At 33.0% G+C, this 67,620-nt stretch overlaps 3 protein-coding genes and 1 long non-coding RNA gene across 4 annotated transcripts; 2 read left to right on the top strand and 2 right to left on the bottom strand.

The window, feature by feature from the left end:
- The first annotated feature begins 35,956 nt into the window (after positions 1 to 35,956).
- LOC144558250 (glucan endo-1,3-beta-glucosidase-like) lies at positions 35,957 to 39,245 on the top strand. The gene is made up of 7 exons (XM_078307058.1): positions 35,957 to 36,029; positions 36,234 to 36,449; positions 36,979 to 37,206; positions 37,386 to 37,580; positions 37,655 to 37,882; positions 38,017 to 38,315; positions 38,403 to 39,245. The coding sequence occupies exons 1-7, from the start codon at positions 36,027 to 36,029 to the stop codon at positions 39,073 to 39,075; spliced, it is 1,842 nt and encodes a 613-aa protein (XP_078163184.1). The 5' UTR covers positions 35,957 to 36,026; the 3' UTR covers positions 39,076 to 39,245.
- A 10,134-nt stretch (positions 39,246 to 49,379) lies between these two features.
- On the bottom strand, positions 49,380 to 51,696 carry LOC144557759 (uncharacterized). The gene is made up of 3 exons (XM_078306368.1): positions 51,665 to 51,696; positions 50,368 to 51,036; positions 49,380 to 49,958 (listed from the first exon to the last, which is right to left on the bottom strand). Exons 2-3 carry the CDS (start codon positions 50,818 to 50,820, stop codon positions 49,380 to 49,382), a joined length of 1,032 nt encoding a protein of 343 aa, XP_078162494.1. The 5' UTR covers positions 50,821 to 51,036; positions 51,665 to 51,696.
- Positions 51,697 to 51,744: 48 nt separating this feature from the next.
- LOC144558269 (uncharacterized) lies at positions 51,745 to 52,401 on the bottom strand. Its single transcript, XR_013512877.1, has 3 exons — positions 52,285 to 52,401; positions 52,034 to 52,129; positions 51,745 to 51,805 (listed from the first exon to the last, which is right to left on the bottom strand). It is a non-coding gene; the product is annotated as an uncharacterized LOC144558269 (long non-coding RNA).
- Positions 52,402 to 64,343: 11,942 nt separating this feature from the next.
- LOC144558260 (glucan endo-1,3-beta-glucosidase GI-like) lies at positions 64,344 to 67,316 on the top strand. The gene is made up of 6 exons (XM_078307069.1): positions 64,344 to 64,569; positions 65,099 to 65,326; positions 65,506 to 65,700; positions 65,775 to 66,002; positions 66,137 to 66,435; positions 66,523 to 67,316. Exons 1-6 carry the CDS (start codon positions 64,426 to 64,428, stop codon positions 67,193 to 67,195), a joined length of 1,767 nt encoding a protein of 588 aa, XP_078163195.1. The 5' UTR covers positions 64,344 to 64,425; the 3' UTR covers positions 67,196 to 67,316.
- The last annotated feature ends 304 nt before the right edge of the window (positions 67,317 to 67,620 follow it).

The raw sequence follows: 67,620 nt of genomic DNA, 5'->3' as shown, positions 1-67,620 counted from the left end.
GCCTATCTTACGAGTGATGCATCTACATGTGAAAATTTTAAACGTTCGAATTAATTTAGTATAAAGTCAAGCGGTAAAAAAAACATTAAAAAAAAAATGCACTAAAATTAATATATTAACCTTTTAATTTTGACCGATTGACTTTATACTAAATTAATTCAAAATGTTTAAAATTTTCACATGTAGACGCATCATTCGCAAGATAGGTTCTAACGGTTTGGATTCGTCATTTGAAACCGATTTAATAAGTTTTGGAATTAAACTCACCAAACACTTTGGTGAGCTTAAGCACAACTAAACTAGTTCTATTCATAATATAATATATATATATATAAGTATATTAATATAATAATATAATATAAAAAAAACAAAAAATATAAAAAATAAAAAATAATATAATATAATATAATATATAGAAAAATCTTTGAAATTCTGGACGGGGTTACTTAACCCGTCCGGATTTTCTTTTCTTTTTCTTTTTTTTTTTGACCCGGGACGGGTTGAAGCATACCGTCCGGATTTTGTTTTTTTTTTTCCTTTTCTCCGCTGAGTTTAACGCTAACCATTAATTAACCGGACGGGATAATTAGACCCGTCCGGTGGGACGGGCTGTGGCAACCCGTTCTACTCATTTCTTGACAAAATTCAAATCCTATACCGTATTTCGATATTTTATTTATTTATTTTCTATTAATAAAAAAATCGGAATTTTCCAATTACTTTCCTTAGCAGTTTATTTTATTATTTAAATAAATAAAATATGAACAATCACACAGTGGGGTTAACTAGCATACTAAAATAACTAAAATATAATATATAACAGAAATAAAATGATTATTTTCTGGAGAATATAGGTAAAATTATATACAACAGATCACAACTCACAAGACATGATTAGTGGTAGTATGTGAGTTCTGCATTTGATCATATGCCAATAATTTAAGACGTTTGCTTTGGATTCTAAAAAAAAATAAGCACCATTGATTTAGATTCTACAATTAAAAAACAAGCAATAGTTTACGACGTTTGCCTTGAACCAAATTTAATATTTTTAACGAAACAAGATTCTACAAAAAATGACTCCAGTGATTTTGATTGGAGGCACAAAGATGTTTGCTCCTTATAACCCATTTATACAACATGACCACATAAATTAATAGTAAATAATTCTACTGATCCCCATCGATCGGTGGAGCAAACATGTTTGTAGAGTTATTTTTTTTATAAAAATCAAATCAATAATGCTTGTTATGTTAAAATATTTTAAATTGTTTCTATTTAAAAAAAAAATCGATAATAGATCTGACGTGTCGCTGAGATGATGTGTCGATTATTTTCACTAATTCTTTTTGTAATCCGATTGCATATATAAGACTATGCTTTGTATCAGAATTGATAATGAAATGAAATATCACTTGGTACGATATATCACTTTTATTCTCTCGTGTTGCCATCAATATATTCGTTAATTTCTCTCAATTATCAATTAGAGCCCTAATCACGACATAGAGGTATAAAAAAAAAAATAATATGGTCTTCTCTTGGCAGAGGAGATCAGGAGTATGAAAACCTTTATTTGGTCCTGATCAATCTCAACTTGATACACTGTCAATGATTTGGAGATGGACCGGTTCTAGGGGAAGAATTACAAGAAATTAAGATCTGTGGCCAGAGAAGCAGGCTTGGATTTTGACAAGGAACCAGTGCACTGAATGATTTCTTGCTAGTTTTACATGGAGTGCGTTTCATATGCATATGTGGAAAAGTATTTGATCAAGACTTCTTAGGATTTCTCTGCTTTTGTTAGAAACTAATAAAAACTCTAGTAGGAAACTGATTGTAGGCTTTTGTAAATTGCTATGTTGCATGGATACGGGTACGGGTATCGTGTCGGATACGACACGGGTACGGCGACACGGCAATTCTCAAAAATAGAGGATACGACACGGCTATTATATATTTATTATTTTAATTATATTATTAATTACTATATATATAAATTAAATATTAAAAATTATGAATAAAGAATTTCATATAACTTTTAGTTAAATACAATAGCATTATAACATAAAATTAAGTTGGTGCAGTGGTTCGGAGTCAGTTGCATTTAACCCCATTCCTAGGTTTAATCCCTGCAGCTAGCACCAATTTTTGATTAATTCACTGGTCTACATGCGGTTCACAGCTCACGGTGCACCAAGCTGGCGTGTCCCGCCCGTATCAAACTGTATCGGCAGGGTCAACCAGGTGTCGGAGACCGTATCAGACTGGTAGGGACACGCCAGCTCACCTGACAAGCCAGATGGCGTATCTGATACGTATCGTACGCTTGTCAGAGGCGTGTCGGTGTCGGATACGTGTCGGACACGGACACGATGGCTTCCTAGGAATGTTTGGGTAAAATAGGTAAATTGTAACAAGCGAGAGAGATAAGCAACAGATTTTTTTGGTGAAATCGGTGTAGTTCTCCCACTTAAGTATAAAATAAAAATAAAAAAAATCTAGAGCGGAGGCCCAACACTCATAATTTAAGGCCTTCAGACGATATATATATAGTCCAAAGACACCTTGTTTTTCTTGGCATGGACTAGAACGAAATTATTTTGGACCAAAAGAATCTTGTAGATAATAATTTAGTTGCTCTGGCAGGGTCTCAACGCATCACAAAATGGTAAATACTTTATTTTGAGTCATTAATTAATATTGTTGTATTTGTATCTTCTATGATTCTATCACCTCTTACTTACAAACTACAATTTGTTTAATTAGTATAAATTTGTAAGACATGCATGCTGATCTACATTTCTTGGAGCGTTGCATATATTTTCCATGTAATTTACCTCACAAGGATGAAAATGAAATATCCTTGCTTTTTTGGAAACTCTGTGTACACTGAATTTTTTTATTGTTATGACAAGGCATAGCTAGACATCACATGGCTAAACATTCCGTTCAGTAATTATATAGGCATCATATCACATAGCTAGTGTTAGTAGTAGCATTCCATTGAATTTTTCAATAACTTTCGTCAGCAGTTGATTTAATTATATAAATAAATAAAATATGAACAATCATACAGTGGGTTCAATTACAATATTAAAATAACTAAAATATTATATATATATATATGAGGAGGGTTCCAATGTTTCATGCCTTTCATCATATCTCATATTATATATATATATATATCTTCGTTTTCAAAGTCTAAATTATCGATCCGAATCGTTCAACATGATATCCATACTAAAATATGATTTGGATGAAATTTTGTAATTTTTGTAATTTTTTTACTATTTTTTAAGATGGGTAGAAAATCATTATTTTTTTAAATATCTAAAAACAGTGATTTTGTACTTATCTTAAAAAATAATAAAAAAATTTCAAAAATAATAAAATTTCATCCCAAGCATATGTTAGTATAAACATCATGTTGAGCGGTTTGAATCAATATTTTGGACTTTGAAAACAAATATATAAAATATGAGTTATAATGAGGTATTGAAACCCTCCTATATATATATATATAACAGAAAAATGAAATTTTTGGGGGAATATATATATAACACTATATGTACATAACTACGTATACAATAGATCACAGATATGATTAGTGGTAGTACTGTGAGTTCTTTATTTGGCCATATGTCAATAGTTTAAGAGAGAGCACTTTGCTTTGAAACCAGACATGGCTCCTAATTAAGCCAAGCATAATGGCTGCTAAGCTTCTACTAAAATAAACAAAGATATATTAATTCCTTGCACTCAATTGAGTGCATGTATCATCCCTTATATATGTGTTCTCCACGACTCCACCATTGTCATCTCATGATGAGTGTGTTGGAACACGATTTAAGATTACCAAATTATGTGCTAAAATATATATATAGCAAGCCAGTGCAACATGTGAAAAAAGTAACCCGCTATCATTCTCCATTATTGTCATTTGGCGTCTCGCTAATTAAAGAATTATCATTCTCCATTATTGTCATTTGACGTCTCGCTAATTAAAGAACTAGCATGTAATTTAAGTTAGCTCACTATTTTCACTAACTCAAGTCTTCATCCAAATACATCTTATAGGGTGTGTTTGAATGAAGACTTGGGTTAGTGAAAATAGTGAGCTAACGTAACTTTTAGTTGAGTTAGTAGAATAGCATGCTAACCCACAAAAGACAAACAAATAATAGTCCATTTTTGCTAACCCAAATACATCCAAACATAAAATAGTAGTTTGAAATAGTAGCTAATCCGGATTAGCACTATTCTTTACCTCATCCAAACGCCTCCATATATAATCATATATTTGAAATTTGAAATTTGAATATAGGATTTTTTTTATAAATATTTAAAGACGAAGAATTTGCTATCTTCTTTATCTTAAAAAAATAGTTGAATGACTATGTATGAATCTCTATCTCATTGAAGACTCCACCTCAAATTTTCCTTATTAAAAAAAGTTTATCATCTCATGAGTATTAATTGGAACAAGATTTACAATCACCAAACAATGCGGTAAAATATATAGCAAGTCATTGCACCATGGAAAAACCAACCCGCTACCTAATTAATTAAGACAGCCAGAAAATTTATATAGCGGAGTGCAACTTCACATAATATCAGCTAGAGGGGACCAAAATCAGAGATTTGCACTAAATTACAAAAAAAAAACAAGATAATAGAAAAGTTAGAGAAGAGCCATGGCCCTCTGCCCCTCACCTTCTATCATTGTATGTTACATATATATCTTGCAACACACGTTAATTTCTCCATAGGGTATATATACTTGATTTCCTATAGGTTATAACTAATAATATGGAAATTAAAGATCAAAATGTTTTCACTCGTGCAAAGAGAACGAGTTATATTAACAACACAGTTCCAAAACAATTAAAAGGTTAAAATCCACAATAAATTTGTTTGACAACTCTGATAATTGGTAACCAATCACACATTTAACCTAGTGGAAAATATGGAATCAGGATCGGTTATATACACATATCAGTATCGGAATCCAACCGATCCTGATGAAGGCGATACTGATACTATCAGGATCGGTTTTATATTTTTTAAAGAACCGTTCCAAATAGAAACTATTAGGATCGGTTTTTTAATAAAACCGATCTTAATAGTAGTTATCTAGATCAGTTTTAGAATAAGAACCGATCCAGATACAAACTATCAAGATCGGTTTTTATATAAAACTGATATTGATAATATTTTCAAATTTTTTTTTTATTAAAAATTACATATCTAGATCAGTTTTTGAATAAGAACCGATCCAGATACGAACTATCAAGATCGGTTTTTATATAAAATTGATCTTGATAATATTTTCGAATTTGTTTTTTATTAAAAATTACATATCTAGATCAATTTTTGAATAAGAACCGATCCAGATACGAACTATTAAGATCGGTTTTTTATATAAAACTGATCTTGATAATATTTTCGATTTTTTTTTATTAAAAATTACATATCTAGATCAGTTTTTGAATAAGAACCGATCCAGATACTAACTATCAAGATCGGTTTTTATATAAAACTGATCTTGATAATATTTTCGAATTTTTTTTTATTAAAAATTACATATCTAGATCAGTTTTTGAATAAGAACCGATCCAGATACGAACTATCAAGATCGGTTTTTATATAAAACTGATCTTGATAGTTTTTTCGATATTTTTTTTATTAAAATTGCATATCTAGATCGGTTTTTGAATAAGAACCGATCCAGATGTTTTGTTGAATGTAAAAAAATGAAATTTTAATTATTTGGCCAGCTCCCATTTATATATATATGCTGGCCCAATTAATATGCTACCGATACAAATCACAGATTGATAAATATATATGCATACAAATCACAAATAGATATCAAACACATCCTACAAATTAAGTTTACATATCCTAAATTATGTTTACACATACAAATCACGTACAAATCCTAAATTAAATATCATAAACATACACATCCTACAGATTAAGTTTACACATCCTAAATTGTTGTACTTCATGTCTACTGTACCTCTTTCAGGAAAATTTGAACCCACATTTTTCGTAAGCCGGTCAAGCGTTGTACAGTATGTTTAGCGGGAATGTCCTGCATTTTTTAAAAGATAGAAGAGCATGCACAATTAATTGTGTATTTTATTATATTTGAAGCAACAATGGTTAATTACTTTTTGAAAATATATAAATGCATACCTTTAAGTTCGGAAAAGTATATATGTGTTCGTTTATTATGTCTTGCATGAGCAACATGACATAATATGCACATTCCCAGCCGGCTGGTTGTTGTGGGCACTACATAATAAGTTTGAAAAAATTGAATTGTATGTTAATGAGCATACAAATGGCTTATATGTCTAGATATTCATAATTTTTTGCATCTAGGTCCTTATAATCATATATCTCAATAGAAACTATTACCTTGCATTCGTTATGAATCGTCAAAGAAGTCTCCATTACCCTGACGAAAACACTGTTGAAATATGAACACATTGAACAATCAGTACTTACGAGAGATATTTAAAATGATAAATGATAAAATAATAAAAAAATCTAATGCATTCTAAACAAACATAAAATTTAGGATGGCACTTACTCCTCGACCGCAGCAGTGATCATTAGCATTTTTTTACTTTTCTTATCAGAATCGTACACGTACAATGCACTCTCTCCTGGCATAAGCACGGTCAATACCCAATGATTGCTGCATGTTAGATTTGTAGCATGTCATATTATATAATTTTTATATTTTGACATAAATATAATCAAATTAGAATATATATATATAACACTAACATGTGGTGATAAGGTATAAATATCAATCTCTTGTCCCGATTTTCGTTGAGTGCTTGCCCTATGTATTGAAGTACACCTCCTCGATCATCACTCAGCATGGTGGCATTCGTCCGTTGGGGGTCCATGAAACTAACCTGCACATCGGGAAATTCCTCCTTGATGTATTTGTGCCAATACCTAAAAAAAAGAAGGCATACAGGTGTTCTCAAATTTGTTTTATTTGAATTGAAGGTACTAAATTCTATAATTATTACGAATATTAACTCACAGCATCCACATCTGAATGATTGGTCCAGTGAGCCACTCCCGTGGTGCAAGCAAGGCCGCATAATCATCTGCATAAACGTATATGGAGTCTGCTGAACAGAAAAGATCAAGTGGCGGATCGATTTTGAATGGACTGCCATCTAGCTCCGCAAATCGATCACGCAGATTCTTGAATGTTTGTCCCAGCTTGTCAAAGTTGATACCATCAAACGACTTGCAGTGACTCGTTGCTTTCCCACCTACAGGAAGATGTACCTCTTCGCGTGGTTCCTGCAAAATTTCGTAATAAATTGAAATAAAATCCATAATGAACCATGAGTCTGTCATATAGATACAAATTAAGAAGTATAAGAACTTAGCAATAATATACCTCGTCTGAACCTGTCAATATCATGGGCATCGGCCATGCAGTGAAACTGCCGAGGACCAATCCAAGGGTTAACTGCTCACCATTTGGTACAAGTAAGGGGAGCTCTAGGAAGTCCGCATCTTTAACACCATCCACCGTTACTCTTGCATGGTCGGGCGGCATCGGCCTGTTGTGAATTGTTCCACCGGGTGCAACTGGAACATGAATTGTCCCCATGGCCACCACAATAGTATTCTCACCTACTTTCGCCAGGAGTTTGCAGCTGAGTTCTGCCTCCTGTACAAGTATATGTATTTACTCGAATAAAATCCGAATATATATGAAACTAAGGCATAGGCCAACTGATTTAAATATAAATTTGCATTACCTCAGTAAACCCGGAAAGACCGGCATATGGTTTGACTGACTGGCAGCTGCTTTGAAGGACCGTTGGGGTAAACGTCTTTTCTTGTTGGCCCATCGTCTCCCGAACCAAAATTGCAAGTTCAGATTTCATTTGCTGCCTTATTTCTAGCCGTAATCTCTCCTCTATTCCTCTTACTCTCTCCTCCACTCTTTGATCCACTCTCGCATTAATTTCTTCTTCTGATGTCTTCAAGGTACGTGGCCTCCTTATCCGGCCCTTCCCGAATGTTTGTGACTGTGGAATCAGACCTCCCACTCCTCTCACCCTCCCAGGATGTTCCGGATTTGGCAGAGATTTTCCCAAAACACCCTCGTATCGTACGACCGCCAACTGGCCTTGTTTGAAAGCCGCTTCTTGTTCTTCCTGAAATGATAACATGCATGTTACAACATAATAATTTAAAGTTGAATTTCAATCTAAATCCTCACAATTTTGTTGATGACCGGTATGTATGTTTCTGGATAAAAGCGTTCCTTGGTCTCGTTTGAGAGCTTCTGTCTGGCTAGTTTCCATGTGACGTGCCTATGCTCAACCGACAAATCAACAAGCTCCTCTGGTGTCAATGCAGTAGTAGTTGACCCTTGGGAAGACGGATCACTAGATGCTTTCTCGTCTGCAATCGCCTGCATAGCATCTTTAAGTCTGTTCTGGAAACCTTCACCATTGTAACCTCTGGATCCCAAGAAATGCGGATACTTGTTGTGGGCTTGGTTCTCCGTCCCAATCTGGCTGGCAGCCTTCAATTTCAACAAATAAATAATTGGCCTTAATTATTAAAAAATTTGAATTCTAGATTAGAGATAAGATAGGTGGTTCCTAGAAATAAACATACATCAAATTCCGCTGTCATTCGGTACTCGACAAATTCTTCCTAGTCTTTTTCTTCAATCTGGAGCCTATCAAAATCGGGCGTCTCACCCTCGCGAAACACTTTAGTCAACTCGGTTCTGAACTTCCAGTGACAAGCAGCCATTTTCTGATAATAATATTTCTTCACTTCTACTTTTTCGGGTAATTTCCAGCTCACCTACCAAACAAATAGAAATTAGGGTTTATAGTTAAACTAATCAAATGGTTTTTAATGAAATTAGTACCATGTTATTTACCTTAAGTATTTCCCATATTTTTTGCTTGTACTCATCTGGAACATCTTTCCATCGTTGGAACCTTATAGGAATATTCCTTCTTACCAATATTCCAAAATCCGTTGAAAAACTCGTTGTCTCTCGAGTAACAACCGGCCTGAAAAATTTGTCAAGTTCCAGCGTTTTGTCTTTCTCGTTAAACTTCTTCTTAATTCTGTTAGGCCCTCTTCCTCGTTTCTTAATCGATGCCGACACACTACCATCATGATCACTGCCACCTTCCATATCTGTTTTTTTTTAAAACAATTAATTGAACTCAATGCCACATTATCTCTAGAGAACTATAATTAGTAGAACAAAATTATACCAGACAACAATTAATAGCAATGCAATTACCCGATTATACAATGCAATAAAGAGGAGATAATCCAATCCATGCATAAAATTAAAATGAGACCGCAAAATTGATCTAATCTACTAATCCATACATAATCTAAACCATGCACAATCTAACCATTTTATGATCGGTTTATTAGAAACTATAATATATTTGTAATGAGAATACACATATGCCAATCTAACCAATACATTACGAAATACCAAATAAAATTCCCACAATGCCTTGGTACCAAGTACACTTGATTAAGTAACTAGGGTTAACAAATTCTAATAAGCAACAATTTATAATTAGCAACAAGTCTTAACAATTTGTAATAAACCGAATTAGCAACAATTTGTAATAAACTGAATTATTTAGCAACAATTTCTAATCCGAATTAAAAATAATTTCTAATCCGAATCCTAATAAATCGATTTTAGAGAGGGAGAGGGAGAGGGGACTTACCCGAATTTGAGAAAGAGGGCCGGGCTTGAGGGGGAGATATAGGCGGGAGGCGGGGCCACCGAGCCGACGGAGACGGAGGAGTGGAATAGGAAGGAGCCGACGGACAACGGGTTTGAGGAGAAGAGGAAGTGGCCGGCTAGGTTTGAGCTTGAGTAAGGTTTTTTGAGTGAGTTTGAGGAGATGAAGAGGCCGGCTAGGTCACGGGTTTGAGTGGGTTTGAGTTTTAATGGCGCCCAAGGAAAGATCTGGATCGGTTTTAGTATAATAACCGATCCAGATAGTATCTGGATCGGTTATTATACTAAAACCGATCCAGATAGTAAATTTTAATTTTTATGGAATGAAAATATAAAAATTATATAAGAAAATTTATAAAACAATTTCTAAAATGATTTATATAACAATTTCAAATATAATTTTTGTATCTTAATAAAATATATGTGTATGTGCATGTAAAAAAAAAATTTGCATGTGTACGTGTATATATATGTGTATGCTAAATCCTGCTTTATGTAAAAACAAAAACATATTAAAAAAATTTTACAAAATAATTTTTTACATGTTATTTGGTGTTAATTTAGAGTCAAACACAATTAATAGAAAGGAAAATGACATCTGGATCGGTTCTACAGATAAAAACCGATCCAGATAACTTTCTGGATCGGTTTTTATCTGTAGAACCGATCCAGATGTCATTTTCTGATTTATTTTAAACTAATAGATATATGTGAGATATAACAAAGTTACAAGAATAATTAAATAAATAACTGTACAAAAAAATTTGTATAAAAATGTGTATGTGTATGTGCATATACATGTGTAAAAAAAAAACAGTGACCTAATTAATGATATATAAAAGGTTTGGTTTAGGGATTATCTTATGATAATATTTTCAAATAAGCTAAGTAATTATTTTAGGATGATATTTACAAAATTAAAAGATAAGCTTAAAAATTTACATTCAACATGAATATAAATAACTGTACAAAAAGAATTGTATAAAAATGTGTATGTGTATGTGTATATGTATGTATGTGCAAGTGTATGTAACAAAAATTGTTTATGTCATTTTTCTAATCTGGATCGGTTTTTACCTGTAGAACCGATCCAGATTAGATTTTCTGATTTATTTTAAAGTATTAGATATATGTGAGATATAAGAAAGTTACAAAAATAATTAAATAAATAACTGTACAAATATTTCTTGTATCTTAATAAATAACTGCACAAAAAGAATTGTATAGAAATGTGTATGTGTATGTGTATGTGTATATGTATGTGCATGTGTATGTAAAAAACAAAATTGTGTATGTCATTTTTGGGATCTGGATCGGTTCTACAGGTAAAAACCGATCCAGATAGTTATCTGGATCGGTTTTTACCTGTAGAACCGATCCAGATGACTTCTTCTGATTTATTTTAAACTAATAGATATATGTGAGATATAACAAAGTTACAAGAATAATTAAATAAATAACTGTACAAAAAATTTTGTATAAAAATGTGTATGTGTATGTGCATATACATGTGTAAAAAAAAAACAGTGACCTAATTAATGATATATAAAAGGTTTGGTTTAGGGATTATCTTATGATAATATTTTCGAATAAGCTAAGTAATTATTTTAGGATGATATTTACAAAATTAAAAGATAAGCTTAAAAATTTACATTCAACATGAATATAAATAACTGTACAAAAAGAATTGTATAAATATGTGTATGTGTATGTGTATGTGTATATGTATGTATGTGCAAGTGTATGTAACAAAAATTGTTTATGTCATTTTTCTAATCTGGATCGGTTCTACATGTAAAAACCGATCCAGATTAGATTTTCTGATTTATATTAAAGTATTAGATATATGTGAGATATAAGAAAGTTACAAAAATAATTAAATAAATAACTGTACAAATTTTTCTTGTATCTTAATAAATTACTGTACAAAAAGAATTGTATAGAAATGTGTATGTGTATGTGTATGTGTATATGTATGTGCATGTGTATGTAAAAAACAAAATTGTGTATGTCATTTTTGGGATCTGGATCGGTTCTACAGGTAAAAACCGATCCAGATAGTTATCTGGATCGGTTTTTACCTGTAGAACCGATCCAGATGACTTCTTCTGATTTATTTTAAACTAATAGATATATGTGAGATATAACAAAGTTACAAGAATAATTAAATAAATAACTGTACAAAAAATTTTGTATAAAAATGTGTATGTGTATGTGCATATACATGTGTAAAAAAAAAACAGTGACCTAATTAATGATATATAAAAGGTTTGGTTTAGGGATTATCTTATGATAATATTTTCAAATAAGCTAAGTAATTATTTTAGGATGATATTTACAAAATTAAAAGATAAGCTTAAAAATTTACATTCAACATGAATATAAATAACTGTACAAAAAGAATTGTATAAAAATGTGTATGTGTATGTGTATGTGTATATGTATGTATGTGCAAGTGTATGTAAAAAAAATTGTTTATGTCATTTTTCTAATCTGGATCGGTTCTACAGGTAAAAACCGATCCAGATTAGATTTTCTGATTTATTTTAAAGTATTAGATATATGTGAGATATAAGAAAGTTACAAAAATAATTAAATAAATAACTGTACAAATTTTTCTTGTATCTTAATAAACAACTGTACAAAAATAATTGTATAGAAATGTGTATGTGTATGTGTATGTGTATGTGTATATGTATGTGCATGTGTATGTAAAAAACAAAATTGTTTATGTCATTTTTGGGATCTGGATCGGTTCTACAGGTAAAAACCGATCCAGATGACTTCTTCTGATTTATTTTAAAAATGTGTATGTGTATGTGTATGTGTATGTGTATGTGTATGTGTATGTGTATATGTATGTATGTGCAAGTGTATGCAAGTGTATGTTACAAAAATAATGAAATAAATAACTGTACAAAAAATTTTTGTATCTTAATAAATAACTGTACAAAAAGAATTGTATAGAAATGTGTATGTGTATGTGTATGTGTATATGTATGTGCATGTGTATGTAAAAAAATTGTGTATGTCATTTTTGGGATCTGGATTGGTTCTACAGGTAAAAACTGATCCAGATAGTTATCTGGATCGGTTTTTACCTGTAGAACCGATCCAGATAACTTTTTCTGATTTATTTTAAACTAATAGATATATGTGAGATATAACAAAGTTACAAAAATAATGAAATAAATAACTGTACAAAAAATTTTGTATAAAAATGTGTATGTGTATGTGTATATACATGTGTTAAAAAAAACAATGACCTAATTAATTATATATAAAAAGGTTCGGTTTAGGGATTATCTTATGATAATATTTTCAAATAAGCTAAGTAATTATTTTAGGATGATATTTACAAAATTAAAAGATAAGCTTAAAAATTTACATTCAACATGAATATAAATAAGCTACAACAAAATTCGAATAATAACTTGCATGCTTCTCACTATCTAGTGGTTCAATGCATACTAAAAAAAAAATTTATCAAGTCAGCAATATTAACAAATATTAACTCACATTTATATTTTTTAATATTTTGACATACCAATAAGAGCTTTTAGGGATTGTTGCTAGTGGGAACTCCTTCAATCCATTCTCCTTCATTATGATCATTGCGCGTGTGACTTGTTTCGTTTCCATCACCGCTTGATAAAAATACCATGCCAGTGGAAAACGGTGGTATCTCATCAAAATGATCGTACGCTTCTTCGTCTTCCACATTATCAATCCCGATTATACGTCTTTTACCAGGGAGGACAACATGTCTTGAACGATCGGCGGGATCAGTTACGTAGAACACTTGTGTGGCTTGTCTTGCAAGTATAAATGGATCATCCTTGTATCCAGCCTTACTGAAATCCACCAAAATAAAACCATCTTCGTCGACTTTAACCCCCCTACGGTTATCGACCCATTTACACATAAATAATGGGATGTTAAATTTTCTATAATCTAGCTCCCAAATTTCTTCAACAAATCCGTAATATGACATCGATGCATGCGATGGTCCGGCACCTTTAGGATTTGACAAGTCACTCGAAATTGCTACTAATGTCACTCCACTGTTTTGTACGGTACTATTTGAATCTTGCTTTCTTGTGTAAAATGTGTAACCGTTGATGTCATATCCTTGGAAGGTCCTAACGACATGTACTGGACCAAGAGCCAACAATCTGACAGTTTCTTTAATGTTTTCTCCCTCCGGAGCTTGCATGACTCTACGTGTAAACCATCCTTCAAACTTTTTATTGTGTTCGCCGATTAACCACTTGTCGAATTTCTTGGGATTTTGTTGCCGCAAGAGAGTCATAGGCTCGTCCCAAAATGGATGAACGTCAGTGAGGTGTTGCAAAACATGGAAATGTGCTAGTGACATCGTTGTTCTACCGGGCTCAAATAATTTTGCACCGATTGTGCCTACCCCGTGAAGTCTACCATCGTGCCGAGATTTAGGGATGCCGATAGCTTTCACATCGTCCATGTAATTGGTACAAAACTCAATAACCTCTTCGACAACATAAGCTCTTACAATGCTGCCCTCAGGCCGATATCGATTCCTCACATATGCCTTTAACAAGCCCATGTATCTCTCGAACGGATACATGTACCGCAAGAAGACAGGTCCACACATCTTAATTTCTCTAATTAGGTGAACGGTTAAATGAACCATGATATCAAAAAAGGACGGCGGAAAATACATTTCAAGATGACAAAGAGTGACAACAACCTCATTCTACAGAGCATCCAGCGTATCAGGATCATTTACTTTGCAACAGATGGCATTAAAGAAAAAGCAAAGCTTCGTGATAGTCTGCCTAACACACTTTGGCAATATGCCCCGAATTGCAATAGGAAGAAGCTGTGTCATTAAAACATGACAGTCGTGAGACTTCATTCTTGTCAATTTTAAATCTTCCAGTGAAACTAGGTTTTTAAAATTCGAAGAATATCCAGATGGAACTTTGACACCATGAAGGCATTCCAATAAGCTTTTCTTCTCTGCTTTTGACAGCGTATGCATTGCGGGTTTTAGATATGTACAAGTTTTCCCATTTTCTCTTTCTTTCTCTGTTGGTTGTAGATCCGACCGTATGTTCAAGAATTGCATATCTTTCCGAGCATTGATACCGTCCTTAGTCTTACCCGGAATATTCAATAATGTTCCAACCAGGCTATCACACACATTTTTAACCACATGCATCACATTGAGACAGTGTCGGACATCTAAGTGCTGCCAGTATGGTAAATCCCAGAATATTGACCTCTTCTTCCAACTAATTTTCGGTGCCCCTTTCTTTCTCACTGTTCGCCCAGAATATATGCTACAAAGTTTCAGTATAGCAAGCTATACCTTTTAAACCTTTGTTATACTCTGTCAAATTAGATAGCAAGTGCACTATCCTATCGATGAGTATGCTCAGGTATCGATCCACAGGGACGGAAGAAAATGACCGGACTCGTCTTAAAATTACTTGAAATTCTAGAAGTGAGAGAAATTGGTTTGGTTTGGTTCTTAACAATTCTAATGATTTATGACAAGTTTAAAAGACAATAAAAAGAATTAAAGTTATTTTCAATTGATAAAAAGGCATTTCCAGGGTTCAGATTTCATTTCTGTTCAGCCCCGAGGCATACGGCCCGTACGGCTTCCCATACGGCCCGTAGGGGACCCCGAGTTAATGCTGCAGCTATTGTTTTCTGCGTTGATGCTAATGTTTAGGGTTTCTATCGACCAGATCTAGATACCTAACCTCAACTTTCGCATTTTGGCCTAGTACCCGATTACCGGACTCAAATACTTCCCTCTTAGATGCGTTAAACCTCAACTTTCGCATTTTGGTCTAATTTATCTAAGTTACTTGTTGGTTTACTAAAAGTATCCAAGGACTTTCGCCTCAAGGAAAGTTTCACCTTTCGGGTACTCCTTGGTTTCACCCTACTTCATATACTTTATTCGGTTGGATTAAATGTCATAGACTTGGCTCCTAACACTTAGATGTGCGCATTCATCTAACGGAATGACTAATCAATTCAAGCAAGCACAAATAAAGCAATCAAAATACTACTCAACAAGGTAAAAACAAAGCATTCAACACAAAATCCAAGTAGCATGCAAACAAAACCAAACTAGAAACTACATCTTTTAGCCCTAGAAACAAAGTAAATTAGCTACTCATGTTCATAAAATAACACAAATAACAGAAAATAAAAGAGTTCATGACAAAACAGTGGAAAAATCCGAAGATCCGTTGCAAACTCGCATTTTTCACTTCTCTTCCTCTTCTCCACCTCTTGTCTTTTGCTCCAAGAAAACTTGTCCAAGTTCCAGTGGTCAATCCCCCTTTTTTTGGTGAGGAAATATCTCATTTAATGCCCCAGATCGCGCCTGCAGAGCCTTCCTTTTCGGCCTCCTTGATTTCAGCTGATTTCAGATTCCAGCTGGATTTGCCAATTTAGCATCGTACGGCCCGTAGGGGACCCCGTACGGGCCGTATGCCTGTTCTTTGTCTTGGAGACTTCGTGCCTCTGTTGTGGAATCTTCTGTGTGGTTGGGCGGATCCTGTACGACCCGTAGGGAATATCATACGGGCCGTATGAAAAATTGTCAGATCCAGTTTTTCGCCATTTTTTCTACAAAATACCAAACAAAACATAGCAGTACCACATTTCATCGAAATACAAGTACAAAGTCTACTTTTATAGGCTTTAAAACACAGGTTTTAGTATAAATCAGGGCTGTAAATAAGACATAATATGGAGATATCACTCATCGCCTTTTCTTTTAAATTTCCCAAATTGAACTTTGATATCCTTTACTCGCGAGTAAACAGCTTTACCGGTCAACAGATAATTTGCTCTGGTATTCTTGGTCTTTCCATTGAATTCTTTCTTTCTTTTTTGGTGTACGTGGTTGGCAGGAAGAAATCTACGATGACCCATGTACACGTTTTTAGAGGAGTTAGGTAGCCACACATCGACTGTATCGTCCAGGCAAACAGGGCACGCTTTCTCTCCTTTGACACTGTAACCCGATAAATTTCCATAAGCCGGAAAATCATTAATGGTGCAGAAAAACATGACCCGTAAAGTGAATTTCTCCTTACTGTATGCATCAAATATCTGCACTCCGGGTTGCCATAATTCTTTTAAATCCTCAATTAATGGTGCTAGATACACATCTATGTCGTTCCCGGGCTGTTTGGGTCCTGATATGAGCAAGGTCAACATGATGTATTTGCGCTTCATACATAACCAAGGCGGAAGATTATAAATGCACAATAGAACCGGCCAACTGCTATGCTTGCTGCTCATGCTACTGTGCGGATTTATTCCATCTGCACTCAGCCCAAGCTAAAATGTGCGAATACTCGGGGAACTAAGGGAAAATGCTGCCGAAATTTTCTTAAATGCTAAAACACGACTAACATGTGGCCACATCCTAAATGAGACAAAGTATTCAGAGAGCAGTCCCAAAATGAGGACTATTCAAAATTAATCCCTAATGGATTAATTTTGAACGGGTATCATGACCTAAAGGCATTAATCATGCGGTTGTGGCTCATAAGACAATACTCAAGCTAAATACCTAATATATATACATCTATGTACTCTAGTTATCAAAATACACATTCATGCACAAAACTAATTAAACATGAGTTTTATGCATGTTGTACTTACAACTTTCTTAGATGCCGTACCGAGTGAGATGAAGATCGTTGCACCAAATCTCTCGATAATAGCCAATCTACAAAATTAAACTGGAAAATCGGAACCTAATTAAGAGATGTACATATAGCATATATCCTACAAGTTGAAATAAAAAAAAAATGCTCATATAGCAAAGTCAAAAGCATGTGCATGCAACTCTTGAAATAAGAAGATCGAGGTATTCAAACTTGTAAAGAAAATCTCAACATATAAAGAATATATAGGTCATATATAGCTAATATATTTGCTCATAAATTACACATATAGCATGTGCATCCAAATATCCCTATTTAAAGGAAAACTTGAAATGAGAAGAGGTATATTCAAACTTAAAAGCTTGTGGAACCAATAAAAGAGCTAAATCAAAACTTATAAGGTTTAGATTTTGAGCGGGGCCGGATCATAGTAATCCACTTGTATAGGCCGAATTTAGGGTTTAGGGTTTGAACCGAATCATAGCTAGCTAATAAATGGAGCATGCTCCATTAATATCAAATTTGAGAAAAGAGATGATCAAATGTACATGAGATAAGAGAGCTGAGATAGTTGAATTAATGGAGGGCGAAATAGCTATTGCGCTAATTAAGAGAGGCGAGACCTAGGAAGAGAGACGAGTTTCTGACAAAAATCGGACTGAATTCAGCCTTATATGCACTATTAGGATCGGTTGTTAGAAACAAAACCGATCCTGATACTATCAGGATCGGTTCTTATAAAAAACTGATCCTAATACTCGACTATTAAGATCAGTTTTTTCCAAGAACTGATCCTGATAGGTTCTGGATAATTTAAAAAATTTATAACATAAATATCTGGATCGGTTTTATACAATATAACCGATCCAGATACCTTCTGGATCGGTTTTCTTGATAATAACCGATCCACATACTATCTGGATCGGTTATAAACAATAAAACCGATCCTAATAAAAATTCAGCAATTCAAAAATAATATAAATTTTCTGGATCGGTTATTATGTTCAGAACCAATCCAGATACTTTTTTCTGATTTAAATTGATTTATTATATGTGTTTGAGATAAATGAAAGATACAAAAATAATTAAATAAATAACTTTACAAAAAAAAATGTGGAATCTTAAGAAATATCTGTAGAAAAAGAATTGTATAAAAATGTAATTTATTTTTAACATTTGGATAGGTTTTATGAATTATAACTGATCCAGATACATCTGGATCGGTTTCCTTGATAATAACCGATCCAGATACTATCTGGATCGGTTATAAACAATAAAACCGATCCTAATTAAAATTCAGCTTTGTTCTTTATGAAAAAAAATAATAGATATTTTTTTAAGAAACTAGAAAGATATAATTTTTTTTAATTCCATAGAATAAACATATGAACCAAGGTGTACGGTCGTGATAATATAATCACAATGCAAATGAATTCTCCAGTCATTTCCATTAAGGGCTGGAAGAGGGGACAAGTGGGTGGTTCTTCCCTTTTGGTGCCAGTAGGATTTACCGAGAGAAATATGAAGATGCATACTTTGATAAAAAAAAGAGTTGAGTAAAAAGTTAGTTGAAGGATCATCAAAGAAATGGGAAGAGATGGATGAAGGATCTTCGGAGTCAGATGAAGAACCAAATGAAGAGTCAGACTGAAAAAAATTGGTTCTTTAAATTTTGGATGACTGTAGCTCTGAAGATTTTTACTGTGTTTTGTAATTTAACACTGTTTCTTAATGAAACTGGACCTAGGCTTTTTACCAAAAAAAAGAAGTGTAATCTTATATGTTTTGGAATTCTAGATTTATGGTTGTCTTGGTGTGTGTTTTGTTTCTTTTGGAGGTTTGTCATCAGCAATGACACTTAATGGGGGGACAAGTGCTGTGATATGCTGCTTGCAATTTAGTTGTCTATTCTCTGGAAATAATGTATCTCTTTCTTGTTCCAATTTGCCAAATGTTACATCGAAATCATTTATAACTAATATGTTTATTCAAGGAATAAAAAAAAAATTATCTTTCTAGTTTCTTAAAAAATATGTATTACTATCAGGATCAGTTTTATTTAAAACAGATCCTGATAGTATCAAGATCGGTTCTAACCAATAACTAATCCTAATAGTTCAAACTATTAGGATTGGTTTTTGTTTAGAACTGATCCTGATACTATCAGGATCGGTTTTTAGTAAAAAACCGATCCAAGTGATTGAACTATTAGGATCGGTTTTAAAATAAAACCGATCCTGATAGTATCAGGATCAGTTTCCACAAAAAACCGATCCTAATAGTAATAAACTAGGATCAGTTGTTACTAAAAACCGATCTGAATAGTTTTTAGGATCGGTTTTTTTTAAATAAACCGATCCAGATACTTATTAGGATCGGGTGTCCATATAACCGATCCAGATAGGCCGATCCTGATTCCTGTTTTTCCACTAGTTAATTATGTACGTACGTTATAAATAAAAAAGTAAAATTACTTGTATATTTTCTATTAATTCTTTAGATATGTTGTGTATTGAAAATATGTGCAATTTGAAAAATCAATTAGTCATCCATTAAGCACTTTGAAAAAATAACCATGCAGTTTTATTGCAACTGAAATGGTGATCAATCGGTTTTATTTTTTTGAAAAATCGGATAGAAGCTATCAGGTGGTACACAATCGGTTTTCAAATTGCATCAAATTTAATACACTTTTTAAGGTGCATTCCTTGATAAGATAAATCTAAAGCTAAATTTTGAACTTGATATATATAATAATATTTATTTTTATTTAGGAATATTCTCAATAATTATTTACTAGAAGAGGAAGATAAAATGTTTGCATTGAATGTACATGATAATGAGAGATCAAACATTTTCTAGATCATAAAGGATGCTCAATTGGATATCATTATTAGAAATGATTTTTCCTACTTTTTATAAATTAATGATACTATTTACTACATATGCTAAGATATATGTTGTACCTTCCACTTTGAATATTGTATGTTGAATTATATATATGTTCCTTTAATTTTTTTTTTTCTATAATTGTTTTCCTGATTGTCACAAATTGTTTTCTATATCGATCGTTTATATATATAAACATCCTTCTTTTTAATGCAAAAACATCATGATTCTAGCTTTTCTAATATAGCATTAGTGTTTGACAGCTGATATAGATTAGATCATACAAAGAATGATGAGGCAGACGATAGATATTAGATATATAGTAACACTGTTCATCCCGAAACGTCCAAACTCCAATTATCAACTAGGTGGGGTTGTGGGGTGTGTGTGTGGTGGGTGGGTGGGTGGGGGGTTGTTGTACTTATTTAGTTGATACATTCATTGTATTATCACCGATTATATTCAGAATATATAGACCGACGACTTGTTTAATGAGTGATAGTAAATGGTCAACAAATTATTATTTTTTATTTGAGCATCAATTACATGTTTCTCAAACCGAATTATTAGCAATGATTTAAGTTTAATAATTAAGGACAATATAATTAGTTGATCATTCATTATTGTATATTATCACCGACTATATATATTCAGAATTAATTCTACAGAATAAGTGATTGTACACGGACATAAATAGAAGAGCTACACGGATTTCCTACCGTGTGGAATGTGAGGGTTTAGAAATCTCTGAATATTTATACACGGATATTTATCCGTGTGCGATTATCGAGAGCTACACGGATTATTACATAAACAACCGTGTACAAACGCTTGCCAGCGTCGCTCTCAAAATAACTGAGCTACACGGATATTTACATAAACAGCCGTGTATGATTACTCTTTCTACGCGGACATTTAGCTAAATGTCCATGTACAATTACTCTTTCTACACGGATATTTAGCTAAATGTCCGTGTAGCTCTCTTATTTTTTTTATATGTTTAAATACCTTTCTACACGGACATTTAGCTAAATATCCGTGTAGAAAGAGTCTTTCTACACGGACATTTAGCTAAATGTCCGTGTAGCTCTCTTATTTTTTTTATATGTTTAAATACCTTTCTACACGGACATTTAGCTAAATGTCCGTGTAGAATTACTCTTTCTACACGGATATTTAGCTAAATGTCCGTGTAGCTCTCTTATTTTTTTTTATATGTTTAAATACCTTTCTACACGGACATTTAGCTAAATGTCCGTGTAGAATTGTTTTTTTTTTCAATTTTTTTTAATGTTTAAATACCTTTCTATACGGACTTTAGTTAAATGTCCATGTAGAATTGTTCTTTTTTTCCCATATTTTTTGTGGCTAGCTTCCAATTTTGTTAGCCATTTAAAATTAGAATTCCAAAACAGAGAAACATTAAACAGAGGTCTTTTAAACTCATAATTCCAAAACTATACAACAGTATAAATAATTTATGTACACTAAATTATACAAAATTATACAAATCCATATTGAGCATTACAAAATTTAAATTGAAACTGCCTTGTCCACATACATCTGACATCGTCAATTTGCTCCTTGATGTAACACTTTTGCTTTGGTCCATACTACAATTATAATTTGGTATTAGTTAGTAACAAGAAAAGGTAGAAGATTACAATTCATGCAACATATATATATACAAAGCCTTTTGTACATGCAATCTGATGTGATAAAACATAACATATACTCCTCAGGATCCAATACAATGTTTGTATAAAAGTTATATCCTTACCACTTAGTAATCACATGATCAAGCTTTGGCCCAAAATTCGTCAAGTTGGGCTCAAATTGCCAAAACTCTTGGTTATGATCTAGTTTGGACCAAAATTTCATACAAACTAAGGCGTATTAGATCCAACATATCAAAAAAGGAGCTCCCATGTGATCCATGACATGATGCCTCTTGGTTAAAGGTCTCCAACATATTGCATCTCCAATAAGAATCCATTGATCAACATATATGTGCATACATAATAGGGAATAAAAATTCTCCTTTAAAATTTTCATCCAAAATTATAAGAAAATATTTATATATAAAATTAGTTGAATCTGTCTAGCTTTTATACGAACCATTGAAAATCAATTTCGTAAAAAAAAATTATTGCATCTTATATGAATTTACGATGGCTCTGATATCAAATGATAGTCTTAATAATTCATGACGTGTTTTGCAATTAAAAAAACACAAGCAATCCAGAATCTGTAAATTCAAAATAAAATAGCAAAGTAATTTAAATCTTACAGTTCTGAAGTGCAGACATCTTTAGGCGGAAGCGTTAGTACTGATCTTCAACGGTTTTTCTCAGATCTGATGATGGAGACCTTAGGCGTTTTCTTTACTTCTCACTTTCATAAAATGGTCCACATTACACTAATTATTTACATTATCTTAACAAATCAAGCATGCATGTATTAATTAATAATTGACCTAAATAAGCAATAATAAGCTAGTAACAGAAAAGAGAAATATATATATATATATACATGACTAAGCTTAGCAAGATAGAGAGGAGAAATACAAATTAACTTCAAAGATCTTAGATCCTAGCTCTTTGTGCACAGAAATCAGAATGACACTTCTGGAAGGAGAGAGAGAGAGTATTAATTGATCAAAACGGCGCTGCTAGAAGGAGGTCTTTTATATAACCAAAACCCTAGAATAACCTTTCTACACGGATTTTTTACTTAAAAATCCGTGTAGCTCTCTCAAGGCTTTCTATACTGTTATTTAAACAAAAAATCGTGTACAATTTTCACCTTTCTACACGGCTCTTTATTAAACGTCCGTGTTGCTCTCTCAAGTTTTCTACACTGCTATTTAAACAAACATCCGTGTACAATTCTTACCTTTCTACACGGTTCTTTAATAAATATCCGTGTAGCTCTCTTAAAGCTTTCTACACTGTTATTTAAATAATAATCCGTGTACAGTTCCTAATAAACGTCCGTGTAGCTCTCTCAAGGCTTTCTACACTGATTCTTTAATAAACATCCGTGTAGAGATCCCATAGATATTTCGGGCTTCCAAAAAATTACAATTTCTCCACGGTTTTTAGGTAAAATTATCAAATCCGTGTACAATGTGCAGTGTACAATGACCATTTTTGTAGTAGTGATTGTAGATACTATTTTTTTTTGTTAGTCTTTTCCTCTTTTAATAATTATATATCTCTGAAATGTTTATTAATTATATATATTTTTAGTTGAAATTTATTATTATATGTTGACCAAGGCTAGGTGATCGATGCAAGACATTAATTAGTTCTTATCCCAGTTCAAGATCCAACAAATTAAAAATTTATCAACATGCATGCATGATAACACAAAAATTTCGCATTAATTATATTGTGCTTAGTTGCTAAGACTTAATCATTGCTAATAATTCGGTTTGAGAAGCATGTACGTTATTGATGCTCAAATTTTAAAAAAAAATTTGTTGACTATGTAATATCACTAATTAAGCAAATCGATCGCTGGTCCATGTTGCACGCGGTGTGTGTGTGTATATATATATATATAGAGAGAGAGAGAGGCTATGGTGCATTGCAATGCATGAGCACCCTTGTGCATTGGACTATAAATCACAGATTCAAAGTCCAAATGACCGATCCAAACCGTTCATCTTGTTCTCCATATTAATATGTGCTTGGAGACCAAATTTTACATTTTTTAAAATTTTTTTTACTATTTATTAAGCCACTTTGAAAATCTGAAAATCTGGATGAACAGTAAAAATTTCTGGACCACCGGATTAGCCATTTTCAAAGTGGCTTAATAAATAGTAAAAAAAATTCCAAAAAATATAAAATTTGGTCTCCAAGCACATATTAATATAAAGAACAAGATGAACGGTTTGGATCGGTCATTTGGACTTTGAATCGTGGTGATTTATAGTCCAAAGCACAAGAGTGCCCATGCATTGCAATGCATCATAGCCCATGTAATTGATGCTTAATTATATTGTGCTTAATTACTAAGAATTAAATTATTGCTAATAATTCGGTTTGAGAAACATGTAATTGATGCTCTCTTTTTATTAGTAAAGTAATTAATTGATGCTCATATTTAAAAAAATTGTTGACCATTTACTATCACTAATTAAACAAATCGTTGGTCCATGTTGCACACGGTCTATATATTGATAAATCCATAATTTGTTAAAATAAAGAGCAGATAAAACCAAAAATTGAACTCCTAAATTCGTGTAAATTAAGTATGGATATAGAAATGATAATAATGACAAAAGTTCTTGGCCAATTTGCCATAGAAGATTGCAGATTTAAAGGATAATATTGACATAAGTTCTTCTGAATTTTTTTTCTATAGAAATTCATAAAAAGGAAGATAGAGAAATAGAAAGAGTACATCAGATTGGTAGAAAGATCTGTAGGAATTATACTGATCCTAATAATTCAAAGTTTGAATCATTAGCATTTAATCCTACTGATCCAAACTAAGTTTTTTTATTTTTTATTTAATTTTTTTCTATTAAAATATAAAAATATTTTAAGAAAATAGATAAATTATCTTCAAATTTAGATTAATATAAAAGATGCCATCTATTTTCTTAAAAAGCTTTTATATTTTAATAGAGATGTAATAGAAGAATTCCATCCATGTGTAAGATTAAAAAAAAAATTAAAACTGAGTTAGGTTTGGTAAGAATTCTACCGATACACACTTTTAAATTATTAAAATCGGTAAAATTTCTAGCGATTATTTTACTAATTAAAAACTTGATATACTCTTTTTATTTCTTTCTCTTCCTTTATATTAATTTCTATAGAAAAAAAATTCTCTAAGTTCTTGAACAATCATTATCTCATGAAAAGATAATAGTTGCAGTGTGAAAGTTTAATTCTATGATAATAGTAGGATATAAAAATGAAGAATTGAAATATTGATTGACAATTTATCATAGAAGAATATTGGTACTATTTTTTGTTCTTGGTTGCCTTAAACAAAATCACCACGTAAATTTATTCATTGAAACATTTCTTTCTTAGGGCTAAAAAAAAAAAAAACCCGTGACTCGCACAAGATCGGCTCGAAAAAGTTTCGTAATTAATTAGCTCCTTCCATTCATATTCATTCTATCATGAGCAAAGTTCAAACTTAACTTAATAATTAGTTCATTCTATCATGAGCAGTTGGTAGTTAATAATTGTTTTTGTAGCTGTGTATATTGCTTTGATCCTTCAGATAATCAGATGTAATGTTGTAATGTAAAACAAAGTGATTATGCTAATAAAATGCTTAACAGTCTCTGTCAAGTTTATAAATTAAAAAAAAAATCAATTTAGTTAATGTTGATTTGGCTTGTTGCATGTAGAGGTGCTATCGGGTCTGGTCGGGTCCGAATACTATTATATTTGGACCCGTACCCTAAAAGTGTTCAGGTTCTAATTTCGATCCATATACTTATTTGTTTCAAATCGGGTCGGGTTCGGATCTGGATACCTATCTACCCGTAGATATTTCGGGTCCAATCTTTCGGTTCCGAGTAGATAGATACCCATAACTTGTTTGTTAATTATTGGATCCGGTCCGGATACGGAACGGTTCCGGATCCAAAGCAGGTATATGTCACACCTCCCAAGCATTTGAGAAATCATTTACATTTAACTATAATAATAATTTCTTGGATTATTGGGTAGTATTTTCATAATTTGATTGTTGATTGTTTGGAGTACTCATGGTGTAAAGGAAAGTATTGGAAAGTTTTTAGTTTTTGTTAATAACTTTTGAATTCAGGAGACCGGAGAGAGATAACTTTTGAAAATCAAAATATTGAAGAAGATATATAATTTTTAGAAAGTAAAATATAGATAGACAAAGAGATCAAAGATGGATATATGATAGATATTTGATTTCAATGAGATTTATTGCGAATGACATATCAATGAGAGCAATAAATTTATATGATTATGCATAGGATATACAAGGCAAATATTGAAGGATATATTTGGAGCAATAAATGCTAGTCAAAAAATTAATATGTAAAATATGATTATTGACGTGACATTTGTTGATTTGATTATATAAAAAATTGTATTTTCATAGTTATTAATATATATTTTATCGGGTATTTATACAGGTATCGGGTTGGGTTCGGTTATGGGTCGGATAACTAAATCAAATCCATATCCTATCCATTACAATATCGGTTCCGGATCGGATATTAAATTATTAATTTTGTAACTATACCCATAATTTAACCGGTTATATTTTTTAAACCATATCTTATCCAAATTAACCGGGTATCGGGTCGGATCCGGTTCGGTTCAGGATCAGATTCGAGTAATTGGATAAAAGTAGCACCTCTAGTTGCATGAAGAAGATGAAATTCTTTTTCAAATTTTTCACTTTCATTCTTTGTGTCTATCATTAGAGGATGAAGCTCATACAAAGAGAGGATAATTTTTTTTTCCGATTTGTGGTCTATGTACAAATTAACCGGCCATTTTTATTAATAACCCAAAAAAAAAAGTTTTTTACAAAAATAACCTCAAAATCTAATTTTTTTCAAATATAACCAAACCGCCAGGGTTGCTGGCGGTCCACTTCTATAGCGGACCGCCACTATTCCTGGCGGTCCACTTTTTTTTTTTTTTTTTTTTTTTTTTTTTTTTTTTTTTTTGAAGTTTTAGTTTTTTTTTGTTTAGGGTATTTGGGGTATTTGTCAAAAAATTAAAGACTTGGTCTTTATTAAAATTTTAAATTTCAAGTTCTGACAGCTTGTTGGTCTTTTTTTTTTGGTTTTTATAATATATGTATAATATATACATATATACAAACATACATACATACATACATACATATATACATACATACATATACACATACACATACACATACACATACATATATACATATACAGTTTTTTTATGATGTATTTATTATGATTGCAGTTTTTTTATGATGTATTTTGGACTGTAGCTCTTTATTATGATTGCAGTTTTATTTTATATTTCATGTTGGTTTTTATGTTTTTTCTGCTTTACATCGAAATGGTCTTTTGAAATTACAACGTATCTTTCACGACGTCGGAATAATAAGTTCACAAATACAATTAAAGTTCAACGATACAACTGAAGTTCACAAATATTCATAACTTAGTTCACCTAAGCAAAATAATAAGTTCATCTTTCACGATGTCAGAATAGACCCAATAGACGAGAAGATTTTCTGGTGTCAGCTGCAGGAGCAGCAGTACTTGTAGACCCTTGGCTACTAGATGATTGGGTCGCAAGAGGTGGTTGTGTTCTACCAGTTGCTTCAGCAACAACTCTCGCATTTTCTCTTTCATTGTGTTCGTTTATGGCATCTGAACATAACAACAGAATTCAGTTATTAATATAATAAAATCATAAATTAATTCCGAAAAATGCTACATACCTGCCCTGCGCCTGTCAGAAACGGAACGGCGAGCCTGATTTCCCGATGGCCTCCTACCACCCATCTCGTCCATGGTCATTATAGCACGTTTGTGTCTCCTCCTCCCCTTCCTTATCCGTCCTTCTGAAGGGAGTATTCTATCACCGACATACGCAGGCCACTCATGCTGGTTAGGATAAGAATGGAAAGATCCACCCCAAGTAGAAGCAAGGTAATCGGTACGATACATGTCAGCGACATAGTGATCCTCGCAGAAGTTTCTCACTCGGCATACCGCCATCACGTGACTACAAGGTATTTGTGTTAGTTGGGGTCCTTGGCATGTACAGGTCACCTCTCTTGCCTCTCGAAATTGCATTACGTACTTGAAAGCCCTCTTCACAAACTCCATAGTGCCATCTGGTCTACGGCTAGAAGGAACGTACTCATTTGGATTGTGCACTTCGAATTCTGTACCATCATTACCCACCGGGATCACGGTCATAGTTGCACCTTTGTTCCTGTGTTTTCTTAGTTTCTCCTCCACCCTTGTTGAAAATGACTGGTTCATCCTTATTAATTCTGCGGCCTTAGCACGCCGTTCCTGAAACCAGGTATTTAACTTGTAGAAAGTGTCTTCTACAACTGCAGCCACAGGCAACGTCCGGCTCTCCTTGAAGACTGCATTCAGCGATTCAGAACCGTTGGTGGTCATAATTCCCCAACGGTAACCTCCATCACGTGCTTGATATATTTTCTCGTATGCTGGTGGCTCTTGGACATCTCTGGGATTATTTTTGCCCACCTTCATTAAGTAGAGATTTGCTTTCGGCATATACTACATATAAATAAGGAAATAAAATAATATAAGTAAACAATAAAAATAAAAATATGTCCACGAAGTACAATAAGACATGTAAACAATTAACAAACACATACCTTTGCAAATTCTCTACTCATCTCTTCCACCCTTCTCGGCTTCTTCTTTTTGCAATTACGTCTAAATGTTTCTAGGACCCATGTATCGTGTCCGGTTGCCTTGCTAAGGTTCTCCGCAACGTGTTGCATACACAACCTGTGCACACACTCGCCAGTATGTGTTGACCAACCGTATTCTTCCCGATCAAAAACATATTTTATTCCTTTGTGCTGGTCTGATATTACAGAGAAAAACTTTGTTGGCCCAATCACCCGTCTTCTTAAAAACTGCATAAAGAATCCCCAGTTCTCACCATCCTCTTTCTGAACAATTGCAAACGCCAAAGGCAACAACTGGTTCTCAGCATCATATGCACATGCTATCAGTAGCCTCCCCTCGTAACGGCCAGACATGAAGCATGCATCAATGCTGATAACGGGTCTGATGAATGGCACAGCTTGGATACAAGGACCAAAAGCCCATGCTATGCCCTTGAATTGTTGAACTCCCTCTATTAGTACTCCATTACTGTCATAAATGGGGCCATGCATCAACATCAATATTAGTATCATTTCGATTAACGGATAACTGTATCGGTACTGACTCTGGTATAGCTGGAAATGTAGGGATTATGGGTGCCTGTCTGGGTGGTGGTGGTGGTGGTGGTACAACTTCAGTAAACTCACAGGAGTTTTGGTACCCCGGGTTGTCATAACAGGGACTGTGGTACCCCTGGTTGTCATGAGGGGAGTGGTGGTACCCCTGGCTGTCATGAGGGGAGTGGTGGTACCCCTGGCTGTCATAAGCCGAATTGTCATAACCTGAAGGTCCAACAGGGGGAGCCCTAGAAGGTCCAGCCTCAGCCGCACTAAAAGGTCTAGCCCCGGCCTGGGGAACCCTCCTGGAATATAAGTCTATCATCGCGACCCCCCTAGACTCAAATTGTTGGTACACAGCCTTCCACAACTCCTCATCTGTTATAGGAAAACTCACAAAGTAAGGTTTACCCGCCCCAGCCCGTTGTGTGTCAATTCGGGTAGCCAATTCTAAGTCATACCGGTTGGGGTTTACACCAGTCTTTTCGTATACTAGTTGCTTAAGTTCAATAAATGTGGTTCTTTCATTAACCTGCAAGCCGAATGAGGCATCTTTCGAGTAATACACGCCCTCTACACCCTTAGTTAGCTTACCGCCCACGTACAGTGCAACCAGCATTTTTTCCTTAACAAACTACATTTAAAAAAAAAAATTCATAAGAATTACAGTATAATAGTTTCATTATTTTTTGCAATTTAAAAGTTAATTATAATATTAATTAAAGACTAATTTATAGTATTTACATACTGCGGGTATAATAATTATTAATTAAAAATTAAACAGAAAATAATTAAATAAAAAATAAAATACCTGTAGCAATCGCCTCTAAATCGCCTAAAATCGCTTCAAAATCGCCAAAATCGCTCTCTCTTTCTTCTCTGTGGTTTAACAAATGAGACTGTGTGCTGGAGAGAGAGAGAAAGCGTGCTTATAAGACAGCTAGCGGACCGTCAGGGATACTGGCGGTCTGGTCCCTAGTGGACCGCCCAAGCTGTCAGAACTTGAAATTTAAAATTTTAATAAATGCCAAGTCCTTAATTTTTTGACAAATACCCTAAACAAAAAAAAAACTAAAACTTCACAAATGAAAATATTAAGAAAAAAAATCAGATCTCTAAAAAAAAAAAAAAAAAAAAAAAAGTGGACCGCCAGGAATAGTGGCGGTCCGCTATAGAAGTGGACCGCCAGCAACCCTGGCGGTTTGGTTATATTTGAAAAAAATTAGATTTTGAGGTTATTTTTGTAAAAAACTTTTTTTTTTGGGTTATTAATAAAAATGGCCGCAAATTAACCTATGCGCAATTAACCCACGTCACAAACTAACTATATTAACAAGCTAACCTAGCTCCACTTGTAATTAACTCGACTTGATTCGGCTTGTTCTGACATAATCTAAATTCATGTTTTGTTTAATTAACTCGACTCATTTCTATTCATTTACAGCTTTAATTTTTGCTAAACTTAATTACAAGGTGATTGCATATCCGGTTAATTTTAAACTTACAAAAAAAATTAAGCACGTGCCGATAATAATTACTGAAAGAATATATATATATATATATATATATATATATATATATCCCAATAATACATGCACCATGCATCTTTAACAGTCAAACTTAATTGCCACTGTCAACAATTAATTAATGGATAATTATATGTACAACGTCTCCTTGAAGCAATACAGCCAACTTGCCACAAGCAACAATACATGCATCTCTCTTTCAAACAAGTTGAACAAGGCAATGCATTAATTAAAAGAAATGGATACATTCGAATTACTCGCCACATGCTGACATTGACATCCACACAGTACACCTCTCTCTCTCTCTCTCTCTCTCTCTCTCTCTCTCTAAAACAAGTGGAAGAAGCGGGGCATTAATTGCTTCTGGTCCAGAATGGATATCTATTATAATTTCATGACCCGTACGTACGAGTGGGCCCGCGGCTGCTAATTCTAATATTCAAAATAAAAAAAATTCAAGGGCCGGCTGTTCTAATCTTAATCATGTGTTTACATCTTCAAAGAAGATCTGGCACGAGTTACTACGCATGCAAGGCTATAAATTGATTTTTTTTTTTTTTTTTTGAAAGCCTTGGCAGTGTCTGTTATTTTCATACTATGATAGATCAATTGCACGAGTTACTCGATCAGGTGTCTGTCCGGTAATTGATAAATTCAGATATTTAAAACTGAAATAGATAAAGAATAATTCAAATCTGATTGATATTTTGCGGAATAAATTAATAAAGAAAATAACAGTTTTAAAGCTAGCTAGTTCGTATCTCTTTATAACAAATGGTCCGGAATTAAATTTAAAATTTGATTACAATATTGTACGTAAAGTCTAATTTGGCTATACATTGATAGTGCACGAGTTTTGGATATTATGAGATAATTTAAATTTATAGTTTGTTCAAGATTGAACTAGATTATAAAAAATTCGGGTTTAGTCGGAAATTTACAGGACATATTAATAACGAGAGGAATTCTTTCAAAATTATGTCAACTTATAACATATTATTTGAATTCAAATTTAAATTTTGAGCAGTGGCAAAACATAGTACTGTTGAGGGGTGCTAAGCTACCTTTTCATTTTTTTTTTAAATCAAGTATATAGAAGTTCATGTAAATGTCATTTTTTTTTGTACATAGCAGCCCCCTATGTATTATTACAAACTTATAGGATCTAAAAATAAAATTTGAGAAGCAACTTCTTATTTATTTATTTTTTTCCATTTGCAATTTTGACTCCTAAATTTGCGTACCATCAATATTAAAAAATAGACAACTTCTTGGCTTCTTGCTCGAATTTGGAAAGTTAACCATATAAAGAAAAAAAAATGTCATTGAATGCTTGAAAGAAAGAAATCCATTGAGCAATTGAGCATCTCTTTGGCTCTTCCAGTTCACCAAAAAAAAAAAAAAGATTAATCAATTTTTGAAGAGGGGTGAAATCCAACAGCATATGAAGAAATTCAGAAAACAAAAACAAAGTTTAAAAAGAGCTGTGAAATTTAATTTTAATTGAGGTTTATATTTATTTGTACTTTTTAAATTATTATTTATTGTAATTTTGAGATAAGAGTGATAATTTTTTTTATGTATAATTTGTACACAGATGAGATTATTGCTGAATTTGATTTTTTAGGAAATCATAGGTCGAAATTTAAATAATATATGAATTTTGTGTTATAATTTTTTAATTTTTTTAGGATCATGATAACTTCCATAATTGTCTTGGGGAGTACAAAAGTTCTAGCACTGTTTTTTTCTAAAGTATTAATCTCCATATAAGGAAGTATTTATATCTATAAGGCAAATAATTTTTGCATGAATAATTGTCTCTCCCACCAAATCTCAAATTACATGGGGAGACCATAGACGTTTTTAAAGGTGGATTTTTTTTATTCAATCTCGTCCACATTTCTGACGATCTATGAGGAATTTTACAAATCTAAAATCACAAACTTCTTCTACGTAATTTTCTCTATTAAATGAAATTCATGATAACATACTTTCGGGCTTGTTGTCACACAAGTATTTATACATCATCATGCAAGTATTTATATCTATACTTGAAAGTATTTCTTACATATGACACTAACTGACATATGAAAGTATTAATATCAAGTATTACAAGTATTTATACATATACACTAGAATATTTATACCTATGTAAAAAATACTTGAATAATCACCTCGTATACTTTTATCGTGATAAATATTTTTTTTGTATGGATAAATAATTAGTGGGGACTATAGTACACCATCTTATTTTAGAAGTTAACCCTCTAATTTTAGAAATATTTAAATAATTAGTGGAGACCATAGTACAACATTTAAATAACTATCATCTTCCTTATCTAACGTGGATCCTCTAATTTTAGAAGTTTTTAGATACTTAGTGAGAACTATAATACAACTTTTCTAAATTGTAGCTGTGGAATATAATAATTCTTTTTTTTTTAAATAATGTTAAGACCCCCGCCCCCCCCCCCCCCCCCCTCCAAATTCTGATTCTGCCCCTGATTTTGAGTTACTTGAAAGACCATCTGAAGTATTATTTCCATGGTGGATCAAATCAATTGCTGTCTTATATCCAAATTCTGATTCTGTTCCTGATTTTGAGTTACTTGAAAAATCATCTGAAATATTATTTTCATGGTGGATCAAATCAATTGCTGCCTTATATCCAAATTCTTATTATGCCCCTGATTTTGAGTTACTTGAGAAACCATTTGAAGTATTATTTTCATGGTGGATCGAATCAATTGCTGCCTAACTTCCATCATGCCAAAGAAAGAATAAAATATTATCAAGCTACGTTACGTACCATATATTATTATGTTGCCTTGCTAACTACCCTGCGTACGTTGCGCTCATTAGTGCTGTAATTTAAATTGAGTGCAACAAGGATAAGGTAAAGGTAGTACATTAAATTGCAAATTATTGTAACATTCTATAAACAACATTCTATAAACATTATTTTTTTATAAATTTTTTTAAGAGGTTTAACCTTAAACATATCCAAATTCCATCATTCAAGAAAATAAAAATAATTTTAATAATGGCCAGTGAGGTGGGATGTTGCTGCACACTTTGATGTGAAAAGCATCTAGAAATGAGAACCTAGCTAGCAAAACAAATTTGAACATATATAATATTTACACTTGATAGTATAAATTAATTGATACATGACTTGGCGCTTGTTAATTAAGTCTGAATGTATATATATTTATTTATTAAATATCAACCTTGTATTATTGGTGTTTATATATAAAGTGTAAACACTAGACATCTTAATTTTTTTAAATATATATAAATCCTACACAATTTTTTTTCCTGTATATAGTTCACATTTGGGTTAATTATACGCATCATTCACAACCAATGCTGGCATGTACATTAATAATCTGTTCTCAATTTATGGCCCAATATATCAGTGTACAATATTATTTAAAAAAATATCTAATACATACTAATGATTCTCAACATTTTGAGAGAGATACAATTCACATCCCCGGACTATATATCAAAATTGCATTATCATGATATATCATATCTGACAATAATTAACAGCATATATAATTTGGAATTTATTATTTGAGAACTCAATATCTGTAATACTCATTGGATATTTGTTAATTAAGATTTTTTATTTTTGGGGGAAAAAAAAAGAATTTGTTTTATGTATTTTTTGACTTCTTCATGGAATACCATGTGCATGCATGCATGCTGGACGGTTCTTAGTTTTGGCCACCAAATTGGACTATTAATTCTATTTTATAAATAAAAGACTTATCATATAAATTATCTTCACAATTTGAACGAAATTATACCAATACGATAATGCTGACACATCAGACATCGACATCAGGAACCATATCTTTCCAGTAGCGGAACACAGTATAATTAAAAGGCGACTTACCTTAGCCATCCCATAAATTAAAAATTAGCACTTTGGTCTTTCATATTTTATAATTTATATAAGTACCTATACATATATATTAGCTCCCCTTATGAAATAAAATTACACTACAATAATTTATTAACCCACCCAATTCTAATTTTCTAGTTCCGCCCGTGTAATCTTTTCCTCTCATTAAAAAAGATCGCTAGGCAATTTTCCACTTCTAGCTAGCATCCTAAATATCATTTAATATACAATGCATAAGGAGGGTCAAATTTTAAAACTTTTTAATCATGTCTTATTAACTTTTATCTTGTTTATCTTAATTAACTATGCTATTGTTATTTTTATTAATTTGTTTATCTTAACTTTTATCTTGATCGGTAATCTGTGTCATGCTTTTTTTTCCTCGTTAAAATTAAACAATATATACGTACTTGAGGTACTAATTAATTAAGATGCAATGTAACTTTTAAACAAATCAATTAAATTGTGTTCCTCTCTATGAATTTAATTATCGTACGGTTAATCATATTGTTTAATTATCATTATATACATATTAGTGTTTTAAAAAGAAACTTCTTTGTGTCCAAAATTTGCTCATCCGAATTTTATATTACAGAATTATGCCCCTTTTAAATATATAATTTGTTTTAATAGATATCTTTTTCTTCGAATGAAATTCTAAAAACAACCTTACAGTTATAATAATTAAGGAGTACGACCTCTCATTTTGTGTGTGTGTGTTTTCAAATAACTGTTGTACTACAACAAATTAAATTAAATTTATCTCAAACATATATAACCCATGTACATGTTTTATTAATTGGTATATTTCAGTTGAAATGATAATGCTAGCTATATGAAATAAAATTGGACCGTGCTAATCTCTCTTTATATTATTTTTCCTTTTTAATTAACAAGACTCAAGGCTTTTGAGTTTTGATTCCTTTTCCAACTTGACCTTCCAGAGGTTTTAATTTTAAAATATACGTAAAAGACTTTTTTTTCTATTAACACATGAACAGTGGCATTCCTTTCTCAAAAAATAAACAAATAAAAAAAATTAGACCGTGATAATTTACATGTTGCTTTCAATTTCTTTTTCAAAGGTTAGGCGATAATGCATTCAAATATTTGAAAGTCTCCCGGGTACTAGATTTGAAGCATCCCTTGGTGGTGTATATATATAACCAACGAGGCACCTTCATCTTACTCAAAACATTCCTTAGAGAAGAAACCAATAACATCATTTTTCTCTCCTATATATTGCGTTATACAGCTATTGATCATAGGTGGTAATCATGGTATGACTTGTTCATTCTATGTAGAGATCAAATGATTCTTTCTTTTCTTTTCTTTTGAAGCTAGACCTAGCTAGAGAACTAATAATTTTATTAGTCGTTGTATACAGAGAAAACCTAATTATGATATATAAATAATTTTAAATTTGTTCATAGATTACTTTCTGATGCATTATATTGTGTGGTTTCATTTTGATTATTTTGAAGGCATCATCTGCTTTCAATAATGCTCTTAAAAAGGTGGGACCATACGGTGGTGACGGTGGGCAAATTAGAGAAATGAATACTGTCGGCATCACTCGAATTGTTAAACTCGGCATTCGCCATGGGGGTGCTATTGATGGTTTCATTGTGTATTTCGAGCGTAATGGCAGTGAGGAAAGCACCGAGCTTTGGGGTAGCGAGGGAGGAGAACTTACAGAGGTATGAATACTATTGATCTAATTTTCAATTCTCTAAGTTAACTTAGAATTAAGCCAGAGTGACAAACTAGTACATATTTTCTGTGAAAACTTTATATTTATTTAGAATATATTCAACTCAGGACATAAATAAGAAAACAATATAAGACCAATATGTCATCAAGTAGATAAACCAATATACCAATTACATGCTGGTTAGTCTTATGATGATATTTTTTTTCTTCTTAAATTTTTTGACTTGGTCAGTTGATTAATTGTTTGACATTTTGATTGATACTTTTGACTGTATATGAATAAAATGAGTTTATCTAGTTTGGATTCCTAATCAAAATCAAATATGAAAGGAAGGACATGTACACAACTAAAATTTAATGTCGACAGAACTAATATATGCGGTCCGCAATGATCATCAGCGATTGACAACACATCTAAAATATATCATAAACAAGCTAGTTTGAAAAACATATTACCTTCCAAATTTCGAACAAATGTTAAATTAATTAGTACAAAAAATATATATATATATATAGATCTCGTTTGAAGAAGACGAGTACATTATGACTGTGAGCGGCCATGTCGGTACATTCAACACCTTCACACTGTTGAAATCACTAAAAGTGGAAACGAACTTGCGTGTGTATGGACCATACGGTGCGGAAGAAGGGGAACCCTTTCAACTTTCAGCTGAAGGTGGTGAAATTATGGGCTTTCATGGGCGTTCCGGACAATTCGTCGATGCCATTGGAGTTTATGTCCAGGTAAAATATATTATTATTTTTTCTCATTTATAACTTGTTTTTTGTAGAGGGAAAAGTTATTTTACAGTGACTAAAACAATTTGATTAATTAATTATATATTACACACAGAAAGTAGTTCATAGAATGATTTGATTAATTTCAGACACATTAATTATATTGTGTTGATCATGTAATGAAGGCTTATACAAAGCTGGGGCTAATCGGCGGTCCTGGTGGGGACATAAGAGAAATGGATCCCTATGACATCACTCGCATTGTTAAGATCGGCATTCGCCATGGGGGTGCTATTGATGGTCTCTATTATCACTACGAGCGCAATGGCCAGGAGGAAAGCACCAATCTCTGGGGCTCAGATGGAGGAGAACTGACTGAGGTATGTGTACACTTGCAAAAAGTTAACCAACATAATTATAAGCATAACAAATATGTTACACATTGGTTTTATAGATCTCGTTTGAAGCAAATGAGTACCTTACGACAGTTAGCGGATATTATGGTACCTTCAACAACTATACTATTTTGAAGTCCCTCAAACTGGTGACAAACTTGCGTGCTTACGGACCCTATGGTGCAGAAGACGGGCAATCTTTTGAATTTTCAGTTCAAGGTGGTCAAATTATCGGCTTCCATGCACGTTCAGGACAATTCATCGATGCCATTGGAGTTTATGTCAAGGTTCAAACAGTTTATAAATTAATTGTTGTTACTTAAGCTGGTCAAATAATTAAGTTGAGTAATGAAGTAAAACCTTCACCTTTATGTCTGACAAACATTTTTGTTTTATGTTTTTTATTATTTTGGTGCCATAGGGTGGAAAAGCAAAAAGTACGAAAATAATTCCACTCATAGGAACGGCAGGTGTCGGTGTTTGCTACGGAATGATTGGTAACAACCTTCCCTCACACAGCGATGTGATCAAGCTCTACCAATCAAAAGGCATTGGTTCAATGCGGATATACTATCCTGACCGTGACACACTTAATGCTCTCAGAGGATCAAACATTGAGCTAATCATAGATGCACCTGATGTTGGAGCACTTGCTAATGGTTCTAATGCGGCCGACTGGGTTCGTGACAACATTTTGCCATATGACGGTGTCTCGTTCAAGTACTGTTTATATTACAATTTTGATTTCAAATATTTATTATGTGCTCAAGGTTTGTTTAAATTATATACATCATTCTTATAATATAGGTACATTGCGGTGGGTAATGAAGTTATGGATGGTAATGCATACAATGTACTCCCCGCAATGAGCAAAATCTATGATGCAATCTGCTCAGCTGGTCTGCAAGGCAAAATCAAGGTCTCGACCGCAGTGAGATTTGACGTACTCACAAGTACCTACCCTCCATCGAGTGCTGTATTCTCAGCCCCACATATGGGCCCCATAGTTCAGTTTCTGAAGAACACAGGAGCACCACTTCTCGCAAATATTTACCCTTATTTTAGTCATGCTGGAAACCCAGCCGATGTTGGCCTGGATTTCGCACTGTTCCGTGAACCTAATCCAGTGTATAGTGATGGACCCAATAACCAACTCCACTATCAGAATGTATTTGATGCAATGGTTGATTCTATGTATTATGGCCTCGAGAAGGCTGGTGGTCCCGATGTTGGGATTGTTATATCAGAAACCGGATGGCCGTCAGCTGGTGGTGTAAACACAACAGTGGAAACTGCACGTACTTACATCCAAAATCTGATAAATCATGTCCGTAATGGCACACCGAAGAGGCCCGGGAAATTGGAGACTTACATTTTTGCCATGTTCAATGAGAATGGGAAAACAGGAGATGAGGTCGAGCGGCATTTCGGGCTGTTCTACCCAGATCAGACACCAGTTTATTCCATCAACTTCAGTTAAGAATCCAGATGGCATTGCTTTATTGTGGAGTGCTTATTGTGTTTTTAAAAATGCTTTGAATTGTTTTGTTTTGTTTTGTTTTTGCTTTGCAGACTGCTTATTGTGTTGTTTGATTGGGATGTGCTTACTTCCTTTTTTTTCATTTGGTTAGAGGAATGTTTGTTTTTCTCTCTCAATGTTTGAAAGAACGAAGTACTGTGTATATATATATATATAAAACTGCATGTGTTCATATGAATATATGATCTGATGAAAAGTGATCATGGGTTCAGTATGTGACTAGACTATCTCAATATGGTAATAAGAGCATTCTCATTTATTTTGCAATTATAAAAAAAAATGAGTTTGTTTTTCACATTAATAATTTAGCATTTATTTACATTGATTTCAGGATGTTTTCATCCCGACAATTTTTATTTCGCTGATATGACAATAAAGTTATTTCCAATTGCTAACATAGTAACATTACATAATGTAAAATTTTCAAATTACTAAATTATCTATTAGACTGCCTTCTTGGATTTGGGGGCCCATAGATCGAGCCATATTTGAGCAGTACACGATTTCCTGGGCCTTTGTTTTTGTTCCAAAGCATTTTGGTCTTGCTCCAGCCCATTACAATCTTCTAAACACACATTTTGAGGCAGCGGTAGATGTTCATTAGAATTGAATGCATTGACCACATAGGATGTAGAAACAAATTAAGCAGCTTGAAGGTCGTTTGTCGTTTGAAATACCCAGCATTCTCTTCGTTTTCCCTTTTGTACTTTAATTTGTAACGGGATTTGAAGGATCTGTCTCGGGTTCAGATACCAGATTTAAAGCATCACCCGGTGGTGTATAATTTATAACCAAAGAAGAGCCTCCATCTTATTCTTACTCAACGCAGTCCCTGGAAAAATAAATTACCAAGAATACTACTGCGTTATATACAGATATAGATTATAAATGGTATGAACTCTAACTTGTTCTATGTCTCTACCAGATAGAGGTCAAGTATTATTTTCTTTTGTATTGAACATAACTAAATAATTGAATCAGTCGTTATACACGTACGGAGAAAAAGTAACAGAGATAGATAAATCATTTTGTTCATAGATTACTTTCTGACAAATTATATTGTGTGGTTCCATTTTGATTATTTTGAAGGCATCCGCTTCCAATGCTGCTCCTAAAAAGGTGGGGCCATACAGTGGAGATGGTTGGAAAATTACAGACATGGATACCTTTGGCATCACTCGAGACAGATCAATCCCTAAGCATCAAAGTATTTATTCTGAATTTGCAAAATATTAATCCCTATGCAATGATCTCTATTTATGACTGAACAAATCAATCCATCAATTGTCTCCGCACAAATTTTTTTTTTTTTTAAATTGTCCCCGCACAACTAGGGACCGTTAAATAAACAATCCCCTCATAAATACTTATCAGTTATCCCCACACAATTTTTTTTTTTTTTTGGATTGTCCCCGCATAACTAGAAACCATTAAATAAACAATTCCCTCACCCAATGGTAAATACTTCTCAGACATAATGATAAATATTTTATGCTAAATGGATAAATACTTTATGTTACTTGGATAAAAACTTCTCAGACATAATTGCAACTTTCAGTAAAACGTCAATAATAAATACTTTTCAGACATAATAATAAATATTTTACGTTACATAGATAAATATTTCTTAGACATAATTGCAACTTATAGTAAAATACTTCTCAGACATAATTGCAACTTACAGTAAAACGTCTGTGACAATGATAAATACTTCTCAAATATAATGATAAATATTTGTCAGAACAATGATAAATACTTTATTAACCTTGTCAATAAGTAATGTTTAATCAAATCAAAATATTAATATGTCAAGGACAATGACAAATACTTCTCAGATATAAGGATAAATATTTATCAGAATAATGATAAATACTTTCTTGAACATCAATAAACAAATAAATAATTGTTAGCGGGGATTGTTATTAAAGAAAAGTATAATTAATGCGGAGATTGTTATTAGATGACAGTATAATTAATGCGGTGATTGTTAATAAAAGGGCAATATAATTAATGCGGAGATTGTTATTAATTCACAGTAATTAATGCGGGGATAAATGGGGGGACAGAGATGAGGAGATTAGTATAATTATTCTTTAATTTATACTTTGAAATTTCTTTTTGAAGTTTTATACTTTCAAATTTCAAACAATATTAATTTTTTATCACTAAAAAATTTAGTACATAACATATTAGTTGTCTTTTTAGATCTCGTTTGAAGAAAACGATCAGTACATGATGAGTGTTTACGAAAACTACACAATGTTGAAATCACTAAAATTTGAAACAAATTTGCGTGTTTACGGATCCTACGGTGCGGAAGAAGGGAAACCTTTTGAACTTTTAGCTCAAGGTGGTAAGATTATTGGCTTTCATGGGCGTTCAGGAAAATTCGTTGATGCCATTGGAGCTTATGTCAAGGTACAAAATATTATTATATTTTCTCAATTATAACTGGTTCTTTGCTATTGATGGTCTCTGTGTTCATAATGAGCACAACGGCCATGAGGAAATTAAGCACCGAGCTTTGGGGAGCTGAAGGAGGAGAACTACCGGAGGTATGTTTACTCGATCTTCCAAAATAATTTACCAACAATAATATTAAAAGCATCAATAATATTTTAACGTATTGGTTTTATAGATCTTGTTTGAACCAAATGAGCACATTAGTAGAGAAAAATTTACATATTTACGGACCATATGGTGCGGACATGCAATCTTTTGAACTTTCAGCTCAAGATGGTCAAATTATCGATCGGCTTCCATGCGCGTTCAGGACAATTTGTCGATGCTATTGGTGTTTATGTCAAGGTACAGAGCAGTTGTTAAATGTTGTTACTTCAGCTGATTATTCTAAGTTCATTTATGAAGTAAAACCTTTACCTTTTTGTCCTACAATTTTCCATGATATCAAGCTACAACATTATAATTATTATAGCAATGAGATTCATTTCATTTGCATAGTAAGTAGTAGCTTACACAAAAGTCTAAATATTATGGACTGGGCTTTTCAACTGGGCCTACATAGATTGAAACAAAACCCAACACTCACAAAAGCATAGCGAAAAGTACTTGTTTACTAGACAACTCCTCTTGAAATAATTGCATTTCAAAATTCATGTAATTTAATATATCTGCTCTCAACAACCACCCATAACAAGAAATATTAACAGAGATATATATATAGTTTTGAACATAGATTACTTGCTGATGCATTATATTGTGTGTGGTTTCATTTCGATTATTTTGAAGACATCGGCTTCCAATGCTGCTTATAAAAAGGTCGGGCCATACGGTGGCCATGGTGGGGATATATATTAGAGATATGGACAGTGTTTTAAAATGCAACCGCATGGGCCGCATATGCATATGCGGTCGGCAGCTGTGCTCAGAATGTCCATGAGGTCCTCCCATACGGTTTTGACTATGCGGCCGCATATGCGGTCCCAATATGCGGTCATGCGGAATAAAAAAACACATATGCGGATTAAAAATGCGGTCCGAACATATGGCCATGCGGACTGAAATATGCGGCCATGCAGTTCTCCCATGCGGTTTTGATAATATGATTGCATTTTAATTAAAATTTATGTGAAAAAAGTAAAAAAAAAAACTATTGTGGGTTATGTTATTATGTGGAAATAAATTCAAATATATGAATATGAATATATATATATATATATATATATAGAGAGAGAGAGAGAGATGGGCTACGGTGAGTTGCGAAGTAAAGTGACTATTTTACTTCACGCTCATATTTTGCGATTTTAAAGTTCAAAACGTTGATCCGAACCGTCCATCTTGTTCTCCATATTGTGTAACACTGTGAACTTTTAAAATTCAGATTTAATTAAAATAATAAGTGGTTAAATCGAATAATATATATATACGTATATACGAAATTAGTGACGTGGATAGTGAACAATAATTATACGATTAATTGTGTTAAGAAAGAGGAGCAATAGGTGTTATATAAATCATTTAATCAATATCGAACAAGTGAAGGGTTTATTTTGCAAAAAGACCACTTACAAGTGGGGGCCCTTGTCATTCTTCCCTCTTTCCCTCCTTCCTTTCCTTTCCTGCGCCCCCATCTCTTCTCTTTTTCTTTCTTTGTTTCCGCCAAGAGAGAAAGACAACGAGAGAGTGAGAGAGAGAGCCCCCGGTGACCGTATTGCCCGAAAACGGAGATTTAGGAAGAGGAGCTCAAACCTCGCACATCCATCCGTTCCATTGGTAATTCCCCTTTCTATTTCTCTCTCATTTCTTGATTCCGTATTTTTAGGGTTTCGGTGAAAACCCGTAGAATCGTACCAAATTGATTATTCCGTGCCTTTGTTGTTTCTATAGTGTAAATTGATTGATTCCGTGTTCCAAAGTGCAACCAAATTTCAAATTTACGGACTTTCCCAAAAATTGATTAGGGTTTAAATTGTAAAAGTGCCGGAATTTAATAAATTGACCTATGGATAGATCCTAACGAGCACGGCTAGCGGGATTGGCGAGCTTACCGAGTCGCGAGATCGCGGACCCTCTACGTGCCCTACATAACCAGGTGCGGGGGTTCACGGGATCTGTTTTGGAGTTTATTCGTAGAACTAAATAACGGTGCATATTATTATATTTATGTTGATTGCTTGATTTAAATAAACTGTGCATAGCATGTTGAATCTCTGATTGAAAGCATTTGTTGCCGCATTGCATTAATTGTGATATTAGTGTAATTGAATTGTATAACTGTTATGATTCTCATGTTGGTACGGTTTATCGATTGTTGATCTGTCGTTTTGAATAAGTGAGTGGAACCACAGTATGACTTGGATTGATTGTGTGAAGTGAACAGTGTATCATAGTGGAAATTCTAGCTAGCTACTAGACTTTCATCCAGGACCCTTATGCGCATCTGGAGAATGGCCCTAGTGAACCCAGTACCGGTTGGGTAAGGGAAGTGCAGTGTAATTTTAGGTAGAACTGTGGTTCAGTGATTCAGTGAAAGTGTCAGTGATTTCTTTTTGAGAAAAGTGATATTCTGTTGCATATTCGCGGAATATGCCCGTGTATATTTTAAGTGATGAATTGATGAGATTGTATGACTTGAAACCAGAAAATAGAACTGTTAAGCCGGAGGTGATCGATAGTTAATATCTGCACCTCAGAACCAGACTTATATATATTATATCTGTGAAACCAAATCTTTCTGGAAATTCGTTGATTGATGTTGATTTTTGTGAATTGAAATCCGTTTGAATCTATTCCCGGTACATGTGCATTTATTATTATTGGTGAATAAATAAATAGATGCCCTATTGCTAGTGTATTTAGTTCTGGTGATGGATTTCTCACAAATCCAGTAGCCCTTTAAATTCCGCACTGAGAAAACGGATGACAGGTTTTCTCACCCCTTCCCCTCGGGGAATTTTCCACTTTGAATTGAAATGTGCAGGTAAACGCGAGTGAAGTGGGACTCGGGCTCGACGCGTGAGTTTAGGCCGAGCTAATAGGTTATGCCAAAACCTTTATGCCCATTTTGAATGTGTAGTTGAACCCGTAGACGGTTATTTTGATGTATAGGTTATTATCGAACCGTATTATGTTATAAAACCCTAACGATATGTTTTAAATTGTTGTTATGACTTAAATGTTGAAATTGCATATTAAATGTCATTAAAATTGCTAGTGAATGGGGAATAATTGTTTAATTATACGGGGATTTGATCGGGTTTGAAAACGGGGTGAAATTTCACGAAAATGGACCAAGGAATGAAAAATAGTACTCTTATTGCGGGCCGCAATGAGAGTAGACAGAGGAAATTTCGCAGATTAAAACCCAAACAGGTCATTGCGGGCCGCAATGAATGGATACAGAGGCCAACCAGGTCATTGCGGGCCGCAATGAATGGAGGCAGAGACGATTTGCAGAGGCTGGAAATTTTGGAACTTGTTGCGGGCCGCAACAGCTCTATTGCGGGCCGCAATGGGGATTCTGAAAAATGCTGTTTTGGGTATAACTTAGCCAAATTAAATCGGAATTGAACCAAACTTGTTTTAAATCAAATCATATGATAATTTGACTAATCAGGGCCGTCGGTTAAAGGATTTTTATGCAATTTGACTTCTCCGAAATAAAATTCTCAGACAACGCTCGCAGGGGGCTGCCGCCCCCCTGCCACCCCCCGCATACTCCTAGAATTAGGCCCACATACAAAAACAAAACAATATATATATATATATATATAATACTGCATGAACAAAACCGCATTTTAAAACAAAACTGCGCGACCCCCTGTTCCGGGGTGTGACATATTGAAATGTGCTTGGAGACCAAATTTTATATTTTTTGAAATTTTTTTTACTATTTATTAAGTAATTTTGAAAGTCGTTGATCTAATGTAAAATTTGGTCTCCAAGCACATTTTAATATGGAGATGACATCTAACGATTTGGATCGATCATTTGGACTTTAAAAATCAGAAAATGAATCGGTAGCACTTCGGCTGAAGTGCTACCGAATGCATATTAGGCACACTCTCTCTCTCTCTATATATATATATATATATAGAGAGAGAGAGAGAGAGATGGGCTATGGTGCATTGCAATGCATGGAGGGGTTTGTGCATTGGACCATAAATCTAAAATTCAAAATTCAAATGACCGATCCAAACCATTCATCTTGTTCTCCATATTAATATGTGCTTGGAGACCAAATTTTACATTTTTCTGAATTTTTTTACTATTTATTAAGTATTTTACAAAATTGTTGATTCAACGGTGGCTTAACAAAACAGTAAAATCAGCAGCTACCGTTGGATCAACAATTTTGTAAAATACTTACTAAATAGTAAAAAAATTCAGAAAAATGTAAAATTTGGTCTCCAAGCACATAATAATATGGAGAACAAGATAAACGGTTTGGACCAGCCATTTGAATTTTGAATTTTAGATTTATGTTCCAATGCACAAACCCCTCCATGCATTGCAATGCACCATAGCCCATCTCTCTCTCTCTATATGTGTGTGTGTGTGTGTGTGTGTGTGTGAATTTTTATTTTAAAATCCGTATATATAAATCCACATGAAAATCCGCATATGCGGTATGCAGTGACCTTCCGCATGCATGAACAAAACTGCATTTTAAAACACTGGATATGGATGCTTATGGAATCACTCGAATTGTTAAAATCGGCATTTGCCATGGGGATGGTTTCATTGTGCACTTCGAGCGCAACGGCTGGAAGGAGAGAACCAAGCTTTGGGGTGCAGAGGGAGGAAAAACTGACGGAGGTATGTGTGCTCTTGCAAAAAGGTAGCAAACAACAAAATAAAAGCATAATAAAAAGTAACATATATATTGGCTTTATAGATCCCATTCGAAGAAAATGAGTACCTTAGCCTTAAGAGGCTATTCTGGTGCATTCAACAACCACACAATTTTGAAATCACTCATACTGGAGACTAACTTGCGTACTTACGGACCTTATGGTGAGAAAGACGGGCAATTTATTTCATTTAATTTTATGCTCAAGGTGGTCAAATTATCGGCTTCCATGCACGTTCAGGTGAATTCATCGATGCCATTGGAGTAATGTCAAGGTACAGAGTACATACAGTTCTTAATTATTGTCACTTAATTAGCTGGCTAATTTAATATGAGTAATGAAATAAAACATTTTTCCTTATTCTCTAACAAACATTTTTATTCAATGTTTTTTTTCGGCGACATAGGGTGGCTGTGCAAAAAGTACGAAAATAGGATTTGCTATGGAATGATTGGCAACAATCTGCCCTCTCACAGCGATGTGATCAAGCTCTACAAATCAAAAGCCATTCGTTCTATGCGGATATATTGTCCCAACCGGGGGGACACGCGCGCTTAATGCTCTCAACGGCACAAACATTTACCTCATCATAGATGCACCAAATGTCGCACAACTTTCTAATGGTTCTAATGCGGCCGCCTGGGTCCTCAAAAACATATTGTTATATGGAAACCTGCTAGCATGCTACGCGTAGCATAGAGCACTATTGGAAAAAATAGAATCAGAATCAGTTATATACGCATATTAGTATCGGTTCACAACCGATCCTGATCAGGACGATACAGATATCAAACAAATCTGTATCGGTTTTACGACCGATCCTAATAGTTACTATCTGGATCGGTTGTACTGTAGAACCGATCTTGATATATATTTTAAATTAGATTTTTTTTTTAAATACCGAAAACAATTATCTGGATCGGTTCATATATAAGAACCGATCCAGATTATTACCTATCAGGATCGGTTCTTATATAAGAACCGATCCTGATAGTTATTTTGCCATTTATTTATTTTTAAAAATGCTATCTGGATCGGTTTCTTAGATAAGAATCGATCCTGATGCTTTATTGTAATTTAAAAAAATATTTTTTATTAAATGACCAGCTCCCATATTTATTTAGCTGGCCAAAATGCTAATTTATCACAAATCCTAAATTATCAATAAAACACATCCTAATTTAATTATCAATAAAACACATCCTAAATTAATTAGATATCATACACATCCTAACTTATTACAAAAAATTTATGTTCATATGCATGCAAATTCGGATAACACATCCTAATTAATTGTTGTGCTTCTTCTCGACTTTATCTCGTTTAGCAAAATTTGGACCCACATTAGGCGAAATTCGGCCAAGCGTTGTGCCGTATGTTTAGTGGGAAGATCCTACATTTTTAGAATTTAGAAGAGCATATACAATTAAATTTTGTATTTTATTATATTTGAAGCAGCAATGCTTATTTTTGAAAAATTTATAAATGTATATATACCTTTAATTGCGGAAAAACATCAAGAAATTCATTTATTATGTCTTGCATGAGCAACATAGTATAATATGCACATTCCCAGCCGGCTGGTTGTTTTGAGTACTATATAACAAGTTTCAAAAAAATAAATTTTTTTTATTACGAGTATACAAATGGCTTATATGTATATTCACAAATGTGTGCAATAGAAACTATTACCTTGCAATTGGTACAAACCGTCAAAGAAGTACCTATTTCCTTCATGAAGGCACTGTTGAAATATGAAGACATTAATTGAACAATCAGTACTAACGAGACATATTTAAAATGATAATATAATAATAAGATCATTAGCATTCTAAACAGATGTAAATTTTAAGAAGACACTTACTCCTCAACAGCAGCAGTGATCATTAGCATTTTTTTAATCTTCTTATCGGAATCGTACACGTACAATGCACGTTCTCTTGGCATAAGCACGGCCAATATCCAATGATTTCTACATATTAGGTTCATAGCATGTCATATTCTATAATTTATCTGAATTGAAAAAAATATAATAAAATTAGAATATATATATAACACTAACATCTGATGATAAGGAATAAATATCAATCTCTTGTCCCGATTATCTTTGAGTGCTTTCCCATTGTATTGAAGAACACATCATCGGTCATCATTCATCAAGGTGGCATTTGTTTGACTGAAATCCATGAAACCAACCTGCTAATCGGGGAATTCATCCTTGATGAATTTGTGCCAATACCTACAAAATAAAGATACATGTGATCTCAATTTTGTGAAATATGAAGTAAAAGGTCATAAATTATGCAATAATTACGAATATTAATTCTCTGAACTTCTTATTGGAGAGTCCAGTCAGTAAAAAATCTAAACCTTGAAACATCATCTCTTTGCTTTCTGTTATCTTTCCAGCAAAAGAGCTGCATTTCTGTTTCCTGATTCGAGAAATACTGTCCAAACCATATTTTACTCCTTTTCTCCTTCCAGATTTTGAAGCTAAAAAATCAATTACAATGAGCTTTACAAATCACGAAACATTACTTTATGCAATTATGGGTATTGTGCTAGACCAACAAAGGATATAAGGAAATTTCAAATTTCAGAACCCCAACTCAGCCCTTTAAATAACTATTTTATTTTCTTAGAACCAAAATTCTGATTTCTTTCTTTTTTCAAGGAATTCAAGAATTAAACGAGTGGACCTTTGATAAATTTGGAGAAGTGTGTCTTTCAAAAATGTCAGAAAACGCACAAAAATCCTTCAAGCAAGCTAAACAGATGAGTTTCAATATTCACCATTTGGGGTCTGAGACTAAACCCTTTTGGATTTTGGGGACTTCTATTAAGTTTGTAGTCTAATCAGTTCCCTTGGTTATCAAAGGTTTTCTGGAAACCAAAATTGTTTCGTACAAGCTTGAGCTTTAACTAAATATTTCAGGACTTCGTAAGAGAAATGAAAGGAAAATCTAACTTACAAATGTGGCCTCTTTTATGCTTCATCCTTTCACTCTTCTTAGCCTCCCTGTCAACACATTCTGCCTCTAAAAACCTAACCCTTTTGTTTTTACTGCCTGCTGTTTCATCCAACTCTCTCCTTTTCAAATCTGAGTTATTTTTAAAATTTATATCTTCACAAATCTCATCTAACATAACATCAGAACCATCCAATTGTTTCTTATCAAAAGTTGGAGGTGCTTTATTAAACTGTACATCTCTTATCCCAAATTTCTTCTCTTCATTTGAAATTTGATCCATAGAAGGATTAGAAAGACTGCATGGCACTACAGAACAGAGAGCATCCATGGACGAAAAAACCCCTTCAGTAAGGCATTTGTTTCTTGAATTAGTTGGTGTGTTCGAAGCAACTATCTCATTTTCAGCCTCTTCTACTTGTAAAAAAGGGAAATTTCCCAAGGTGTCCATCGATTCTGAAATGAAGCTTGTTTCTCGAATAAATGGTCCTTTGATTTTTCTTGTGCAGGCGTTTCTTTGGACAGCAACTTCATAATCCTTCTGAAATTGAAATGCTTATATAAAAGCTAGAATTTTTGACACAATGACACAAGTAAAGATGGATTATTTTGTGAAGTTCATATTTGGAAATGCTTTGTACATGTACCAACTTTGCAATTCTTTTTGTTGTTGCATATAATGAACTTGGTTTGCATTTATTTTTTTGGAGATTTCTTCAATATTTTTCCCCTCAAAGAAAATGCAAGGCTTGATTTACCGTTAAAACTATATATTCTTTTCACATAAAAGAGGCCGACCTTCCAACCCCCTCAAAGGAGCATCTATTGAGAAACAAATACTTCACAGTAGTTTGTTCATGTATTTCTCAAAAAATAAAATAGAAGTGAATGACAATCTATCCCTATTTAATAATGTAAATAAATTTAAGGTTTAAAAGTAATGGGTTTACCTCAAGATTATCTTCAACTTCTTTCAACTTTTTTATTCCACCAAAATTATATGGACCTTGCTTTTCACTTTCTATAGCAGCAGCATTTTCTTCCTTTGGACTTGGATTTCTAATATTGAAAATATGGGGTGTGCATGTACTTTCTTTTATGGAACAAGGGACCATTGTAGAATCATGATAACTGTCCGAACCATGAATACGAAAATTGCTATCTGGACCCCCATTGTCAGATAAACCAACATCAGCATAAGCAATAGCCATGGTACATTCATCTAAGTCAGAAAAAGAACCTGATTCGTCACCCTCCAGCTCCAAAAAAGAACCTGAACCATCTTCTCTATCAGCAAACATCTCTCTCCGTGCCTCCTTTACCAGAAGTGCTGCATCAAGAGCATTAAATGCAGGAAAATGAGACGTGTCTGACTCAAGTAAAACCATTTCTGTAATCACCATAGCTTCAGAGGCTGCTATAGAGAGTTCAATTGCCTCATTTATGTCAGCTTCTGCGAGGGTCAGAGCATCTTTTTTGGTAGTTTTTATGTGGTTCTTTGTTTTCTCTTTGGTACTAGTAATTTTGCTTGTTTCATTGTTCTTCACTTTCTCTTTGGTTAGCGGTGGGTTTTTATCTTCAGACACTGTACAAGAAAGATTCAACGAGAGGCGAAGTGCCTGTTGAAGGAGAGTGCAATTAAGAATTGTAAGAACCTTCTTAAAGAAAAAGGCAGATAGAAGTCAAATGCTGGCCTTGCTCGATTGTAATTATATAATTCCTATGTATCTCTCTTAGTAACCTCAGTTGAGTGTTAGTTGTACAAAATGCGGTTCAAATGACTTCTATTTGCGAAATTAGGCTTAATTCAACATTATTTTGCACAGATTTGCGGCCACGCCTAATGACTCAATTTTCTGTCAATTTCCTTGTGAATTAATTTACTGTCACTCAGCTTAACCTATTTTAACTAGGTCGGTCCCAGTTAAGTATATGTTAACCCCCAATTTGCACTGTGACTAAGCTTCAACTATAAAACTCTCCTTAGATTTGATCTAACAATGCCTAAATAGGCCCTGAACTGTGCAATCCTGACCAATACTTACCCTCAAGCGAACAAATTGAGCTTCAAATAAGATCGAGGGAAATGAGTCTCATTTAACCCTCAAAATCCCTAATTTTACCTCAATAAACCCTCACTATCGTGATTGATTATATTTCGATTAAATTCGAACCACCCCTCGATTTCACCAGGTAGCCCACTATTGTACAATAAAATATCTAAAGAAGTCAAAACTAAATTCTCACATTTCCAGTCAAAGGGATGCTTCCGTGGAGTGAATTAGTATCTCCAGATAGATACAAATGGAAACTATTGAATCCAGATTCATTACTTGAGAACTGTTGGCCGTTTTGTTCAACGCATATGTTCTCCTCAAAATAGATATTCTGAAATGGTTTAAGAAGTGAACATACTTAGAAGCAAGCATTACAGAGAGAATATACTGTACCAGTTAGGTCTTAATACTGAGAACAGTTTTCAGTACTAAAACCTACTGTGTCCTATAAATTGGTACAAGAAAGCAGTCACTTAGAAGAAAAATGCAAAATGAAAACATTAATTAAATACTCATTGATAAGGTTAAGGTTAAAAGGTTGAAAGGTTAAAAAAAGCACCTGTGATTGCATTGGAATGCTACATTTGTCTTTGACACCTGTAAGTTCATTCGGCAGCTGATGTGGCTGAAGCCATGGTGGCAGATAAGCTACTTCCTAAATTAAGCACAATTAAAAAAAAAAAATGAATTAGCAGAAGGGGAGGAGATTGTAATGTCATTGAAGAGAACAATAGAAGTAGCAACAAGTCAATGGACAACTTATAAGAATAAGCATAGAGGTGAAAAGTAATGAGAGTAGATGATGCAAACCTCCGAGAAATGAGGGGAGCGGAACCCACAGTCAGCCATGGCAATAAGTTGAGGAAAGGAGAGGAGAAGGGAGGCAAAAGTGATACGGTGAGTCGGTGATGGCGCCAAGGAGGCGTTTTTTGGGACATTTTGGCGCCTCCCGCTCTTCCAAGGAATTGGCCACTTTGCATACGGACCCTTCCTTCTTTTTACTAATTTTCTTTTGGAAAAACTTCCGCTGTACCCATAGAAATTTTTGAAATAGCCAATATCTCCATCAAAACTTCATAATATCCAATATCCCCATAAAATTTTAACATTCTTATTTCTATCTCCTTCTGATTATTTTACTTTTTATTTAATAATTTTAAAAATTAAAATCACAAATATACCCTTGAATTTAAAATCCATGAAAATATTATTTATTGGTTGGAAACTCTGCGTATACTGAATTTTTTTTCATTCTAATGACAAGGCACATCTAGACATCACATGGCTAGATGCAATAAGTGTTAATTAGCAGTAGCATTTCATTGAATTTTCCACCGATTTTTTTATTAATAGAAAATAAATAAATAAAATATCAAAATACGGTATAGGATTTGAATTTTATCGAGAAATGAGTAGAACGGGTTGCCACAGCCCATCCCACCGGACGGGTCTAATTATCCCGTCCAGTTAATTAATGGTTAGCGTTAAACTCAGCGGAGGAAAGAAAAAAAAAACAAAAACAAAATCCGGACGGAATGCTTCAACCCGTCCCGGATCAAAAAAAGAAAAGAAAAAGAAAATCCGAACGGGTTAAGTAACCCTGTCCAAGATTTCAAAGATTTTTCTATATATTATATTATTATATTATTATATTATATTATATTAAGATTTTATATATATTAATTTTTTTTTGTTTTTTTTATTATATTATTATATTAATATACTTATATATATATATATTATATTATGAATAGAACTAGTTTAGTTGTGCTTAAGCTCACCAAAGTGTTTGGTGAGCTTAACTCTAAAACTTATTAAATCAGTTTCAAATGACGAATTCAAACCGTTAGAACCTGCCTATCTTGCGAGTGATGCGTCTACATGTGAAAATTTTAAACATTTTGAATTAATTTAGTATAAAGTCAATCGGTCAAAATTAAAAGGTTAATAAATTAATTTTAGTGCATTTATTTTTTAAACGTTTTTTTACCGCTTGACTTTATACTAAATTAATTCGAACGTTTAAAATTTTCACATGTAGATGCATCGCTCGTAAGATAGGCGGATTTCAACGGTTCGAATTCGTCATTTGAAACTGATTTGATGGATTTTGAAGTTAAGCTCACCAAACACTTTGGTGAGCTTAAGAACACTTTGGTGAAATATGTCTAAAACCAGTGATTTTGTACTTATCTTAAAAAATAGTAAAAAAATTTCAAAAATAATAAAATTTCATCCCAAGCATATGTTAGTATAAACATCATGTTGAGCGGTTTAAATCAATATTTTGAACTTTGAAAACAAATATATAAAATATGAGTTATAATGAGGTATTGGAACCCTCCTATGTATATATATAACAGAAAAATGAAATTTTTGGGGGAATATATATATAACACTATATGTACATAACTACGTATACAATAGATCACAGATATGATTAGTGGTAGTACTGTGAGTTCTTTATTTGGCCATATGTCAATAGTTTAAGAGAGAGCACTTTGCTTTGAAACCAGACATGGCTCCTAATTAAGCCAAGCATAATGGCTGCTAAGCTTCTACTAAAATAAACAAAGATATATTAATTCCTTGCACTCAATTGAGTGCATGTATCATCCCTTATATATGTGTTCTCCACGACTCCACCATTGTCATCTCATGATGAGTGTGTTGGAACACGATTTAAGATTACCAAATTATGTGCTAAAATATATATATAGCAAGCCAGTGCAACATGTGAAAAAAGTAACCCGCTATCATTCTCCATTATTGTCATTTGGCGTCTCGTTAATTAAAGAACTATCATTCTCCATTATTGTCATTTCGCATCTCGCTAATTAAAGAACTAGCATGTAATTTAAGTTAGCTCACTATTTTAACTAACTCAAGTCTTAATCCAAACACATCTTATATATAGGGTGTGTTTGGATGAAGACTTGAGTTAGTAAAAATAGTGAGCTAACGCAAATTTGAGATAGTGAGCTAACACAACTTTTAGTTGAGTTAGTAGAATAACATGCTAACTCACAAAAAACAAACAAAGAATAGTCCATTTTTACTAACCCAAATACATCAAAACATAAAATAATAGTTTGAAATAGTAGCTAATCCGGATTAGCACTATTCTTTACCTCATCCAAACGCCTGCATATATAATTATATATTTGAAATTTGAATATAGGATTTTTTTTTTATATAGATATTTAAAGGCGAAGAATTTGCTCTCTTCTTTATCTTAAAAAATAGTTGAATGACTATGTATGAATCTCTATCTCATTGAAGACTCCACCTCAAATTTTCCTTATTAAAAAAAGTTTGTCATCTCATGAGTATTGGAACAAGATTTACAATCACCAAACAATGTGGTAAAATATATAGCAAGTCATTGCACCATGGAAAAACCAACCCGCTACCTAATTAATTAAGACAGCCAGAAAATTTATATAGCGGAGTGCAACTTCACATAATATCAGCCAGAGGGGACCAAAATCAGAGATTTGCACTAATTAATTACAAAAAAAAAAAACAAGATAATAGAAAAGTTAGAGAAGAGCCATGGCCCTCTGCCCCTCACCTTCTATCATTGTATGTTACATGTATATCTTGCAACACACGTTAATTGCTCCATAGGGTATATATATATACTTGATTTCCTATAGGTTATAACTAATAATATGGAAATTAAAGATGAAAATGTTTTCACTCGTGCAAAGAGAACGAGTTATATTAACAACACAGTTCCACAATAAATTTGTTTGTCAACTCTGATAATTGGTAACCAATCACACATTTGTTATAAATAAAAAAGTAAAATTACTTGTATATTTTCTATTAATTCTTTAGATATGTTGTGTATTGAAAATATGTGCAATTTGAAAAATCAATTAGTCATCCATCAAGCACTTTGGAAAAATAACCATGCAGTTTTATTGCCACTGAAATGGTGATCAATCGGTTTTATTTTTTTGAAAAACCGGATAGAAGCTATCAGGTGGTACACAATCGGTTTTCAAATTGCATCAAATTTAATACACTTTTTAAGGTGCATTCCTATAAGATAAATATAAGGTTAAATTTTGAACTTGATATATATAATAATTATTATTTTTATTTAGGAATATTCTAAATAATTATTTACTAGAAGAGGAAGATAAAATGTTTGCATTGAATGTACATGATAATGAGAGATCAAACATTTTCTAGATCATAAAGGATATTGGATATCATTAGTAGAAATGATTTTTCCTACTTTTTATAAATTAATGATACTATTTACAACATATGCTAAGATATATGTTGTACCTTCCACTTTGAATGTATGCTGAATTATATGTTCCTTTAATTTTTTTTTCTATAATTGTTTTCCTGATTGTCACAAATTGTTTTCTATATCGATCATTTATATATATAAACATCCTTCTTTTTAATGAAAAAACATCATGATTCTAGCTTTTCTAATATAGCATTAGTGTTTGGCAGCTGATATAGATTAGATCATACAAAGAATGACGAGGCAGACGATAGATATTAGTAACACTGTTCATCCCGAAACGTCCAAACTCCAATTATCAACTGGGTGGGGTTGTGGTGTGTGTGTGTGGTGGATGGGTGGGTGGGTGGGTGGGGGGGGGGGGGGGGGGGGGGTTTGTTGTACTTATTTAGTTGATACATTCATTGTATTATCACCGATTATATTCAGAATATATCACTACAACAAAGTAGACACTTTTTGCGAGAGAAAAATAGCTTTTACAACGGACGTCCGTCGCAAAAAGTATCGTCGCAAAAAGAAAAAGCTGAACAATGAAAGTAGTCCGTCGCAAAAAGTCACTTTTCTATATATAGACCGACGACTTGTTTAATGAGTGATAGTAAATGTTCAACAAATTATTATTTTTTATTTGAGCATCAATTACATGTTTCTCAAACCGAATTATTAGCAATGATTTAAGTTTAATAATTAAGGACAATATAATTAGTTGATCATTCATTATTGTATTATCACCGACTATATATATTCAGAATTGTAGATACTATTTTTTTTGTTAGTCTTTTCCTCTTTTAATAATTATATATCTCTGAAATGTTTATTAATTATATATATTTTTAGTTGAAATTTATTATTATATGTTGACCAAGGCTAGGTGATCGATGCAAGACATTAATTAGTTCTTATCCCAGTTCAAGATCCAACAAATTAAAAATTTATCAACATGTATGCATGATAACACAAAAATTTCGCATTAATTATATTGTGCTTAGTTGCTAAGACTTAATCATTGCTAATAATTCGGTTTGAGAAGCATGTACGTTATTGATGCTCAAATTTAAAAAAAAAATTGTTGACTGTGTAATATCACTAATTAAGCAAATCGATCGCTGGTCCATGTTGCACGCGGTGTGTGTAGAGAGAGAGATGGGCTATGGTGCATTGCAATGCATGAGCACCCTTGTGTATTGAACTATAAATCACAGATTCAAAGTCCAAATGACCGATTCAAACTGTTCATCTTGTTCTCCATATTAATATGTGCTTGGAGACCAAATTTTACATTTTTTTTTACTATTTATTAAGCCACTTTGAAAATCTGGATGAACAGTAAAAACAGTAAAAATTTCTGGACCACCGGATTAGCGATTTTCAAAGTGGCTTAATAAATAGTAAAAAAATTTCAAAAAATGTAAAATTTGGTCTCCAAGCACACAGGGACGGAACTCAACTTTGAGTATAGGGGAGGCTAACTGACTAAACATCATATACTTAAAAAATATTAAAATGAAAACCAAAATCTATAAAACACAAGATAATATGATTCTTCACTGTTAATTTTATCTTTCTTATTTTGAATTTTTTTTAACCTCATAAACTAGTTTATTACTTTTTAATGCGTCATTGTCATTTCCTTTGCTTTCTATTCTTATAACTTCTTTTTTAGTTCTCCTAAAATTACAATAACTTTTTCTTTTTTGGGTAACCATAATGTGCACGTTGTCCTTTTTCTATTTTAATTTGTACCTCTCTATATTAAACCAGTGTTGTAAATAACAGTATCGCGCTCGTCGGACGGACATGGTACGGCTAAGTGATTGATCGAGAATAATCAGGAATAATCGGTCATAATGAAAAAAATCAGCCGATTAATCGGAAAATTTCTTGATGGTTTGATCACCGCCAACGACTAATCGGACGATTAATCGGCCTAAATGGATGTTTTTTACAACCATGTATTAAACAACTTTCCAAGTTTTCAAGTGAGATGTTTTTATTTAATCGATCACGTGATCTGGTAAGTTGGAGAACCAAACTATTGAAGCAAGTGAAATTGACGTTACTCTTATACATATACCCTCTAAATTTTTTGTATTATCAACGGGGGCTGAGACATATAAAATAAATTTTTTAATAAATTTTTTAGGTATCTTTTAGAAAAAATAAAAATCTTGGAGTTTACTTAGCCACCTTTTGATACTACTGTCTTCCGCCCCTGCAAGCACATATTAATATAAAGAACAAGATGAACGGTTTGGATCAGTCATTTGGACTTTGAATCACGGTGATTTATAGTCCAGTGCACAAGAGTTCCCATGCATTGCAATGCACCATAGCCCATGTAATTGATGCTTAATTATATTGTGCTTAATTACTAAGAATTAAATTATTGCTAATAATTCGGTTTGAGAAACATGTAATTGATGCTCTCTTTTTATTAGTAAAGTAATTAATTGATGCTCAAATTTAAAAAAATTGTTGACCATTTACTATCACTAATTAAACAAATCGTTGGTCCATGTTGCACACGGTCTATATATTGATAAATCCATAATTTGTTAAAATAAAGAGCAGATAAAACCAAAAATTGAACTCCTAAATTCGTGTAAATTAAGTATGGATATAGAAATGATAATAATGACAAAAGTTCTTGGCCAATTTGCCATAGAAGATTGCAGATTTAAAGGATAATATTGACATAAGTTCTTCTGAATTTTTTTTCTATAGAAATTCATAAAAAGGAAGATAGAGAAATAGAAAGAGTACATCAGATTGGTAGAAAGATCTGTAGGAATTATACCGATCCTAATAATTCAAAGTTTGAATTATTAGCATTTAATCCTACCGATCCAAACTAAGTTTTTTTTATTTTTTATTTAATTTTTTTCTATGAAAATATAAAAATATTTTAAGAAAATAGATAAATTATCTTCAAATTTAGATTAATATAAAAGATGCCATCTATTTTCTTAAAAAACTTTTATATTTTAATAGAGATGTAATAGAAGAATTCCATCCATGTGTAAGATTAAAAAAAAAAAAAACTGAGTTAGGTTCAGTAAGAATTCTACCGATACAAACTTTTAAATTATTAAAATCGGTAAAATTTCTATCGATTATTTTACTAATTAAAAACTTGATATATTCTTTTTATTTATTTCTCTTCCTTTATATTAATTTCTATAGAAAAAAAATCCTCTAAGTTCAACAATCATTATCTCATGAAAAGATAATAGTTGCAGTGTGAAAGTTTAATTCTATGATAATAGTAGGATATAAAAATGAAGAATTGAAATATTGATTGACAATTTATCATAGAAGAATATTGGTACTATTTTTTGTTCTTGGTTGCCTTAAACAAAATCACCACGTAAATTTTCTCCTTCCATTCATATTCATTCGATCTATCGTGAGCAAAGTTCAAACTTAACTTAATAATTAGTTCATTCTATCATGACCCGACCATACCCGTGTACCCATGCCCGTGTACGGATATAATGGATAATTATATGTACAACGTCTCCTTGAAGCAATACAGCCAACTTGCCACAAGCAACAATACATGCATCTCTCTTTCAAACAAGTTGAACAAGGCAATGCATGAGCGTACGTAGCAATAAGAAATATTAATTAAAAGAAATGGATACATTCGAATTAGTCGCCACATGCTGACAGTGACATGCGCACCTCTCTCTCTCTTTTTCTCTCTAAAATTAACAAGTGGAAGAAGCGGGGCATTAATGGAATAATTGCTCCAGGATGGATATCTATTATAATTTCATGACCCGTACGTACGTACGAGTGGGCCCGCGGCTGCTAATTCTAATATTCAAAATAAATAAAAATTCAAGGGCTGTTCTAATCTTAATCATGTGTACGTTTACATCTTCAAAGAAGATCTGGCACGAGTTACTACGCATGCAAGGCTATAAATTGATTTTTTTTTTTTTTTTTTTTTGAAAGCCTTGGCAGTGTCTGTTATTTTCATACTATGATAGATCAATTGCACGAGTTACTCGATCAGGTGTCTGTCCGGTAATTGATAAATTCAGATATTTAAAACTGAAATAGATAAAGAATAATTCAAATCTGATTGATATTTTGCGGAATAAATTAATAAAGAAAATAACAGTTTTAAAGCTAGCTAGTTCGTATCTCTTTATAACAAATGGTCCGGAATTAAATTTAAAATTTGATTACAATATTGTACGTAAAGTCTAATTTGGCTATACATTGATAGTGCACGAGTTTTGGATATTATGAGATAATTTAAATTTATAGTTTGTTCAAGATTGAACTAGATTATAAAAAATTCGGGTTTAGTCGGAAATTTACAGGACATATTAATAACGAGAGGAATTCTTTCAAAATTATGTCAACTTATAACATATTATTTGAATTCAAATTTAAATTTTGAGCAGTGGCAAAACATAGTACTGTTGAGGGGTGCTAAGCTACCTTTTCATTTTTTTTTTAAATCAAGTATATAGAAGTTCATGTAAATGTCATTTTTTTTTGTACATAGCAGCCCCCTATGTATTATTACAAACTTATAGGATCTAAAAATAAAATTTGAGAAGCAACTTCTTATTTATTTATTTTTTTCCATTTGCAATTTTGACTCCTAAATTTGCGTACCATCAATATTAAAAAATAGACAACTTCTTGGCTTCTTGCTCGAATTTGGAAAGTTAACCATATAAAGAAAAAAAAATGTCATTGAATGCTTGAAAGAAAGAAATCCATTGAGCAATTGAGCATCTCTTTGGCTCTTCCGGTTCACCAAAAAAAAAAAACAGATTAATCAATTTTTGAAGAGGGGTGAAATCCAACAGCATATGAAGAAATTCAGAAAACAAAAACAAAGTTAAAAAAGAGCTGTGAAATTTAATTTTAATTGAGGTTTATATTTATTTGTACTTTTTTAAATTATTATTTATTGTAATTTTGAGATAAGAGTGATAATTTTTTTTATGTATAATTTGTACACATATGAGATTATTGCTGAATTTGATTTTTTAGGAAATCATAGGTCGAAATTTAAATAATATATGAATTTTGTGTTATAATTTTTTTATTTTTTTTAGGATCATGATAACTTCCATAATTGTCTTGGGGAGCACAAAAGTTCTAGCACTGTTTTTTTCTAAAGTATTAATCTCCATATACGGAAGTATTTATATCTATAAGGCAAATAATTTTTGCATGAATAATTGTCTCTCCCACCAAATCTCAAATTACATGGGGAGACCATACACGTTTTTAAAGGTGAAATTTTTTTTATTCAATCTCGTCCACATTTCTGACGATCTATGAGGAATTTTACAAATCTAAAATCACAAACTTCTTCTACGTAATTTTCTCATTTAAATGAGATTCATGATAACATACTTTCGGGCTCGTTGTCACACAAGTATTTATACATCATCATGCAAGTATTTATATCTATACTTGAAAGTATTTCTTACATATGACACTAACTGACATATGAAAGTATTAATATCAAGTATTACAAGTATTTATACCTATACAATTTTTTTTCTTGTATATAGTTCACATTTGGGTTAATTATATGCATCATTCACAACCAATGCTGGCATGTACATTAATAATCTGTTCTCAATTTATGGCCCAATATATCAGTGTACAATATTATTTAAAAAATATCTAATACATACTAATGATTCTCAACATTTTGAGAGAGATACAATTCACATCCCCGGACTATATATCAAAATTGCATTATCATGATATATCATATCTGACAATAATTAACAGCATATATAATTTGGAATTTATTATTTGAGAACTCAATATCTGTAATACTCATTGGATATTTGTTAATTAAGATTTTTTATTTTTGGGGAAGAAAAAAAAAGAATTTGTTTTATGTATTTTTTGACTTCTTCATGGAATACCATGTGCATGCATGCATGCTGGACGGTTCTCAAATAATAAAATTGGACTATTAATTCTATTTTATAAATAAAAGACTTATCATATAAATTATCTTCACAATTTGCATGAACGAAATTATACCAATACGATAATGCTGACACATCAAACATCGACATCAGGAACCATATCTTTCCAGTAGCTAGCGGAACGTTACACAGTATATATAATTAAAAGGCAACTTAGCTTAGCCATCCCATAAATTAAAAATTAGCACTTTGGTCTTTCATATTTTATAATTTATATAAGTACCTATACATATTAGCTCCCCTTATGAAATAAAATTACACTACAATAATTAATTTATTAACCCACCCAATTCTAATTTTCTAGTTCCGCCCTCTCATTAAAAAAGATCGCTAGGCAATTTTCCACTTCTAGCTAGCATCCTAAATTAATATCATTTAATATACAATGCATAAGGAGGGTCAAATTTTAAAACTTTTTAATCATGTCTTATTAACTTTTATCTCGTTTATCTTAATTAACTATGCTATTGGTATTTTTATTAATTTGTTTATCTTAACTTTTATCTTGATCGGTAATCTGTGTCATGCTTTTTTTTTCCTCGTTAAAATTAAACAATATATACTTGAGGTACTAATTAATTAAGATGCAATGTAACTTTTAAACAAATCAATTAAATTGTGTTCCTCTCTCTATGAATTTAATTATCGTACGGTTAATCATATTGTTTATCATTATATACATATTAGTGTTTTAAAAAGAAACTTCTTTGTGTCCAAAATTTGCTCAACCGAATTTTATATTACAGAATTATGCCCCTTTCAAATATATAATTTGTTTTAATAGATATCTTTTTCTTCGAACGAAATTCTAAAAACAACCTTACAGTTATAATAATTAAGGAGTACGACCTCTCATTTTGTGTGTGTGTGTTTTCAAATAACTGTTGTACTACAACAAATTAAATTAAATTTATCTCAAACATAACTAGTGTATTAATAATATCTGGGTCGGGTATACCCTACCCTGCCCGCCCGTGCCCGCTGCCCGGGGTACTCGTGCCCGAGCCCGGGTATGGGTCGGGTACGCAGGTAGGGGCAAAAAAAGGACCGGACGGGGTTTTTTGGACCCATACCCAACTATACCCTACCCGACCATACCCGTACCCGACCTTACCCGTACCCGACTTTACCCTACCCGGGTACCCGTCCACCCTTATCCGTACCCGTACCCTTATACCCGACCCAAATTCAAACCCCAAATTCAAATTCCCCCCCAAACCCTTAATTTCTATTTTTAAAAATCTGTTTTTTTAATTTCTGTTTTTACAATTCTGTTTTTATTTCTGTTTTTTAATTTCTGTTTTTTAATTTCTGTTTTTTAATTTCTGTTTTTATTTCTGTTTTTTCATTTCTGTTTTTTCATTTCTGTTTTTAAATTTCTGTTATTAAATTTCTGTTTTTATTTCTGTTTTTTAATTTCTGTTTTTATTTCTGTTTTTTAATTTCTGTTTTTTAATTTCTGTTTTTAAAATTCTGTTTTTATTTCTGTTTTTTAATTTCTGTTTTTTAATTTCTGTGTTTTAATTTCTGTTTTTAAAATTCAGTTTTTAATTTCTGTTTATTAATTTATGTTTTTAAAATTCTGTTTTAATTTATGTTTTTTTTATTTATATTTTATTGTTTTAAAGTAAAAAAAATACATAACAAAAACAGAAAAAAAATATCAGGAAAGAAAACTGAAAAAAATGAAAAAAAAACGAAAAAAAACCCGTACCCGCCGTACTTGTCAAAGGTACACGGGTACGGGTATAGGACGGGTAGGGTGTGGTTTTTGAAAAATATACCCGACATACCCTTACCCTTATACCTGTCATACCCGTCCTACCCGTACCCGAGACGTACCCGTACCCGTCCCGGGTATACCCGAGGTACCCGTACCCGCCCGACCATTAATACACTAAACATAACCCATGTGTTTTTATTAATTGGTTTATTTCAGTTGAAATGATAATGCTATATGAAATAAAATTGGACCGTGCTAATCTCTCTTTATTTTATTTTTCCTTTTTAATTAACAAGGTACTCAAGGCTTTTGAGTTTTGATTCCTTTTCCAACTTGACCTTCCAGAGGTTTTAATTTTAAAATATACGTAAAAGACTTTCTTTCTATTAACACATGAACAGTGGCATTCCTTTCTCAAAAAATAAACAAATAAAAAAAATTAGACCGTGATAATTTACATGTTGCTTTGAATTTCTTTTTCAAAGGTTAGGCGATAATGCATTCAAATATTTGAAAGTCTCCCGGGTACTAGATTTGAAGCATCCCTTGGTGATGTATATATATAACCAACGAGGCACCTTCATCTTACTCAAAACATTCCTTAGAAAAGAAACCAATAACATTCCTTAGAAAAGAAACATTCCTTATACAGATATTGATCATAGGTGGTAATCATGGTATGACTTGTTCCTTCTATATACGTAGAGATCAAATGATTCTTTCTTTTCTTTTCTTTTCTTTTCTTTTGAAGCTAGACCTAGCTAGAGAACTAATAATTTGTCAGTCGTTGTATACAGAGAAAACCTAATTATGATATATAAATAATTTTAAATTTGTTCATATATAGATTACTTTCTGATATATGCATTATATTGTGTGGTTTCATTTTGATTATTTTGAAGGCATCGTCTGCTTTCAATAATGCTCTTAAAAAGGTGGGACCATACGGTGGTGACGGTGGGCAAATTAGAGAAATGAATACTGTCGGCATCACTCGAATTGTTAAACTCGGCATTCGCCATGGGGGTGCTATTGATGGTTTCATTGTGTATTTCGAGCATAATGGCAGTGAGGAAAGCACTGAGCTTTGGGGCAGCGAGGGAGGAGAACTTACAGAGGTATGAATACTATTGATCTAATTTTCAATTCTCTAAGTTAACTTAGAATTAAGCTAGAGTGACAAACTAGTACATATTTTCTGTGAAAACTTTATATTTATTTAGAATATATTCAACTCAGGACATAAATAAGAAAACAATATAAGACCAATATGTCATCAAGTAGATAAACCAATATACCAATTACATGCTGGTTAGTCTTATGATGATATTTTTTTTCTTCTTAAATTTTTTGACTTGGTCAGTTGATTAATTGTTTGACATTTTGATTGATACTTTTGACTGTATATGAATAAAATGAGTTTATCTAGTTTGGATTCCTAATCAAAATCAAATATGAAAGGAAGGACATGTACACAACTAAAATTTAATGTCGACAGAACTAATATATGCGGTCCGCAATGATCATCAGCGATTGACAACACATCTAAAATATATCATAAACAAGCTAGTTTGAAAAACATATTACCTTCCAAATTTCGAACAAATGTTAAATTAATTAGTACAAAAAATATATATATATATATAGATCTCGTTTGAAGAAGACGAGTACATTATGACTGTGAGCGGCCATGTCGGTACATTCAACACCTTCACACTGTTGAAATCACTAAAAGTGGAAACGAACTTGCGTGTGTATGGACCATACGGTGCGGAAGAAGGGGAACCCTTTCAACTTTCAGCTGAAGGTGGTGAAATTATGGGCTTTCATGGGCGTTCCGGACAATTCGTCGATGCCATTGGAGTTTATGTCCAGGTAAAATATATTATTATTTTTTCTCATTTATAACTTGTTTTTTGTAGAGGGAAAAGTTATTTTACAGTGACTAAAACAATTTGATTAATTAATTATATATTACACACAGAAAGTAGTTCATAGAATGATTTGATTAATTTCAGACACATTAATTATATTGTGTTGATCATGTAATGAAGGCTTATACAAAGCTGGGGCTAATCGGCGGTCCTGGTGGGGACATAAGAGAAATGGATCCCTATGACATCACTCGCATTGTTAAGATCGGCATTCGCCATGGGGGTGCTATTGATGGTCTCTATTATCACTACGAGCGCAATGGCCAGGAGGAAAGCACCAATCTCTGGGGCTCAGATGGAGGAGAACTGACTGAGGTATGTGTACACTTGCAAAAAGTTAACCAACATAATTATAAGCATAACAAATATGTTACACATTGGTTTTATAGATCTCGTTTGAAGCAAATGAGTACCTTACGACAGTCAGCGGATATTATGGTACCTTCAACAACTATACTATTTTGAAGTCCCTCAAACTGGTGACAAACTTGCGTGCTTACGGACCCTATGGTGCAGAAGACGGGCAATCTTTTGAATTTTCAGTTCAAGGTGGTCAAATTATCGGCTTCCATGCACGTTCAGGACAATTCATCGATGCCATTGGAGTTTATGTCAAGGTTCAAACAGTTTATAAATTAATTGTTGTTACTTAAGCTGGTCAAATAATTAAGTTGAGTAATGAAGTAAAACCTTCACCTTTATGTCTGACAAGCATTTTTGTTTTATGTTTTTTATTATTTTGGTGCCATAGGGTGGAAAAGCAAAAAGTACGAAAATAATTCCAGTCATAGGAACGGCAGGTGTCGGTGTTTGCTACGGAATGATTGGTAACAACCTTCCCTCACACAGCGATGTGATCAAGCTCTGCCAATCAAAAGGCATTGGTTCAATGCGGATATACTATCCTGACCGTGACACGCTTAATGCTCTCAGAGGATCAAACATTGAGCTAATCATAGGTGCACCTGATGTCGGAGCACTTGCTAATGGTTCTAATGCGGCCGACTGGGTTCGTGACAACATTTTGCCATACAATGATGTCTCGTTCAAGTACTGTTTATATTACAATTTTGATTTCAAATATTTATTATGTGCTCAAGGTTTGTTTAAATTATATACATCATTCTTATAATATAGGTACATTGCGGTGGGTAATGAAGTTATGGATGGTAATGCATACAATGTACTCCCCGCAATGAGCAAAATCTATGATGCAATCTGCTCAGCTGGTCTGCAAGGCAAAATCAAGGTCTCGACCTCAGTGAGATTCGACGTACTCACAAGTACCTACCCTCCATCGAGTGCTGTATTCTCAGCCCCACATATGGGCCCCATAGTTCAGTTTCTGAAGAACACAGGAGCACCACTTCTCGCAAATATTTACCCTTATTTTAGTCATGCTGGAAACCCAGCCGATGTTGGCCTGGATTTCGCACTGTTCCGTGAACCTAATCCAGTGTATAGTGATGGACCCAATAACCAATTCCACTATCAGAATGTATTTGATGCAATGGTTGATTCTATGTATTATGGCCTCGAGAAGGCTGGTGGTCGCCGTGTTAGGCTTGCTATATCAGAAACCGGATGGCCGTCAGCTGGTGGTGTAAACACAACAGTGGAAATTGCACGTACTTTCATGCAAAATCTGATAAATCATGTCCGTAATGGCACACCGAAGAGGCCCGGGAAATTGGAGACTTACATTTTTGCCATGTTCAATGAGAATGGAAAAACAGGAGATGAGGTCGACCGGCATTTTGGGCTGTTCTACCCAGATCAGACACCAGTTTATTCCATCAACTTCAGTTAAGAATCCAGATGGGATTGCTTTATTGTGGAGTGCTTATCGTGTTTTTAAAAATGCTTTGGATTGTTTTGTTTTGTTTTGTTTTGTTTTGTTTTTGCTTTGCAGACTGCTTATTGTGTTGTTTGATTGGGATGTGCTTATTTACTTCCTTTGTTTTTCTCTCTCAATGTTTGAAAGAACGAAGTACTGTGTGTGTATATATATATATCTATTAGACTGCCTTCTTGGATTTGGGGGCCCATAGATCGAGCCATATTTGAGCAGTACACGATTTCCTGGACCTTTCTTTTTGGTCCAAAGCATTTTGGTCTAGTGAACTGCTCTCGGGTAAGGGCCGGGTGGGCCGGGCATATGTGATTTATGCTGGTTAAATTGTACAATGTATCAATTAATCACCGATTACATAATTTGCTTAATTACCATATTGC

This window comes from Carex rostrata, chromosome 1 (genome assembly GCF_964058835.1).
Source record: "Carex rostrata chromosome 1, lpCarRost1.2, whole genome shotgun sequence".
NCBI lineage: Eukaryota > Viridiplantae > Streptophyta > Magnoliopsida > Poales > Cyperaceae > Carex > Carex rostrata.
This window is presented reverse-complemented; position numbering and strand designations above follow the sequence as displayed.

Bases quoted from the DNA above. Each gene is read 5' to 3' on its own strand.
- LOC144558250 (XM_078307058.1), top strand. The intron at 36,450-36,978 runs GTATGAATACTA...ATATATATATAG, and splicing joins AGGGAGGAGAACTTACAGAG to ATCTCGTTTGAAGAAGACGA. The intron at 37,207-37,385 runs GTAAAATATATT...CATGTAATGAAG, and splicing joins CCATTGGAGTTTATGTCCAG to GCTTATACAAAGCTGGGGCT.
- LOC144557759 (XM_078306368.1), bottom strand. From the start codon at position 50,820: ATGGTGATTACAGAAATGGTTTTACTTGAGTCAGACACGTCTCATTTT. The intron at 49,959-50,367 runs GTAAACCCATTA...TTTCAATTTCAG, and splicing joins AAGTTGAAGATAATCTTGAG to AAGGATTATGAAGTTGCTGT.
- LOC144558260 (XM_078307069.1), top strand. From the start codon at position 64,426: ATGAATACTGTCGGCATCACTCGAATTGTTAAACTCGGCATTCGCCAT. The intron at 64,570-65,098 runs GTATGAATACTA...ATATATATATAG, and splicing joins AGGGAGGAGAACTTACAGAG to ATCTCGTTTGAAGAAGACGA. The intron at 66,436-66,522 runs GTACTGTTTATA...CTTATAATATAG, and splicing joins TACAATGATGTCTCGTTCAA to GTACATTGCGGTGGGTAATG.